Below are 68978 nucleotides of genomic sequence, written 5' to 3' on the forward strand. Positions count from 1 at the left end.
CTACTGGTCTTCTGCTTAGGGCACACGTATGATCGCTCTATCATGGTGGACGGAGAAGAGGCCTCCCTCCTCGTCTATGACATTTGGGAGCAGGTAGGATGCAGGCTGAGACCCAGGGCAGAGGCAGGAGAGGTGGGTTGGGGGTAGGGGCCTGCTGGGAGTGACAGGCTTGGGTCTGGGGCCTAGGGACTGCTGGACAGGACTGTATTTGTGTTCCCCAGGACGGGGACCGCTGGCTGCCTGGCCACTGCATGGCCATGGGGGATGCATATGTCATCGTGTACTCTGTGACAGACAAGGGCAGCTTCGAGAAGGCCTCAGAGCTGCGGGTTCAGCTGCGGCGGGTGAGGCAGACAGACGACGTACCCATCATCCTCGTGGGGAACAAGAGCGACCTGGTGCGCTCTCGTGAGGTGTCCGTGGATGGTGAGCAGGGAGGGGAGTGCCTGTTGGAGAGGGAGGGAGATCCTGGCTGGAATGTGGTCCAGTCAGTCTTGGCTCAGCTTGAGTCCCTGGGGACCATTAGTGGCTAAAAATGTCCAGGAAGAAAGCTCGGGGGAGGAGGGGCACCTGCTGCCCACCGGCAAGTCTCCCAAAGGCTAGACTGGGGAAGGCCGAGTGTGACAGGGAAGGTGGACACTGTTGGGTGCTGCGCTGGGGCACCTCAGGGCTCTCCTCTGTTATCCTCTTTGGCCCTGGCCTGACAGGTGAGGGGTGAGGAGAGTGCAGGGAACCAGACCAGGAGGTCAGAGCCTGGGGTTCCAGGCTAGGCCAGTCTTGGGGTGTGCTTCACCATGGCGAGAACCCTCCCCTCTCGGGCTCAGAATCCTCCTCTGTGGGCTCCAGGACTGAGCACCTCAGAAATCTAGCAGTGACTTATTGATATTGCCTCCCTTCCCTGTCCCCCATTCAACTGGATCATTCATCACAGTGTAAGACCAAAGCATAAAACAGGCACCAGGCGGTCCAAAACAATTCTCCTTTTCCTGTGTTGACTACTGTGGCACTTCTGTTTAAATAGCTGTTGTTGTGTGCCTTTGAGTTGATTCCTACTTCTAGCAACCCTGTATAACAGAGTAGAACTGCCCCATAGTGTTTCCTAGGCTGTAATCTTTATGGGAGCAGATCACTAGAGTCTTTTCTCCTGTAGAGCAACTGGAGGGTTCTAACCGCCAACCTTTCAGTTAGCAGCCAGGTGCTTAACGATTTCACCACCAGATCTCCTGTTTAAATAGCAGACACCAAGTTATTTCAATAAACGAGTCTCCTTTTTCAGTCACCACTTTGTGGACTCCCTGAACGTAGGCATGTTCTGCCTGATGAATGGCCCAGCAGTGCCCGGAACCCTCAGTATAGGACCTGGGGTCTCTGTGTTTCTGGGGAGGACCCTAGCCATGAAGTGAGTTCTCACCCACCCACCTTTTTGTTCACTGCCCTTGCCTATGCCCACCCACACCAGAGGGCCGGGCCTGTGCCGTGGTCTTCGACTGCAAGTTTATTGAAACATCGGCCGCGCTGCACCACAACGTCCAGGCACTGTTTGAGGGTGTCGTGCGCCAGATACGCCTTCGCAGGGACAGCAAAGAGGCAAATGCACGGCGGCAGGCGGGTACCCGGCGACGAGAGAGCCTTGGCAAGAAGGCGAAGCGCTTCCTGGGCCGCATAGTAGCGCGCAACAGCCGCAAGATGGCCTTTCGCGCCAAGTCCAAGTCCTGCCATGACCTCTCGGTTCTCTAGGCCCCACAGCACTCACTGCAGTGGGCAGACAGATGGGCGGGTTGGTGGGCCGGTCCAGCCAAGCCGCCCTAGATGCCTCAGGGCTGTCTCAGTCTCTGAACCCCTCAGAACTGCCAGTCGGGCATCCCCCACCTCCCAGTCATGGACAGACGGTGATGCCCGGGGATGTGGCCCCCAGAGGCCAGTGAGGGCTGGGCCCACAGAGAAGTGTGTGCAGGCCCATGTATGCCCCAAGGCAGAGGCCTGAGCCCAGCTGGTAGGGCAGCCTGCCTCTCTGGCCAGGGTGAAAACAGGCCCGTGTGTGGGAGCTGACTGTGACTTCTGCCCTTGTCCACACCTGTGGTGTGCACGTCCAGGAAGGAGGCTGTTCAGTGCGGTGGCTATTTGTTTACATGCAGATTTTTGTAATAAAGACTATTTCCTGATAGATCAGGGCTGTCGACTCTGTGTTTCCTCCCATCTGGGGGCTGCAGGAACAGGAAAGTTTTCCAAAGTTGAGGGATGAGGGCTTGCTGCCCCACCCTGGTGTGTGGCTTTGTCCTAATATTTGGGCCTGGGCCTAGGCAGCTGGGGCAGAGGGCACAGCATGGGGCCAGACCTGGTTGAGGGTGGAAACAGCAGGAGGAGACACAAACCCCTCCTGGCCCCTGCTATCCAGGTCCTTTTCCTTCTGCACTGGGGCCTGGCACTGCCCAGGGAATAGAGGGTTCCAGTCATCCCCCTGCACATAAGGAAAACTGAGGCAGTGTGAGGGGCCCATGGTCCTGCCTCTCATCTCACAGCCAGACAAGCTCCTGGACTGGTGACTCTGCCCTGCTCCCTCCTGAGGGCCTGGGAATCAGCCGAGGTCGGGTGGCTGTGGAAGACTTCAGAGACTTCCCAGCTGGGGAAGGAGGTGGCTGGTTGGCCTAAGGGTGGGAATGAGGGAGGCATGCCCTGGCGAACTTGACTCAGGATGGCACTTTTCTTTCCACGATGAGTGGCCCACCAAACCAGAACATCCCATGCTCAGCATTAGCCAATTGGGTCCTGGCAGGAACAGCTCAGTTGAGCCCACCCTGTCTTGAATGAGAGGCCTTGCGTTTGTGTAGGAAGGTGGGCACACATGTAGCTGGAGGCGTGCATGTCTCCCCACCCACCCTCACTCCAAGAGGGGTCTCCGTGGCCCCTAGCCCTTCTTAGCACAGGGGGCTTGCCAGGAGTTTATTTACAAGGTTTCAGGAATGAGTATCCCTATTTGATGATGGCAGATGGAAAATGGGAGCACTTGCCCGATATCCTATGGGTAGGAAGTGGCTGAATGGGGTCTGGTATCCAGATCTTCCCATCTCTAAAACCTGGAGCAGTCTGGGGCAAGGTGGGAGAGAGCTTCTGAGAAGGTTCCAGGACAGGGTCCACACACTCCTTTATTAGTTCAATTAATTCATTCCACAGTCCCTGGCAGCCCTCACAACCTGATTAGATCCCTGATTACAGCTCCTTCTCAGTGCGTGTGTGGGGGGGGTACCTCTGAGACTAACCCACATGCCCCCCACGGCAGTGTTAACTGCTCAAACTGCTGCTTCTCTCCACCACAGCCCCTTTAACATACCTTGAGGCGGGTGGAGGACGTGGTTTTCTTGGAGCAGGTGAAGGTCCCAAGGCCTGAACAGGAACCCAGGCCTTCCTGGTTCTGCCACTTATTGGCTGTGTGACCTTGAGCAAGCCACTCAGCTTCTCTGAGCCCCAGTGTGTGACAGGAGAACAATACTCCCATCAGAGTGGAGTGGGTGGAATAATGAAAGAATGTGTTCAGGGTACCGCCTGGACATAATAGAAGCTCAACACCTGTGAGACCCCCCTCAACATTCCCACACCATAGCACTGCAAGCTCGGATGCCTGAGTAACCCTGGGGCAGGCAATCAGCTTATGACAGACAAGGCTGGGGCAGCTGAGGAGTCCCACCCAGCTTCCAGCCTGAGAGAGAGTAACCAGATGTGCTGTTGGAAGGGAAGCTCCGAGGACAGGGAGAGGCTGGAGGCCAGCATCCCTGACCTTTCCTCCCTTCCTCCCTCCCCTTCAATTTCCAGGCCTTAGAAGCTTCTCCTGGCTCTGCTTGGCTGCCTTCACTGGGGGAAGGGCCCCTGGTCAGTACTGCAATTCCTTCAAGGTCACCTGGGCTGGCTCAAACTTCCCTTTCCTTCTTAGAGGCACAAGACAGTCATTGTCCCAACCCTGTCATTGTCCAGGGCCTAGCTTAAGGATTTGTGGAGGCCCAGGAGAGATCATAGGCTGCTGTCCCACTGGTCCCACCAGTGGGTGGCCTGGAGCCCCGAATGCTTAGTTCAGGTTGAGCACTGACTATTTATCCATCCTTCATGTGCAACTTCCAGCTCCTTGTCCCAGGAGCTGCCAGGGCATTGCAAGAACCAGGCCATTGCTGAGTCCTTGAGTCCTGCCTCGGAGGGTCTCCCAGTCTGATGGAGGAGAGAGACCATGACAATATGGTGTCTTCCGTGCACTGATAGAGGTAGCACATGGGAGGAGGGATGCTCCCAGAGGTGGCTGCTGAACCAGCCTGGAAGCACAGGGAAGGTTTCCTGGAGAAGGGAATATTTGAACAGAATACCGAAGCATGAGCAGGTGCTCAGCAGACAGATGAAGGAGTGGGAAGGGAATTCCAGGCTAAATGAACAGAGGGTGCAAAGGTATGGCTACAGACACTGGTGCATTGGGGAGAAGTGGGGCCAAGTCCGGAGCCACAGAAAAAGAAATCTGTCCAAGCTCAGGGACCCACGGAGAACCCACTGGGCTATGTCAGGTGGAAGGAGTGCCCACCCAGCCTGATGATCTCCCCAGCTCCTGGGGCTGGCAGTCACGGATGCTGAGCAGCCCTTGCTCACTTTCCAAAGTCAATGAGTAACTTGGGGGACTGGGCAGGGCCAGGCCTGCTGCTGTGGGGCCAGTGGTGTTTTCCACTCCTGAGCAAGAGTGGTCGGACCGCCTCCCTGCTCAAGTGTCCGCCCTGCCCTACCCTACCTGGCCTGGCCTGGCCAGAGCTCCCTAGAGAAGGAGCCCTTTCGCCTGGCAGCCAAGGGAGCCAGCCATAGGCACTGGTGGGTGAGGGGCTGGGGATAGAGGGGCGGGCAAGGCTCAGGCTGGGGATGGTGGTGAGGGAAGGATGATGGCGAGTAGGGACAGCAGCTTCGAGAAATACTGCCCCATTGTCCTGTTGTTCCGGGGAAGAATTCCCAGGGATCCGTCTTGGAGTGGTTGTTGATGCTGTCTGCCTAGCCCTGTGCTGAGTGCTGGAAAATGCCGATGAGGCTGGACTCCTGCCCTAGGGGTGCTGTGTCTGGAGGCAGCAGACCCTGGAGACACTGAGCCAAGAGTCCTCTGTTCTAGGAGGAATCCTTCTGTGATCAAGTCCTTTGTGACCTTGGCCGGGCCCTGCCCCTCCTCAGGTCTTGCCAGCAACTTGAGGGAACGGTACGAAGTGACCCTCAGAGTTGTCAGGGTCTTTCCTGTTTTGAACTTTTGTGACTCTTCAGGTCTGCTGAAATTACTTTGGGGTGATTTCAAGGGGAGAGAGAGGAGGCCAGTCTGAAGTGAGATTCGTTTGGCTGTGTATACGGGAGGGACTGAGGCAGAAGACAAGGGACAAGGGTGGGGGTGGGTGGAGGACAGTGTCCAACTGGGTGGGTGGGAAGGGGCAGATCTGAGAGCTGCTAGGTTGGAACAGAAGGACAGGGACAGGAAGAGGCCTGGCTGTCTACCCCATAGTGACTAGGGAGGAGGAGAGGTCAGCTAGGAAAGTTGTACCCCCATCGCTTGGGGAAGCTGTGGCCTGGTGCTGAGTGGGGATGGGGGCAGAGATACCTTGTAGGAGGGCGGTAATGGGAGAGCCCCCTCCCCAGTGGTCTATCCATACCACCTTGTCCTTCAGGTCTGTCCTGGCCATGGTCCCTGCCTGGCTGTGGCTGCTCTGCCTCTCTGTACCCCAGGTGAGCTGGGTCCTGCCCCCCTCCTTCAGGTCTTGGCCTTGGGGTTGACACCTATGCCCCTACTCCACCCAGACCAGTTGCACTGACCATAGGAGTACTTGGGGGGTGGGGTGTGTCAAAGCTGACTATGGGCCTGTTGAGGGATTGCAGGGCCAAAGGCCAGAGGGTGGATAGGCTGAGATGTGGCCAGGTCCAGTAAAGGGGTAAAAATTCCCCTGCCCTGTCAGGTCCCCAGCCCATAGACAGGGAGACAGCCCCTGGGGTTAAGGAGGGAATTCTCCCACAGGTTCTTCTCAAGGCTCAACCTACAGAGCTGTATGTGGAAGTCCCAGAAAACTATGGTGGAAATTTCCCTTTGTACCTGACCAAGGTGAGTCTGAGAGCTGGATGGGCTGCCCCCTCTTCCCCAACCTCCTGCTTCCCCAACCTCCAGCACCCCTTCCTCCTCACTTGCTCCGGCTCTCTTTTAAACCTTGTTCTTCAGAGAGTATGTGTAACAGTGTTAATAACTAAGAAGATTTTAATCCCAGAGGAAAGTAGAGCTTTAAGTTAAAGAACAAAATATTTCTTAGAAAGAAGGGCAGGGAGTATTGGGGAACATCAGTTACAGGGGAAAAGCTCTGGCTTTGGACCTCGGCCCTATTGCTTACTGGCTATGTGACCTCAGGCAAGTGCCAGCCCTCTCTGAGCCTCAGTTTCCCTACATGTAAAATGGGGCCATTGGGTGGAGCTAGCATCTCCTAGACGTAGCCCCAACTGCTCCACCAGCTGCCGCTGCACCATGAGGAGACCGAGGGCCAGATTGTGCTGTCGGGGGACTCGGGCATGGTGGCTGAAGGCCCCTTTGCTGTGGATCCAGAGTCTGGCTTCCTCCTGGTGACCAGAGCCCTGGACCGAGAGGAGCAGGCAGAGTACCGGCTGCAGGTATGGCTGGGCCAGGTGGAGGGGACAACAGTGAAGGCAGGGCTGGGCACTGACTACCCTTCCCTGCAAGGTGACCCTGGAGACTGAGGATGGACGTGTCCTGGGGGGTCCGCAGCCTGTGCTCGTGCGTGTGAAGGATGAGAACGACCAGGTGCCCCATTTCTCCCAGGCCATCTACAGAGCTCAGCTGAGCCAGGGCACCAGGCCTGGTAAGTGACTAGGGCAGCCAGATCACAGCTGGGTCAGGTGGTCCCTGAGGAGTGCAGAGAGCAAAGAGATGGCCAGAGAGTCATCATGGGAACAGGGCAGCCAGGGTCCAAGATGCTCCCTCCCACTTCCATTCCGTTCTTCCTGCCCCCTACCCTGCTGAGGTTCCTCAAATGGGTCCCATCCACTCTTGGCCTCAGTTTGCTCATCTGTGAAGTAGGGTGAAAAGCCCTGTCTCACCTTCAGAGTCTCAACATGATGCTGGATAGGAAGAAAGGGCCAGGGAGAGAGAGGAGGGCACAAGGGACTCGCCCCACTCCCTCCATCTCTTATGGTTCACCCTCCCCCAAAACACCAGGCACTCCCTTCTTCTTCCTTGAGGCTTCGGATGGGGACGAGCCAGGCACAGCCAACTCAGATCTACGATTCCACATCCTGAGCCAGGTCCCGGCCCAGCCTTCCCCAGACATGTTCCAGCTGGAGCCCCAGCTGGGGGCTCTGGCCCTCAGCCCCAAGGGTGAGCCTGAGTGTGATGGAGAGGGAAGGTCACGGAAAGCTGCAGAAGGTGGCATGTGAGCTGTAATAGGATGGGCTGGAGTTTGAGAGATAAAGGAGGAGGGAAGGGCATTCTAGGTGGAGAGAGAAGCAAGGCAAAAGGCTTGGAGGCAGGACCATGCATGCAGTGACCATGCGTGATGTGAATGGAGTGCCTCAGCCCTATACTCTGGAGACCTGGCCCTAAGGGACCAGGATAGAAGAGGTCTGAGGGGAGCCAAGGACACTGCTGAGAGACCTTAGGACTGTTGGCAAGAGGGACCTGGACCTGCGAACTCAGACCAAAGTCATGGATTGGGGATGGAAAGAAAAACCTATCTGGCCACCCATTTATCTATTCATCACCCAACCACCCATGCAGTCCATCTATCCATCTATAGAAACACTTACCCATTCACCCACCCAAACCCCCATCCCTATACCTAGCTAACCATCCATTCATCCAACCTGTCATCCACCCATCCACACCTCAACTCCATCCTGGTCATCCATCCACCATCCATCCATTCACAACCATTCATTGTGTGGATAGATATGGAAGTGGCTTTGCACACTGCCAAGTCCTGGTTTGATCTTCTCATCCCTTGGCCAAGAGAATATCCTAAACACTTGTCATCTGTCTAGCTTTGTGTTTGGTACCTTGCTGAGAAGGATGCCCTGGTCCCTGCTCCCTAGCTCCCTGCTCAGCTGACCACCCTACTCCTCCTAGGGAGCACCAGCCTAGACCACACCCTGGAGGGGCACTACCAGCTGTTGGTACAGGTCAAGGACCTGGGCGACCAGGCCTCAGGCCACCAGGCAACAGCCACCATAGATGTCTCCATAGTAGAGAACACCTGGGTGCCCCTAGAGCCCATCCACCTGGCAGAGGATCTCGAAGTCCCATACCCGCACCTCATTGCCCAGGTGAGTAAGTGGCTGTCAGCAGCTGAAGCATCCCCAGCTAGGCTGGAGTCTCATGGAGACCTGGAGTCTGGGGCCCAGTTTGACCCTTGGTCCTCCCCATCTATGCTCCTCCCTCCACTATTCCCATCAGTTCCCACCATGGAGTGGGGCATTCAAGGCCCTTGGACAGATCCACAGTCCTTCACCTGTTACCCTCTGGCAGACGTGGCTCTGTGCTCTGACCTCCTGGGCTTGCGCAAGACTTCCTTAGATAGAACAGCTGTTACCTCTTGCTGTCACAGGGATTGCCACCCAGGCGAGGAATGTCTCAGGCCTTCTCTAGAAACCCCTGCGGTCAGGCCCAGTCTGAGAGAGCAGAAAATAAGTAACCTGGTCATTCAGGCATTTTGGGCATGGTCCAGGCTTGGACAAGGGCAGGGCCACCATGGAGTTTCCACAATAACAAGTGCCTCCAAACAGAAGGACCCCACCCAGGCCCAGGGAGGGTAGCAACTTTCCTGGGGTCACACTGGCTCCCTGCCCAGGAAGCAGTTGGGGCACAGGGCTGACATGGGCTGTTCCTATCTCTTGGTCTGGGGTGCCCTCATTCTGTGTGCCCCTCTAGGTACACTGGAGTGGAGGGGATGTATGTTACCATCTGGAGAGCCAGCCCCCTGGACCCTTTGATGCAGACACAGAAGGGAAACTCTATGTGACCAGGGGGCTGGACCGAGAATCCCAGGCTGAGGTGAGGTGAGGGGGAAGCTGGGGGTGCTTGGTCACTGTTGGGCTGGCTTCTGGGATGTCACATCCCCACAGACACTGAGGCAGTGGAAGCAAACCAGGAAGAGCTGAAGCTAGCCACTAGAAGGGAACCCAGACCCTGGTGAGGCTGGATCACTCTTGGTTCTCATCTGAAGCTCCCCCACTGTCTACTACAGTACCTGCTCCAGGTGTGGGCTCAGAATACCCGCGGCGAGGACTACGCAGAACCTCTGGAGCTGCAGGTGGTGGTGACAGATGAGAATGACAATGCACCTGTCTGCCCTCCACGTGGCCCCCCAATCAGCATCCCTGAGCTTAGCCCCCCAGGTGGGCTATGGGCCTTGTCAGGAATGAGAGGAGAGGAGAAGTCCCTGTGAACCATCCTATTGCTTTTCTCTGTAATGGGGGCCCAGCTTCAGTCACCCATATCAATGTCTCACCCCCAAAACACACACATACATACATGCACATGAGCTCAGGTTCAGTCTAGCATAAAGGAGAAATGGGCCTCCAGGCTGGGCTGTATTCCCACACAGGTGGGTGCTGTCTTGCAGGCACAGAGATAACTAGACTGTCAGCAGAGGATGCGGATGCCCCTGGCTCCCCTAATGCCCACCTTGTGTATAGACTGCTGATTCCTGAGCCTGAGGGGAGAGCCTTTGAGTTGGATCCCACCTCGGGCAGCATAACACTGGGGGCTGCCCCGCTCCAAGCTGGCCAGAATTTCCTGCTCCAGGTGCTGGCTGTTGACCTGGCAGGAGCAGAGGGCGGTAAGTGCCCTGATAGTGACCCGACTCCCTGCCCCTCCATTCCTACCCTGGCCTCCCCAACATGTCCTCCCCTGCCTCAGGCCTCAGCAGCACGTGTGAGGTCGCTGTCTTGATCACAGACATCAATGACCACGCCCCTGAGTTCACCACCTCCCAGGTAAGCAAGAGCAGGGGAGAAGACCTTGGGGAGGGTGCTGATGGGGGGCTCATGGCCTCTCCCCATCTCTCCAGATTGGGCCCATAAGCCTCCCTGAGGACACGGAGCCCGGGACTCTGGTGGCCACACTCATGGCCACTGATGCTGACCTTGAGCCTGCTTTCCGTGTCATGGACTTTGCCATCGAGGCAGGGGATGTGGAGAGGACCTTTGGTCTTGATTGGGAGCCAGACACTGGTCATGCCCAACTCTGGCTCCGCAAGGTAAGAGGCTGATGGGTGATGGGATAGGGGGCCAACACACACATGCACGCTCCGTGACCCAGGCCCCACTGATCCCAGAACCTCAGCTATGAGGCAGCTCCAAGCTACAAGTTGGTGGTGGTGGTGCGAAGTGTGGTGGATCTGGTGGGGCCAGACCCAGGCCCAGGATCCACGGCCACAGTGACTGTGCTAGTGGAGAGGGTGGTGCCACCCCCGAAGCTGGACCAGGACAGCTATGAGGCCAGTGTCCCGGTCAGCACCCCAGCCGGCTCCCTCCTGTTGACCATCCAGCCCTCAGACCCCATGAGCAGCCTTCTCAGGTGAGCCAACAGCCCAACCCCTTACCTAGGCTGGACCTCCCCTGCTCCTCAGGGATGGCCCCAGGGCCTCAGTCACATTATTTAGGGCCTGGAATATTCCTCAAACCATGGCTAATGCCAAAATAGTAACTCCTGATGGGATCAGGGCTGGGTTGGCTGAGCGGGGCATGGAGGAGGGTGTTTGAACCCCATGGGAACTCAGATTATATCTCCTCATACTCTCTTGGACCAGACCCTCCCCCAGGTCCTCATCCAGATTGCAGCAGAGGCGAGGCTGCCTCCAGGCTCTGCCCCTACCCAGCCCCCTTTGTAGGGTGTCCTGGGACCAGTGAAGTGGAGTTAGGTCCCCAGGCTCTGACAGTTCCTCTCCCACCTACCGTATCCATGGTCCAAATCCCCCGACCAAATCAAGCTCTTCCTCTCCTGGTTTGGGGTTTTTTGTCAGCCTCACAGATACCCCAGTTCCCTCTGTCCCCCAGGCTTCCCTCGGTCGCTATTCACAGTCACCCTTCCAATCTATGCTGCTGGGGAGAGGGACTGGGAACCTGGCCACTGCTGCCACCCTTGAGTCATAGAGAAGATGTGGAACTTGGGCAGTTTACATATCCCTGGAGGGTCTCTACATAAGACCCTAAAATATGGTCCCATGGCCCCTCTTCCCCTTTCACTTTCTCTGGGCCCCAGGTTCTCCCTGGTCAATGACTCAGAGGGCTGGCTCTGCATTGAAGAGGGCTCCGGGGAGGTGCACACAGCCCGGCCCCTGCAGGGCGCCCAGCCCGGGGACACGTACACAGTGCTTGTGGAGGCCCAGGACGCAGGTATGGCCAGGTAGTGGTGGAGGCTTCCGGGTGGGAGAGCAAGCCTTAGACAGGCAGGGCCCACCCAACCTGTCCCTCCCTGCAGGCATCCACTCAGCCCCAGGCAGGAGAGAGGGGCAAGGAGAGGGTCAGGGTAGACCCTGAGAATGGGTCTACATCAAGGTGGGCAGGCCTGGCCTCTGCTTCCCCTCCCAGACCAGCCTCTCACACCAGACTCCTAACTTGGCACTCAAAATCCCCCTCAACCCTGCCTCTTAGCTCCTGCATGGCCTCTCAGGGTGTCTGACTTCAGAGGATATGGGGCTGGGGACAGAGAGGACAGGGCTAGGGAGGTGGGAGTCAGGCTGCGTTGTGTGCCAGGAGGTGAGTCTGGATGGGACACTGAGGCCAGGTGTGAGCATTGCTCGCGACAGGATGCCAAGCTGGCGAGCTGGCCCCGGGTTGGCACGTCAGGGGGCAGTGCCAGCTCTGCGCTGGGCTGTCCTGTGGTGCCAGGCATTCCTACGTGGTCGGACCTGGGACCTGGCATCAGTGGCGGGGCGGTGGGCAGTGGTGAGGGCAGGTTTGGCAACCAGAAGGGTACAGTGGGCCTGGCAGCTATTTAGACAGTAAAGGGGAAGCACCTTGTGAGGAAGTGGGGGTGATGATGGGGATGGAGAGAGGGAGTAGTGTGGAGGGGGATGTAGTGGGTGGGGGATCAGCAGGGAGAGACTCATGGGTTGTGGGGTTGGGGGAGGACTCGCTCAGGAATTCCGGAGTTCACCCTCACCCCCACCCCAGCCTGGGCCAGCGTGCTGTTGCCTCCTCTGCAGATGAGCCAGGACTGAGTGCCTCTCTGACCCTAAAGCTCCACTTCCTGAAGGCTCAGCCAGTCCCAACCCTGCTTCCCGCCCTTGTGCCTGCCCAACACCTCTGCACACCCCGCCAGAGCCGTGGCGTGGTCATCAGTGGAGCCAGTGGAAACTCCGACCTGGCCAGTGGGCAGGGTCCCTATAGCTTTGCCCTTGGTCCCAACCCCACGGTGCAGCGAGATTGGCGCCTCCAGGCCCTCAATGGTGTGTTGGGGGAGGGAAAGAGGCTGCAGCCAAGCAGGGAGGGGGTGGCACTTGGTAGTAAGACACCCTTCCACTATGGGCCCATCCAGGGTAGCGGCCCTGCTCACCCACTTGCCCTCTTGACAGATTCCCATGCCTACCTTACGCTGGCCCTGCATTGGGTGGAACCACAGGAACACGTAGTCCCTGTAGTTGTCAGCCACAATGACCAGATGTGGCAGCTCCTGGTCCGAGGTGAGGCCGGGGCCCAGGTGCAGCTGCAGTTGGCATCCTGCGGTTCCTGAGAGCGGTTAAGCCATACCATGCAGGGGGAGGGCCTGGGTTCACACTGACAGATATGTCTATGCAAACCTGCGCATTTGTGGCTGGGCACACACACTGGGGAGCATGCACCTCCACACACACATGAATACATACATGTGCACACAGACTAGCCAGCTGGGCCTGGCTGTGGAATCTGAGCAGCTAGAGGGCCCCCCCACCTTCTGGTACCTTCCTCCCCTGCCCTCAGTGGTCGTGTGTCGGTGCAACGTGGAGGGGCAATGCCTGCGCAAGGTGGGCCGCTTGAAGGGCATGCCCACGAAGCTGTCGGCAGTGGGGATCCTTGTGGGTACCCTCGCAGCGATAGGTAATTGAGGCTAAGCTCCTGTGCGGGGAGGGCAATGGGTGGTCAGAACCACAGCATCCAGATAGTCAGTGCCCCCCAACTCTCCTAGTCCCCAGGCTGTAGGCCCTTGTTATCATAGTCATCATCATCATTTATAACAACATTGATAACTGTTACATGATGACCCATTTACTGTGTGTCAGGTCCTATGCCAAGCATTTCACATGGATTATCTCACTGACTCCTCTCCATAACCCTGTGAGGTAGACCCTGGCATCTCCCCACTTTCCAGATTATCTCACTGAGGCTCAGAGAGGTTAAGTTACTTGTCCAAGGTTGCACAGTCAGGGTGTGGCAGAGCCTAGGTCCTTCTAGCCTAATTTCTCAGTCTAAGCCCACTCCCCATTCCCTGTATTTCTTTAGTTCCCCTTAAATGGGTGGGATGGAAACCCTGTTGGCGTAGTGGTTAAGAGCTACGGCTGCTAACCAAAATGTCGGTGGTTTGAATACACCAGGCGCTCCTTGGAAACTCTGTGGGGCAGTTCTGCTGTATAGGGTTGCTGTGAGTCAGAATTGAGTTGACCACAACGGGTTGGTTGGTTGGTTTTTAAACGGGTAGGTGGTTTTCCCTGCTGGTTCTAGCACAATGCTACAATGTGGCTTTCTTTCAGAAGTCCAGGGGACAGCTCGCTGGCCTCCAGAGTATCCCCACCCAATCTGTCTCTCAGAGAAGGGGAGGCTGGGTGTTCTGGGGCAGCCTCTAAGGCCTAGTGAGGGCTGGGCAGGCCAAGCAGACAGGCTTCTCCAAGCATGGGGACCACAGAGTCACCCAGCCCAGCCTTGAGGACTCTGTCTAGGCAACTTCGCCACGTTATGAAACAAATACCAGTATCAGGAAGTCCCTGCTGACGGACAAATCCCACAGCATTTTCTGAGGACTAATCCATCTCTCTTGGGCCCCTCAGGCTTCTTCCTCATCCTCATCTTCACCCACTTGGCCCTGTCGAGGAAGAAGGACCTGGATCAGCCAGCGGACAGTGTGCCCCTGAGGGCGGCAGTCTGAACGGTCCAGGCAGCCAAACTGAGAGCTTGGTCTCTGGCTCCATCCGAATCCATTGGGAGGGGGCCCGGCACCCCAGATGCAGCTGGAGCCAGGACAAAGTAGATGCCCTTCCAACTGCCCTGAAGTGGAGGCATCGATGCTCACCAGGCATGTCTGCAGGGCCTGGATGTGAGCTTTATGGGCTGCCCATGGGAGTGCTCCAAGTGGCGGCATGTGTGCCAGATAATAAAGCCTCAGGGAACTGGGCAAGAGCCCTACGGGACTGCTATGCCCACGTCTGAGTGTCCATGTGTGTGTGTGCATGTGTGTGTGTGTCCACACACCTGCCCATTCATCCCTTCCCCTTCTCCTGCTGCATAAAAAGGGCTGGGGGCTTGAGGAACAAGCCTGGGGTCCCCTGTAGGGAAGGACATGGGGGCATCATATGGGCTCCTGGTGAGACCTTGGGGTTGGAACAAGGGAGTCATTTCCATTGGCATCTGGAGCCCACTGGCCACCCTTTCCAGGTGACGGTTGGGGAGGGGTATTCTTGCAAAGGGTCATTTCTGTGTTTCCTGGACTTCATCTTCTATGGGAAGGAACAACCTTGTGTGTCCCTGTGCCTCAGTCATCTGCACACAAAGATGGGCTGAGGTCCCTGAGTCTCAGCAGGGGTCTAGGCAGGAACCCTGAGGGGCCCATGGGGCTGGAACAAGAAAGGTGAGGCTGAGGATGGGTCCCCCGCCCGAGCAGGCCCCAAGGCACCTTTGGGTTTCACACACAGACTGTTAAATGCATAACGAGGGGCTTCAGAAAGTCAGAGGGGAGTCATTCAAATGGACATCATCAGAGTGGGACAGAAGCTCCCATGGCTTATCCTGGAACTTCCCCTGCATCAGGCCTAAGATTGAGCCATGGCCCTGGCGCCTTGCTGAACCCTGACCGCAGGTCCAGATAGACCTACAATCCCTGACCCTTGACTGATCCCGATCGCGTACTGACCCCTCCACCCCCATCCCAACGGTCTCTGGGGAGACAGGGTGGGATTTGCTGTCCCAGGCACCCTGAGCTGATGATGGTAAATCACGGGGAAGGGAGAAAAACAACTTCTATGGGGCCCAGGCCCTATTTTTAGGAGATAATCTCTCCACTCCTGGCAGATTCTGTGGGACGGGGGCCAAGCCGAACCAAGAGAGACTGGGCGGGCATGAGGACTGGCCTGGAGGAGCCTGGGGGCCTCAACCAGGGTCCCCAGCCCAGGTACAAGCTCTGAGGCCTGCCCCAGCCATCCGGGGCCCAGGCATCCGCACTGGAGGCTCTATCCCACCTCTGCCCCTCCCAGGATCCTCTGCTTGGCATGCACCTACTCAGAACTCTTCAGGGTACAAAGCTCTTTGAAGGCAGCAGTCCATCTCATCCTCTATCAACCTGTGAGGGCAGGATTATTGGCCCTGTTTCCCAGTAGGGAATACTGAAGGTCAGGGAGGTTAAGGGCTGCAGCTGGGAGTCTTGGAAGCAGGGTGCAAGAGAAGACTGTCTAACTGAGGTCCATGTTGCCTCTCCAGAACTGTCCACAGCCTCCAGCTGGCCCCTGCTGCCACAGAAGGGCCTTGGAGACCACCCAGGGCAGCTCCTTCTTGGAAAGCTGAGAAAATCAGTCTCAAAGAGGAGGAGGGATCTTCCCAAGTTCATACAGCCAGGGAGATGCAACACCTGAGCTGGGATCCTGGAATCACCCTGGTTTTTGAGTCCCTTTTCCGGGATGGATGGATAGGTGGATGGGTGGGCAGATGTGTAGGTGGGTGGATGGATAGGTGGATGGGTGGATGGGTGGATAGATAGGTGAGTGGGTAGGTGGGTGGGTGGACAGATAGGTGAGTGGGTGGGTGGGTGGATAGATAGGTGAGTGGGTGCGTGGATGGATGGATGGATGGGTGGGTTGGTGAGCAGGGGAACCAACAAAGGAAAGAGTGGATGACAGGATACCAGGGAAAATCAAGGCTTCTGCCCCAGTTTGAGGGCTTCTTACTTGGGACTTCAGGCCCCAGGCCACTCCCTGATCGTGACTGTGTCACTGCTGGGGCTGACACTGGTCCACAAGCCCCTTCCCTGGGGACAAGGGCTCAGTTTCCCTGAGTATCTTTGACATAAAAACTCTCCTTCCATCCTCAGCCCCGTTCTATAGAGGAAGGTAAGTGTCAGAGATGGGGTGTGGCTTGTCCTTCGTTACAGAGGGAGTGAAATCTGAGGTTGGCACTGGCTTCTGGGCTTGGCAGTAGGTCAGTGCATGCTTGTGGGGATTCATGCTAGTGAGGTAGACCTCACTGTGCAGGCAGGGCCATGCCCTGCTAGGGCAAGGTGGGGGATAACTAGGGGTAACTGGTTGGTTCAGTGCATGCAGAAGAGTGTGGGATCCATGCTTTGCCTCGTTCTTGATGTGTGCTCCCAGGCAAGTCGCTTTACCTCTCTGAGCCTTAGTTTACTTGTTGATAACATGGATTTCACCTCATGGGGCTCTTGGGAGGACTACATGAGATAATCCCTGCAATATGCGTTTAGCACAGCAGGAGCGCAATAAACATGGCTGTCCTGGTGCATGGACTACAAGGGGAGATGCAGCACAGATGCCCACAGCTGCACACTCACACACACTCCCCAGAGGCCCCATGAGGCCCAGGGGGTGTAAGAGGGGCCCTGGCCCAGCCCCAGCCCTTCTGGGTGACCCTGGGCAAGACACACCCCTCCAAGTTTGGTTCCTTTCTGGCTCCAAGCTCTCTCGTTCCATGATTCCCAGGGTCTCACAGGTTAGGAGCTAGAGGGGGTCGAGGGGTGGGTCTGCTTGGGGGCTCCTGCTCCCCCTCTCCCAGGCCCTGTCCAGAGGCACAGGGCCAGATCAAAGGGACCCAGCACTAAGGCTCAGGAGGCGGGCTTGGAAAGAATGTAAACATGAAGATATTTTTAAACTTTTTCCAGCCCCAGTGATTAGGGTTCCTGAAGCGAGAGGCCCAGGGGTCAGTCCAGCTCTTACCCCCCAAGAAAGAAACAGCTTTGGGACCTCAGAGACCCCTACCTCACCCACACCCACCTACACCCATCGCTGGACTCTAGCTTGGGCCTCGGTGAAAGTTCTTGTTATGATCTCACCTCCAAGCGTCCTGCTGCTGCAGGGTACCATGTTTCTAACGAGAGGGCCTCAGAGATGTGGGAGAACCCAAAGGGTTGAAGAGATTGTGGGGGGCCTACCTGGCAAGGCCAGTGTTCCTGAGCTTGGGAGACCCCTTGGCAACCCTGTTACTCCATCAGGCATGTGTGTGTGTACACATATGTATGTGTGTGCATGTACATGTGTATATGGATGTGTGTGTATGTGTTAAAGTCTGGTCTGTGTGATGGACATGTTGAATGTGTGTGAGTGTTTGAGGAGCTCACCAAGTCTCCCCACAGCCGACCCCTTTCTCCCCTCCCTGGCATCCTGGACTTCCTTCCCCTAGTGTCCTTTGGGTCAGTGAGAGTCATGGGGGACAGGAGGCAGGTGCTGAACATCTCTGCCTGCCCTTCTGATGCAGTTCTGAGGGTCAAGGGGAAGAGTTGCCTGAGAATGGGGGAAGATGAGTAAAGTAAGGGGGCTAGGAGCAGAGGGGTGAGAATCTGGGGCAGGGCCCGTGTCTGAGCCAGGCAGTGAGTCACGCTGTGCGAGCTTCAGGGGCCACTGATGTGGGACTGGGGACTCAGCTGCCTTGATTACCGCCCAGGTGGCACAGTGACTTGGGAACATGGAGACAAGGCTCCTTAGAGCCCATCCCCCCTTCCGGTGTCACAGTGATGCTTACTGTGGGTTCCATGACAACAAGCTTCTTCCTTCAGAATGATGCAGCTGCCCTTACACTCTTGAACACAATGATGCATACCCATAGGAGCGTCACAGGGAGATTCGTGCAGGGAACTCAGCCACAACATGTGCCCCCAACCCTGTGATCACATACAGGGACTCCCACACATGGGAACTTTCAGTCCATCCACCTCCTCACTGACCAGAAAATCAGGGTCAGAGTTCAGGAGCCAGGCCAGGCTGCAACTACCAGGACCACAAGGGGCCCTAGCCCTGGCTCCTTGGCTGGCTGTCTCCCACCCTTCAAGGAGCCTCTGTTCTACCTTGTCCTGCTTATGCATCCAAAGAGGGAGAGTGTCCAGCTCTACCCTCCTCCTAGGGGGCAGGGCTCAGGCCTCAGGCCAGAATCAACAGGACATTGTGGACCCCTCTAGGTCCCCTCCACTGAGGCAGTGGGGGCAGGGGACAAGCTCAGCTGTACCACAAGGTGTTATATAACTTTGGACCCAGGAAGATGGGGGTGGGGTGTGGGGGCTGGGACTGATGGGAAAGGAGGGCCTGGAGACTTGTCCTCAATCTGGAGGCCTGGGCTGCCTGGTGTAGACATTGCTGTGTTGTCCCAAGTTGTAGTGCCCCTGTGCGTGAACCCACTCACCCGTGCTGTTGCTATTCTTACTGCTTCATGGTGGCAGTAGGGTCAGAGATAGTGGCTGGGTGGGAGGGAGTCATGAGCACTGGCCCCTTATCTGACACGTTCCCTGGAAACTTGGCAGGGGCTGTCAGCCTCTGGGGGCCCAGGCAGGGTGGGGGGTGAGGTGGTCACAGGGACGGGTGAGAGGTTGTGACTTCTGCAGCCAGGTAAGGCCTCATCAGAACTTGCCTGGGGGTTTCCAGTAGGATTTATCCTCCTGTGGTCATCAAGACCCTTGAGTCATTCTCAGCTTACTGTCCAGTCCAACCTAGAATGTTCTATCTCTGAGCTCCTGACATGCCAGAGAACAAGGTGTTGGCTTCCCCAGTGAGGTCATAGGCAGGGACTGCCTCTATGGGGAGAGCCCTGGACTGTGAACCATGGGGGCCCAGTCAGGCCACTGCCCTGCTCTAGCTATGTGACCTTGGGCAAGTCACTTTCCCTCTCTGAGCTTCAGTTTTCTCATCCCTTTCCCAGGCTGTTGTAGGGGTGACAAGGTCCAATGGTGAGGAAGGTGGGCCAAGGCCATGTGTGTGTGTGTGCATGTGTGTGTGTGCTCTTGGGCGGGGGTCTAGATGAGAGAGAGGCACATGGGCCCCCCACCTTGGAGGCTCCTGCCCCATAGATTTTCCATTGGCACGTCGGCACCCTCTCCCCCAAAATAGGCCCTACGAGCCGTGTGCGACAGAGCCCAGACTGAGGGGCCTTTTTTTAGCTGTCCTTTGATTGTCAACTTTCAAGCTGCTGCTATTTTGAGCCCCAGCGCCTGGAGGAGTAGGGCCAAGTGGGGGCCGGGGTCAGATCATTGAGCCTGGATGGCTCCCCAAAGGCATCCCTAAGGGGGGCCAGCCATGCCCTCTCATGCCAAGCACGCTGGCAGAGAGCACAGCATCCCCTGTGGAATAAGCCTGAGAGCTATCCACCTGCAGGGAAGCCGCAGACCTGGCAAGAGCCAAACAGATTTACAGAGCCCACCCCATGGGCCACTGGCCACACCACCCCAGAGAAAAGTCCATTGTGGGAATTTACTGGGATAATACAAATACAGGGCTGGCACCTAACAGTTCCTCAAAAAATGGAAAGAGCTACTGTATTATTATTGTCATTACAACTACAGTCATTTTTGTTACCACAGTAACATTTTTACCAGATTTCCTTCCAGTCTCTTTTCTATGCATGTATCTTATGCTGCTGAATTCAGGTCATGATACTCTCACCCCCTCACCCCGCACACACACCTGGTTTCCTCAAAGAGGAACTCCTCAAATCTATGCATCTATGGGTCCCAGTCCCAGGGATCAACCCCTCTATAAATGACCTTTGGGATCATGACTCCTGAGATTGTGCTTGACCTCTCTGGGTGTGTATGGTTGTGCCCACAGCTTCTGTCACCTTCTCAAATAGGTCCATGACCCCCAAAACACCACCAGCCACTGCCCTGTAGGATTCCAGGGCCCCAGATTCTGAAAGTCAAGTTCTAGATGCTGGATTTCCAGCTGCTCCCTAACCTGGATCCTAGAACCCTCTAGCTGGACTGGACCCTGAGGAAATAGGCTTGCTCCAGAGCTAGACATGAGAATTTTCTGGTTGTTTAGGTGCATAAGACTTGACAATGGATCATAAGGACAAATGAAAATGTTTTTGGTTTCCTGGTTGTATGCATGCGTGCATGTGTGCGTGTGTGTGAGTGGGGAGGGTTGGACTGCCAAGAGGGAACAGGAGGTAGGAAGCCAGATTCTGGGAAGCGGCTGGGACAGGGTGAATGAGGGAGTGTAGATGAGCCAGGCCTCTCCCTTCCTTGCCGGGGTCATTTCCCAGCAGGGCAACAAGGTCAGCTGGGATTGAGGGTCACATGATTCAGTCCCGTCCAAGTAGTTCCTGCACAAGGTGAGACTTCCTTTTCACCAAAAGGGACAAAAATAGGTCCCAGGTGATAGCCTGAGATCCATGCCCAGAACCGCCAGGGTTATTCCGGGACTGGCAGCACTGGGCCAGGCCAGGCTTTGGTCAGGTGGGACTGAGCTGGAAGTGGCATCCTTGGCCTGTGGCCTCACTCTGCCCTTTTGGGGATCCTGATGGCAGGTGGGGTGGGACTGCAGCCATGTACAGGCTGATCCTTGACAGGTGGAGGTTTGAATCCTAGCTCGCCTACATGACCTTGCACCAGCTACATGGCATCTCTGAACGTCAGCCTCCTTCTCAAATGATGAGGACCCTGATCTCCGCCTCTCAGGATGGCGGAGAGAGCTCGGTGAAGCTGGAAGATGGTGCTCAATAGCTGTGTGAATCCCCACTTCAGCCATCCTGGAGTCTAGGCCCAGGAGTCCAGAGAGGGCAAGGATCTTGCCTAAGTCGTCCAGCAGCAGAAAGGCCCCTTTCCCTCCAGCTCTGAAGGTGCCAGAGTCAGGCACATAAGCACGTTTCTGGAAGTGCTTGTGGGGATTTTCCAGGAGCAACTCCAGCCAGCTGGAGAATTCCATTCCCAGCCCTGCTTTACAGGGCCCAGGCTAAGGAGGTATGCTCCAGTTCATTCCAGTTCTGCCCAGCTTCTGCTCCTTGCTTACAAGGCCTAGGCCCAGAGCGCCCCGGCCATATTCTCTTGCTATTTTCTGTGTGGTCTGAAGGGCCTGAGGCTCCTGGGTCCCCCTCAAGGCCCCGGCACAGGAGTGCTGGGCACACAGATGGTCCTTCTCTCAACCCCTCCCCCCATTCCTTCCAGGGGTCTTCTCTTTCCTTCACCCAACATGCCCTAGAATTTCCCCTGAACCTATCCCCTGCCCTCAGGGTCACCCCAAATGAACATGGACAAGCCAGCATGATGGACCTTGACCTGGGGATAGATGACACCTGACCCAGCTCAGACAGAGGGTGTGGTCAACAAACAGCTGGAGAGGGAAAGGATGGCCAGGCTGGGACGATTGTCTGGGCAAAGGGTCAGAAGTATGGTAGAGCTTAGGTGGTTAGGACTCATTGCAAAGTTTCCACATGGCTAGAGCAAGGATTTGACGGGGCCTCGTGGGCATTGAAGGAGCCCTGATGGCGCAATGGTTAACTCCTCGGCTGCTAACCGAAAGGTGGTTTGAACCCATCCAGCAGCTCCACGGGAGAAAAGACCTGGTGATCTGCTTCTGTAAAGATTACAGCCTTGGAAACTCTTTGAGGCCATTCTACCCGGTCATATAGGGTTGCTATGAGTTGGAATCAACTCGACGGTACACAACAACATGGGCATTGAGGCCAGGGGTGGGAGTTGAACTGAACTCAGTTATCTGCTGAACTGGAGTGGACCCCAGTTGCCTTCCCAGCCCAAGCCTCTACCCCCGCCAAGGTTTTCCTGGGTTTGGCTGGAAACAGGCAGAGTCCTCTCTGGGGAGGGCCAGGAATCCCAAGACACACCATTCCAGAGCATCAAAGGCACTGCCCAGGGGCCTAGCTCAGCTCCCCACAAGGTGGCTGCCCTCTGGATATTCTTGTGCCCACAAAATCCACTTCTGCTCACACAGGTTCCCGGGGAGCAGCAGGATACCCAACTCTACTGGGAGCAAAGTTGTCGTAGGATCCTGGCTGGCCCTTGGGGAACCCCAGGCCCACTCTGCCCCTCAATTTCAGCTTCAGCCTTGCACCTGAGCCCTATCCAGCTTCAGCCACCATCTCCCCCCCTGGGGGGGAGGGGACATACCCCCCCTCCATCATGCAGGCTGGCGCCAAGGTTTATGAGCCAGTGCAGAAGCCTCTGAGAGTGCATGGGTGGAAAAAGTTACACAGTTCTAAATCAGCCGGCCTTTTGGTGATCTCATCCCCTTCCCAATATAGCCACAGTCCCCTCCCCTACCCGGCCACTGGCCAATGGGGTAAATCACAAGGGAGCTAAGGGGGAGTATGAGGGCTGGGGGAAGGATTCCAACTTGGGGTCACACTGTACATGCTGTTTTGTAATCTGTCCCCTCCCTCATTTACCGTATCGTGAACAGTTTTCTGTCAAATAACAAAGATCCCTCACTATCATTTTTAAAGGCTGCGAGGATGGGTGCTCTGGAACCTCTCTGTCCAGCACCCCAGAGAAGGACAGGCTGGTGGTGTCCAGCTTCTCTCTCTTACAGACATCAGTACCATGACCATTTTTGTGCAAACCCCCTTGTGTAGTTGCATGATTCTCTCTCTCTTTCTCTCTGAGATAAACTCTAACAGGTGCTGGGCGGGAGGGCAGGCCTCACTGTGTGACTGAGGAGTTCAGGGCCCTTCCCCAAGCCAGGAGTGCCAGGCCCAAGTCAGGGAGGATCAGAGACCAGTTCAGGACCACAGGGTCGGGAGAGTAGGGCAGGCTTTGGTTTGTTGTCCCCCTCCCCACCCTTCAATGGGGCACACCCCTGCTCCAGCTTCCATCTGTTCTTGCCTTCCCAGCCCCATGGGTCAGACTGACTGGGGACCTGCGGGAGGGCTATACACAGGGTTTTCTCTCATCTGGGCTGGAGGTTGTCCTCACGGCCCCCTGCACCAGGCACAGGCAGAGAGACCAGCCTCAGGTTGAGAACACTCACAGTCCTTCCAGTTCACAACTTGCCAAGTGCTTCCCCAGCGTCCGCTAGAATGCTTCCATGGACCAATAGCTCACTCCTTTCTAAGTTGCTGCCTGGTCAGGAGGCATGTGAGGCACGTGTTTTGGAAGAAATGACTCTAGCTTGTGGGGTGGAAAGATGAAGATCTCTTTCTTTTTCCTCACTCCTTCCTCCCTAACATTTCAAATGCATGTGCTGAGTGCCTACAGTGTGCCTTGGGGACCCAGAGGAGAATCAGTCAGTGCTGCCAAGAGTGCAGACAGACAGACAGACCGGAGCTATCTGAGGAGATGTGATGGAGGTCCCAGTGCTATGGAAACCAGAGGAGGTAGCCGACCCTCCCAGAGAGTCAGGGAAGCCTTCCCAGGGACGTGATATGTTAGTAGAGTCATATTGAGTAAGCAGGAGTAAGCCAGGTGGAGGACGGTTGGTAGGTGTTCCAGCCGGAGAGCATAGCAAAGCCAAAGGCCTGGTACATTCGGAGAACATGGAGCTCCATGTGACTATAGTGCCCACGTACCTGGGGAGGAGGCTAGGAGGCAGCCTGGGAAGGAAGAGTCTTGGCTTTCTCCCAAGGGTGATTGGGAGCCATGGAAGGTTCTGAGCAGAGGAGTGACAAGGTCAGACTTGAGATTGACCAAGATCATTCTGCTATGTGGTGGGTAGAGTTGGCTGGAGGAGCCAGCTGCTTTTGAGGTGGGAGGGAGAAAGGTTGTCTGGATCATTCTTGGGGCTGGCGGGTGGGCAGGAGGGAATGGACCCTAGGGCTGCTGGACTGGGAGGGTGGCTGTATGGACTGGCTGCAGGGAGCAGGGAGTGGAGGGGGACCGGTCAGAGATGTGGGGCAGTCCACAGACAGTAACACCCACAGTGGAGGAAGCTGAGAGAGGCTGGAAAAGGTCGCAGCCACTGTCTCACTACCTACAGCCCCTTGCTTGCCTCTGGCTCAGCCAGGGACCCCAGCTGCCCTTTCCCCCCCAGGCAGGGATGCATGGCCACAAGACAGGATCCTTCCTCCACCCCAGCCTCATCCCCAGCCCCGAGGACATTCAAGGTCCAGTGAGACTTCCTGAAGGGCCTTCCAGGCTGCAGCTCCAGGGACACCCTCCATAGGCCCTGATGAGGGCTGCATCTTCCTTGGAACAGACTTTCCTCCCCACTCCAGCTGCAGTTGACACCAGCCATGGCAAGATGGTGACATCTAGAGGCAGCCTCTGGCCTCACACTACCACCATTCAAGTTTAAGGGGGCCCTTTTCCTCAAGACCGCACCATACACATAGAACCCCAAAGCAAGGGGCCTGGGAGCTCCCTACTTGTGTCCCGTCATGCCACCTCCAGGATTTAGTGATCAAGTCACCAGGGAGAACTTGGAAGAGACGCAGCTCCTCCATCCCTCTGAGCCAAAGTCCAGTGTGGGATTAGCTGGGCCCCTGGGGACCCAAGTGAACCCATGGAATACTCTCTCCTCCCATAAGCCAAGGAGCGGGCTCTGATGACCTTCACCCACTTTGTTTTACAGAAAGGGCCATCCCAGCAGCCCAGCCAACCCCTCCTCTTGTAGAGCTGTGTCCTTACCTCCACCCCCCGATCCAAGCCCAGTCTGTGTCCCGACCACAAGTGAGAACACAGAAAGGCCCTCACCTTTCCTGTAATTATCCTTTTTTAGCTAGTTGTCCATTTCCTTCCATCCATACCCACAGTGTTTTCTGGCACCAGGCACTCCCCACCCCCTCTCCTCGCTTCTCTCTTCTTCCACACCACCACTCACTGTTTTCCTCTGACTTGTCTTTTGCTGGTTCCTCTTCATCTGCTCCTCCCTAAAATCATCCACCCACCCATCCATCTGTCCTCCTATCCTTCCTCATTCAATCCACAATCAACCTGTGCACCTATGGGCCAGAGCAGGACTATAGGGATGGGTGAGGCAGGCCCTGCCTTCCAGAAGATCACTGTCTAGTGGAAAGAGAAAAACAAGGGCAAAAGCCCAACAGGGCCTGGGAGCAATACTTCAGGGAGAGTGGAGGGATTGAGGCAGGGCTTCCTGCACCGCACCTCACCCCCACCCTACCCCATCTCCTGCTGATAAAGAGCAACCCATGCCCACAGCCCTTTCAGAGGTCACTGCTCACTCAGGCCTCACTCACTTCCTGTAGTTGACACAGAAATCCATGCCCTGGGGGCTTCTTCTTGGCCTCAGACACACTGGGTCAGCTCTCTCTAAGCCTTCACTGCAACTTGCATCCTGCCCTCCATAACCCCCAAGGGGTGCTGTCACCAGGCCACTGGGCTGAAACACACTCCTGTGCTTCACTCCGCTTGCTTTTTTCCCTGGAGCGGCCCCTCTCTGTCCACATTGTGCTCAGTGTCATGGGCCTCTTGGCCTCCAGCTGGATGTCTCCCCCAACCGCCTCCCAACGCACAGCTCCGCATGCCTGGTCCTGGGGCGTGCAAGGCTTGTGCAGGATGGATTGGACACAATAGCAGATTGTGATGGACATTCCCGTTTATTTGCTACAGAGAGAACGCGGCTGGGCAAGTGGGGGCTTTCCAGAATCTCAGGAAAGGCAGGAAGAGTTAACATCTAAGATAGACTGGGCTTTGGAGAATCCTTCCACAGACTTTTCTTGGGGGTAAGGGTAAGTTATGTGCCCCAGCCTACTTACTCCCTAGCCAGCAATTCTCAGAACTGGAACCCTGGCCCTGTCACTCCTGCCTCCTCTCTTGCTCTTCCCAGCCAGGCGATTTCCCAGACCAAGACATGCTTGCTGGTAAACAGGTAAGGCCACAGGCCAATGGAGCAAAGACACTCTGACCCATAAAAGTCCAGTAAAGGTTCATCCATCCCTGAGGGAATCACTTAGGGAGCTGGCTGCTCATGAGTCCGAGGGTCACCAGACTAAGAACCATTTAAGGGCATTTAGTAGCATTGAGTAAAACTCTAGAGGTGAAAGAAACAATGTAAATTTAATTTTCCCCCTCTGGTTAAAGAACCCAAATAGCTCAATCTTTTTTGGATTTAGTTCCCCCTGTCCCCCCCACCTCCATTTTTACCATGTTCCAACATGATGGGACGTTGGAATGCATAACTTAAGTATATGTAGCTTGACTCATAGCAGCCAAAGCGGTACCAAGAATTAACAGAAGTCTTTATCTTACTCTCAGTAACGACCAAAAAACACAGCTCTCTAGCTTCCTTTCAGCACTGCCTCCCTCTCCGCCCCACCCCGCAACCCCAGGGCAAAACTGTGTAATAAAAGATTTTTTGAGCATTATCTCCTTCTGAAAGCTCAGTATTGGGACAAGTGCATGGGCTCTGGACTGGGTTTAAAATATGGCCCTACCATGGTGTCCTGCCCAAGTTCCTCAAACTCTGAGCCTCAGTTTTATCTTGTTAAAAAGAAGGCACTAGCTCCTTCTGTCATCCTTGTCAGACTCAAAACACTCCTTTCGCCACCTTTCCCTCCCAAAAATCTGCTCAAGGCCCAGTTTAACCCCCAGCCCAGTGAAAGCTGATCTAACACCTCCAGTTTACACTGAAATATTAATGATTTATTTACATTTTAAGCAGTACCCATTGGAGCAGTCCTCAGAACTGAGCTAAATCACTCCCGATGGAGTGGGACACAGCAACAGCTAATGGGGGGGAGGGGCGAAGTGAAGTGGGGGGCTTCCTCCCCTACTCTTCAACTCCACCTAGGTAGCTGTTTAGTCCTTTCCTCAAAGCTGGCTCTGCATTTAATATTAACACAGAAGCTGGTGTTTACAGTTGGTTTTAAAAGCTCAGTTAAATAACATCATCAAAATCCAGCAGGCCTTGGCACAAAGTGTGTGGAGACCCTCACAACAAAATCCTTCATCTCCTTTTCTTCTTTTCAGGTCCACACACGGTGAACACTAAATGAGGACTTCCTGTGTGGTCAGCAGCCACCAAAGATTTGTACAGCACAAAACTTCTCTTTTGGGTAGACTCTTCAACAGCCTAAAATCTTCCAGGGCCAGATAAAGGTGGTGAAACAAAGGTTGGCCTAATGTAGTACGCTAAGGCCTAAAAAAATTAGTATTCAGACCAAAAGAAACCAAACTTCATTTTGCTTCTTTTATTTACAAGTTTCATTTAAATATCTCTGATGGTTAGAAAATCAGTGTCAAATACAGACATTGGTATACAGCTTAAAATACAATGTCAGTAATTATTAAAGAACATGGTTAATAACTTTTCCAAGTAGATGCTTGGTAAGAAATATTTTCCAGGAGGCAAGTTAAATAGTAAGTGCCTGAGGTGTAAAGGACTGAGCCTCAGCCCCTTCAATACGTGTTTTTCACTCAAGTGATACACATGGCAGCTCGCATCATGAGTGGTACCACCAGCCTTTACACCCCAGATCCAAGGCTACATCAGAACTTTTTCTGCCATGGGAAAGAGTCACATTTAGAGACAAATGAACCACTTCCAGATGAAAGTAGGACAGCTCAGTCCAGGCCACTCTGGTTTAACCTGGGAAGTTCAGGCTTCCCAAAAGCTGTCAGAGAAAGACAAGTCATCAGGGAATGACAGACAGAAGAGTCAAGCCAGATGCATTCTGAACACATTTTTCTGTTCCATACAATTAATTATCCTGATCTTTAACTCACTTGAGCTACTGATACTTTATGAATAAAAGGTACCAACTCAATTGTGCCTAAACAGAACTTTACCCAATGTGTCCAACAGAAGATCTTTTAGGCCAATTGTACTTCTGGGAAAAACATGTTCATATATTAAAATACCTCAAAGTTTACATTTTCATTATAATAAATTAGCTTTAATGTTACAAACAACGTCTCAGAAAGATGACTCAAAGTAACTTGATCTAGCATATTAATTTGAATTTAGAATTACATCGTCTCTATCCATCATGACCAATCCCCAGAATCAGTAGTTATTATTTATATATAAAACATCTAAATTATCCCAATATTACCAAAGTTTCTTGCTTAAAATGATAAAAATGATAAATCTGAACCACCAAAGCATATTTTCTTCAAAAGTTGTATCTAAAATATAAAAAACTTTCAATCTTATTTTAGTTTACTTTAAAAGTCTAAATATTAATATCTCTACATAAAAGGAATGACAAATGCTTTGGAGGATCTGACAAATGCTACTATCCCCCTCTCAAACCCGTGTCCTCAAGCAGTAGCCCACGTGCCTCAGGAAGAGCAGGGACAGCAGAACCATGGTTTAACCAGGAGGCACTCCCCGGAGCGTTCCTGGGAAGAGCTGACAGAGTTCACAGTGGGAAAAGGCAGACAATAAACTAGCCTTTTTTCTTTCTCAATTTATCCACTAGAATACAGGGAAATCTATCAGGCAGAGAAAAAACAGACACACTTGGAGAAACAGGTGGACTGTCTGGATTCTCTCAGCTGTCCCACAAGCTACTGAATTAGATATATTTATGACCTATGTTAGGCTCCTAAATAGGATTCAGACACTGTAATCCCAGTAAAGGCTCCAAGATACTCCAGGGTTTAGCTGGCATAAAGAACAAAGAATGTAAGACAAGTGGAGTCCTCAGTTCTAGCAATAAACCTTCATGCTAGCAGAATGGTAATGATTCACATTTTATTTCTGAGTTAAGATCAAGGAGATCAGAAGGAATACTAATGACTTCTGAATAAAAGAACCAAGGCTTAAGCACTCAAAAAGAGAATTCTTAGATGAAGCCACATCATTGAACAGTTGCACTGGAAAACACACAGGGAAACGTCCCCAAGCTAGAAGTATCCCAACACTTAGGAGAATGTCAGCTGGGACAGAGACAAAAATGAGGAAGCCAAACCTAATTATCTGCTTTTCTTTTCAGTAGATGGCACGAAGGAGTGAACTGAGGACCGACTAATACAGTTCAACTACATTGGAGAATTCTGCCCAATTTTGTGCAGGAAAATAAAACTATCAGTTTTGTAGGATTATGTTTGTGCTTCCATTTAGGGATATATTTTCTGTTGTTTAAACGCCACAGGATCTCCTGAGAAGATGAAATTCATTCCCCGCCAGAAAGTACCCAAATGGCTTAATTTTCAAGTAAATACAATGACTGTACAGCCTACAGAAACCACTACAGGTTGTGTTTTATTTTTGGCCCCAATTACTATACTAAATCTGGTCTAGTTCCAGAGACTAGCAATGGCGATTTATCCCACAGCCTAGGGGGATGCGTTCCCTCTGGGAAATCTCCCTCCTCCCTCCTTCCCGGATGCAGACAGAGAGCCTCAGTTAGTGACTGTTCTCCTCATCTTTCAAGTTTTCACCTCTACAAATTCATGCTGAAGCTTAAGTCCATAATCTACTGGATAAGCCTGTCCTGCCTACATGTCTGTCATAACTACCACTGAGATCACATTTTCTCATTCCCAGTAACCATTTGAAAAGGGAACCTGTGAAAGTTTCTTTCAAGACAGTCTTGTGCCGTCAGCAGCAGCAGGGTGAGGGGATCAGTGTTAACTAGAGGTAGAAGGACTGTGTTAGGTGGAATTAACAGAACAACTTTTGAGAGGCATAATCAGAAAGGTTAAGTGCTAAGAATAACCCCTCAGAGGCTAAGCCCAAGAGGAAATTTTATTAATGCAGGAAACGCCAGGAATTAAGGCTTAGACGTGTTACCTCCTCATAGGGATCAAAGGCTCAGGGAGTGTGACAGCCAAGGAGACAAAAGCTGCACAAGTAAATTCAGCTGGTCCAGAGCCCCAGACCCTTTCACCCTCAGCTAAGAGCCAAGACAAGTCGTTCCAAGCATGCTTACAGCAGGCAACAGGCCAGTCTGCAAGTTTTAGGATTTAATTTTAAAATAAACTAAAACAGAACTAGAATGCAATATTACAGAACGTTTTTACAAGTGTAATCACAAAAAAAACCCAGAATATTGCATAGAAAAGTGTCCTGTAGCATGATTTGTGAACCTAGGCCTTAGTAATTAAAAAACAAACAATAAAACCTCCCTTTAAAGTCCAGAAGTCCATGCTCGTGAGTTCAGAACTATCGAGTTGGCAGGTTTTACAGCAAGACCTCAGAAGATCCTGATGCTCTCTATTCTCAGAATCATGATTAAATTTACTCAGGTGAACACTAACAAAGTGTCATTATAAAAGGACTTGGGTTTCATGACCCCAGGCCAATCCTATGGTCTCTATGTTCTGCCCTGGTTGCACAGAGTTGACCAAAACAGCAGGGACATGAAATCTCTGCTACTGTTTTTAAATCTAGGTTCAGGTGTTTTCCTCATGTTAGCCTATTATTTTGCAAGCTACATCTGCCTGCCCTTTTAACAAAAGGTGTGAATAGCCAGTTTAAGAAAAGTGAAAATGTTTTAGAAAAGCATTTAAGTTAACCTTGGCAGTAGGATGGGAGACTCTTAACCCCCCTTGTAATATGCATCAATTGAGTCTGAGTTAAAATACACCACAGTGACAGTGATATCATCCCTGTACATTCTTGCCAAGTCCTCCGGCAATGTCAGCATCGCTGTCAGCCGCTCCTGCTCCATTTCCCCATATTCGTTGCTCCCAATGGCATGTCTGATCAGATGTGTGGCTGCATTTTGGTCAGCAGCGTGGAGCCCCTTGGCTTTCCTCTGTAGCAGCAGGCTCTGCATGAGGCCCAGGTTGGCGGGTCTCTGGGCCAAGTCGGGCTTGTGCCGACCTGCCTCAGCCAGGTACTCCACCACCAGTCTCACCACAGCTTCATTGTCGAGCACATCCCACAGGCCATCAGAGGCCAGCACGAGGAACTTATCCTGGGGCCTCAGCCTGTGGTATGTGACCTCGGGCTCAGCAGTCAGGTAGGGTGGAGTGTAGTAGTGTGGGGGAGTGAACTGGTAAATGTTGAGGGCCTCAGTATTGAAGCCCCGCTCCAGGACGCCACGCTGCAGCTCTTTACTCCACTTGAGCTGGACATCCCCAAAGGCCCTGCAAGGCATAAGGACACCCAGCAGCCTGTCATCCATGATGATCGTCCTGTCCTCCGACTTGGGGTGCTCCCTCTTTAGCCGTGACAGCTCAGCCGGGTTCCAGGCGTTGTGGTCACGGGTGAGGGGCAGACAAGACCACATGCCACTGTCTTCCTGAACACCAAGGATGGCCCGGCAGTCACCAGCATTCGCCACGTGCAAGTGAACTCCATCGACATGGGCCATGCAAGCTGTTGCCCCGGAGAAAGCAACCTGGAGTGAAAGGTTCCTCGTCATCTCATCTTCCAGGGGGGCCTGGATTTCCAGGGAGATGTCAGAATCCAGTCTCTGGAAGGAGTACGCTAATGCTTCCTCGATGCTCAGTCCCATTTCCATGTGCAGGTCAAGCAGTTCCTGCCAGTAGACGCGGAGGTGGTTGAGATGCACTGACGTGACATCCTTGTAGATACTATCCCCTGGATGCTTGTGCCACTGCAGGATGGGCAACAGGGGCTTCATGCTTTCCATCGCTCCCTCCATCCGCTCCAGCGTCTGGTGGGACATCAGTGACACTGCCACATAGTAGAAGAGCCTCTCGCTCACTGCCTGGGCACATGCATGGCCACCATGTCCATCGAAGATGCCAAACATTAACCCACTAGTCTGCAGGCAGGAGGCTACACCGCGACGGTCCTCCACTGGGGAGTTAGCGGCCAGCTGGTTGCTCTCAAACCGCAACACTGAATTTGGGACTCTGCTGTCAAGGTCAAGAATCTTGTAGACTGACTCACCGGCTCGCAGCACTTCGTTCACCTGTGCAGGACTTAGCTGCAAGTGTAAATCGTCTTCTTCTGTAGACACGTGTCTGTAAGCTTTCTGCAGAGCAAAGCTACCACAAGCGGAACTGTTTTTCAGGGTGGCCGGCACCCGGGAAAAGAGCCTCCATTTTGATTTATTCCTATTTGAGACACATCTTGAGTATAAACGTCTTCCACCTTGTAATGTGACGATGCTGTTCCTTGCAGAATTTAAGACCCAGTAGGACACAGTACTTGACATTCTGAAACTATACCAGCAGATAAGCTCCTTTAGCAAAAGGGATTTTTTAAAAACCTAAAAATTAAAGAGTTTAAGAAAATTTTAAATTTAATTTCTTAAAAAAATACTGATTTGTTATTGTATAAGACCACTATTATAAGAACTCAAGAAAAAGTTTAAACACAGAAGACAACATTCGTTGATGGTTACGAGGGTGGGGAGGGAGAGGGGAATTCACTAACTATAAAGTAGACAGGAATTATCTTAGGTGAAGGGAAGGACAGCAACTGGACTAAACCAAAGATAAGCAGTACCCTGAATACAACCACACACTTTGAGGGACAGAGTAGCAGGGGCTGGGGTCTGGGGACCACGGTTTCAGGGGACATCTAGGTCAACTAGCATAACAAATTTTTTGTTGTTGTTGTTGTAGTTAAAAGAAGTTTACATTTCAAGTTAGTCTCCCCTACAAAATTTTTATACACACATTGTTATGAGACCCTAATTGCTCACCCCATTCAGCGACAGCATACTCCTCCTTTCTGCCCGATTCCCCATGACCATTCAACCAGCTCCTAACCCTCTCTGCCTTCCCATCTCACCTCCGGACAGAAGCTGCCCCTTTGGTCTCTTGTATCTACTTGACTAAGAGGCACACTCTTCACGAGTACCGCTTTATGTCCCACAGTCCAGTCCAATCCCTGTCAGAAGAGTTGGCCTTGGAAATTGTTTTAGTTCTGGGATGATACAGAGTCTTGGGGCCATGCTTTCTGGGGTACCTCCAGTCTCAGTCAGACCATTAAGTCTGGTCTTCTTATTGGAATTTGAGTTCTGCACCCCATCCTTCTGCTGCTCCATCAGGGACTCTCTGTTGTGTTCCCTGTCAGGACGTTCATTGGTAGTAACCAGGCACCATCTAGTTCTTCTGGTCTCAGGCTGATGAAGTCTCTGGTTTATGTGGCCCATTCTGTCTCTTGGGCTAATACTCTCCTTGTGTCTTTGGTGTTCTTCGTTCTCCTTTACTCCAAGTGGCTGGCACCAATTGATGCATCTCAGATGGCCGCTTGCAAGCTTTTAAGATCCCAGACACCACTCACCAAAGTAGGATGCAGAACATTTTCTTAATAAGCTTTGTTTCAATCGGCATTACAAAGTTTTTTAAGAAAATGTTCTGTACCTCACTTTGGTGAGTGGCATCTGGGGTCTTAAAAGCTAGTGAGTGGCCATCTAAGATGCATCAATTGGTCCCAACCCACCTGGAGCAAAGGAGAATAAAGAACATCATGGACACAAGGAAACTATTAGCCCAAGAGACAGAAAGGGCCGCATAAACCGGAGACTTCATCAGCCTGAGACCAGAAGAACTAGATGGTGCCCGGCTACCAATGACTGCCCTGACAGGGAACACAACAGAGAGTCCCTGATGGAGCAGGAGAAAAGTGGGATGCAGAACTCAAATTCTAGTAAAAACACCAGACTTAATGGTTTGATTGAGACTGTAGGGACCCCAGAAGACATGGCCCCCGGACTCTCTGTTAGCCCAAAACTAAAACCATTCCCGAGGCCAACTCTTTGGACAAAGATTAGACTGGACTATAGGACATAAAATGATACTCGCAAAGAGTGTCCTTCTTACCTCAAGTAGATACATGAGACTAAACGGGCAGCTCCTGTTCAGAGGCGAGATAAGAAGGCAGAGAGGGTCAGGAGCAGGTTGAATGAACATGGGAAATCTGAGGTGGAAAGGAAGAGTGTGCTGTCACAGTACAGGGAGAGCAAGTAGGGTCACAAAACAATGTATGTATAAATTTTTGTACGAGAGACTAACTTGAACTGTGAACTTTCACTTAAAGCACAATTTAAAGAAACCTGATTTGTGAAAACATTTAATTTACTAATATCTTGAATGAAAGTAATTTAAGGTAAACTATTTTAAAGAGTTGACTAAATTCAAAGTAAGTAAGTCTCTCTACCCCACCCCCCAATTATAACACATAAATATATTCCAGAAAATTTAGAAAACAAGAGTTTTTTTTTTAATATAGTCTCTGCTTTTACAGAGCAACTGAGGCTTCCCCACAAAGCTCACTCCTTCCTCTCAGCTGGCCCAGTGGCTTCTTTTTCTCTCCTTCCCAAACCCTTCCCTGGCTGGAGCCTAATGTCTAGCTCCCATGCTTGCACTCTCCCCAGGAGACTGTAAGTGTTTATATAAGTACCTGTTTCCCCACTAGTCTATACGCTTCCAGGAATCAGAAACTGTGGCTGCTTACCAGCAGCTCTCCGGTGCCCAGCCCTGTGCCTCGCACACAGTAGGCCCTAAAATTCTGGCTAAATGTGGCATTTTCAGAGGTCCAACAGCACACAAGGTGCAACACTAGCTGCCTAGCATGAGACACCCTGCTTCACTTGTCCAAGCTCCAGCTGTCCATCAGCAGGATGGGAATCACACTAGTCTCCTAAGATTTTATAAGGATTTAATAAAATATGACCCTCCCACTCAAAAAAAAAAAAAAAGGTAGTTATTATTCTTATCATTAGATGTATACCCCTCTACTCATTCTGTACAAACTTTTGTATAATTGTAACCACAGCTTTGGGTCTACATTTCCATATTACATTTAATGGATGCGTACTATCCCATTTCAGCAGAAACATCACAATTTGCTTAACTATTCTCAATGGTGGGGGATTGGGAGGGCGTTTGCGATGGCTAGTTATTTATAAAATACCAAACTGCATTGCCTTATGCAGCAACCTTTTCCCTACTCAGGTTTATCTTACTTACTTCCCAAACGACGAATCAATAGGTCAAAGGGTGTAGGCTCATACCGCCAAACTGATTTCCAAAAGGTTCACGCCGCCTTCACAGGGCAGGATGGAATCAGTTTCTAAGCACCTTCACCAGCCTCGAGTGGTATTTTTCCTTAGACCAAAGAAGAAGCTGCCCTATTATAGTTAGCTTTTCTCGGGTGACCAGGGAGGAGGCGCGTCTCCCACATGTTTTCGGATTTCGTTAACGAATTCTGCCCTCCTCAAGTCTATCTGCTGGAGCTCCCAGCATTGACGAAGTGCTCCCTCCCTAGCTCACCCGGCGGAACCTGGACAGGAGCGGTCGGGCAGGGGGCGGAGAGGGCGCCTGGACGTCCCAGACCCTGCAGAGAAGGCGGGCAGCAGTGCCCGATCCAAGGCCGTCCGCCGCAGCCTGGATCCAAACAATTTCGCGCCTTTAAAAAAATAACTTGGTCCCAAGTTCAAGTCTCTGACCATAGCCTAACAGTAAAGAGCGCGGCCTCCGGAGTCCACCACGCTAGGTCTCCCTCCAACCCGGCGCGGCCGCGTTCAAACTGGATGCCCTGTGGCGACCAGGTCGGTGTCCCTGAGCCTCAGCTTTCCAGCCTGTAAGATGGAGAAACCCAGTCGAGACGCCGAATTTACAGAGGTTCTCGAAGGGCTAAATCAGCTAGTGCAGGTGCGGGGTACGCAGACAAGGGTCTTCGGCAAATCCGCCAGCCCACGTGCTGCGTGCGCGCCAGTGGGGCGACCTTGGCCCCAGCCCACGCCTCCCGGCCGTGGGCCCGCCCCCTCACCTCACCGCACCCCCGCTCGCCGCCCCATCACCTGAGCCGGTGCCGCGGGCAAGGGAGGGCCAGGTGCGGGCAAGGCGGAGCGTGGGAGGAGGCGTGCGGACCCCGTGTCGTGCCCTTACCTACCTCGGACCCCAGCCCTCTTTTCACCAGCTTGCGCCGCCACCACCCGGTCCGTCCCGTCAGCTCTGCGCCTGCGCACTCATCGCCGTCGTTGCCGCCGCTCTGGCCTCGACTTTCCGAAGCAGCCCCTCTGCTAGGCTCGGCTCGAGACGGAAGCGTCCTCCCACCAGCTCTGATTGGTTTATCTTCGGAGGCGGGGCCTTGACGGAAAGCAGGACTGTCCAATCCCTGAGGAGAATGAGAGAGCAAGCAGAAGGGCTGGGCTGGGAGGGGTCAAGTCCCGCCCTCCGATTCTGACGGAGAGTAGGGTGAGCGCCAGGCTACCGGAGCGAGCAGTCAGTCACGTGGTGGAGCGCCCCCACGTGACCGCCGCCAATGCAAACCCGAACTGAGCGGCTTTTCCAATTCTTTGCTGTTATTAGTACGCCTATCAGTCCTTTTTTCCACGCCTTCCTCTCCACTTTTGTGCTAACCACTGAAGCCTCCTTTTCCTAAGACCCCTCTCCACACCATTATTTTCAACCACCTAGATTCTCTGCAACCTTGGTGGCGAAGTAGTTAAGAGCTCGGCTGCTAACCAAAAGATCAGCGGTTAGAATCCACCAGCTCCTCCTTGGAAACCCTATGGAGCAGTTCTACTCTGTCTTATAAGGTCGCTATGAGTCGGAAGCCACTCGAAGCAACGGGTAATAGTAATAGACTCTGTGGTAGGCCCCCATGGGTGCCTCACCAGTGGTATCACTAGGGTTGGTGTTACCCAGTGCAGTAACTTATGGTATCACCCCTCCGTGGTCGGGCTGGCTCTGTCCTCCGTGGCCCCCCGCAGCTCCTCTGCTCTCCCATCGGCCAAGGCAGAGAGCCTCGTTTTCACGTGTCTGCCCACCAGAACCCTGACTGGCGCATGAGGGTGGGGTGGGGTGGGGTGGTGGTGGTGACAAGTTATCACACTGGGTGATGGGTGACACCAAGCGTAGTGACGCCACTGCCTTGGTGGCCCCTCCCACTTCGGCACTGGCCTGCCTGTCGCCGCCAGGGACTCTGGGGTCATTTTGGTGTCACCCCTTCTGACAGTTTCAGGGGATGTGTTCCACACCCCTCCCTCGCTCCCCCTTAGTGATGCCACAGCCTCAAACCCAGCTTACCCCTCAACTTCCTGCCAAACCTGCTCTTTCTCGCCGTCCTACCCCAGTGATTGTCCCATTATCCCTCACATACCCAAGCCAGAATCCTGGAGGTCATCTTGACACTGCCCTCTCCCTCACGCCACCTCCTGTCAGTCATCTAATCCTGTCAATCCTACGGTTTCTAAATATCTCTGCAACCCATTCATTTTCCTCCAGCTCCTCCGCCACTCTATCCCAGGCCCCTAACCTTATCTCCCTACCTCCAACTTTGTCTTGGTCCCAGCCTCCTTCCTCTTACAGAGCAGCCAGAATGCTGCTCTAAAACCTTGCATGTTCTAAAGTCTTCATTGGCTCCCCATGGACCATTTGACCTTGAACTGACAATTACATTGTCCTAGTCACGGACAGTTATGTTAGAATGGTTAGCAGTTGGTAGGTTAAGAAAGGCAGAGAATCAGAACACCAGATATTCCCTCAGTTCCCACTGGTCCTAACATTTGTGGGATTCCAGTTGTCTCTTGCTTCCTTATATTTTAATAGAACTCTTCTAAGTGGTAAGTCAAGTGGACTTCTTCCCTGGGGGCAAAAAAAGATAGGAGATAACAAAAAAGACCACTTAGAGCCCAGAGAATGAGGTCCTCTGGAAGGCAGATACACTGGCTTACTTAGGGAGCCTGGACAGCCCACCTGGACCCAAGGACATGCCTGCCATAAAACTGCTCCTGTTGGACCTGCCCCTGGTATGATATTTATACTGCTGCTTACCCTTGGCCCTTTCCGGAAGTTCTACCAGTGAGTCAGGATTTATAATATCTGTCTTCCAGAACACTGATGGGGCTATTTCAGACTTAAACTAAAAACAACTCCAAGGGATTCTAAATAAATATGTGCAAGAGAACTAGGAAGCATAAATTTCTAGCACAGATAGTTCATTTGGAGTCACAGGAGGGTTATCAGGTCAAAGACCAAAAAAAAAAAAAAAAAAACCCAACCCATTGCCATTGAGTCAACTCTGACTCATAGAGACCCTGTAGGACGGAATAGAATTGCCCAGGAGTGGCTGGTGGATTTGAACCGCCAACCTCTTGGTTAGCAGCCTGAGCGCTTAACCACTGCACCACCAGGGCTTCAGGGCAAAGATAGCAGGATTTAATTACTCAATCTATAGGCCTATATGGGGGCCTACAATGTGTCAGGCCCTGGGCTCTGGAGATACACAGATGGCTGTCCTAACCATATTGCTAAGAAAAACTACATCACTTGGCTAAGTCTGAAACTACAGGGTTTTTCTAAGTTACCACACACACCCCTCTCCCAAAGTGAAAATACACCCTTAAGGATTTTATGTGCCCTGAAACTTTTGTTCAAGGACTCAGTCACCACATATATGATGACCAGATCAAGTCCTCTCTCCAATCCCCTGGGGATTCGTTATCCCTAGAACTTATAAGGAAGAAAAAAAACAGGAAAAGAGGTTCTTTCTCTTGAGAAAGTGAAAGCAGCAGCTCAGCTGGGATTTTCTGAGAATACACGTACAAATATTCAGCCTCACTAAAAACCAAGAAAATGCAAATTAAAATGAGATATTTTTTAGTCAATAATCCTGACAAATATTAAAACATGGTTAATATCTAATGTTGGTGAGTGGGCACTGCCATCTTGGCAGGTGGGAGCATAAGTTGAGGTTGCCCAATGGGCATACCTTTGATCCACTAATTTCACTTCTCTCAGTTTATCCTAAAGAGACAGTTAAAGGTGGACATTTCATGTTTTTTACAATAAACATACATTACTCCATTTTGGCATAACTCTTATAATCAGAAGAAAAGCAGCAGAAGAAAAAAGGCCAGAGCAATGACCAGGGTCCCCCTTTCCTAAGGGGCAGGGAGATGGATCTCATGGATGATTTCAGCAAGTACCCCTGATTCCTTAGTTCTATTGGTAAGACCTTCTATGGAATGTTAGGAAAGTTGGATTTGAGGATGCTCTTGGGTCAGGAGGACATGGGGTGCCAGCAGCTGGTTTCTATCTGTCAAAACCATAACATCTGGCCTGATAACCTGGAAGAGTTTGTAAAAAACCTCAGATGTCTTTGTTCTTTGTCAATGAGCGGAAGAGTTTGCCCTTGTACTGGTTCTGAGGTCTTCCCTCCGCTGTTGTTGCTGTTAATTAGTTGCCCTCAAGTCCTTTCAGACTCATGGCGAGTCCAAGTGTGCAGAGTAGAACCGCTCCATAGGGTTTTCAAGGCTGTGATCTTTCAAAAGCAGATCACCAAGGTCTGTCTCTCAAGGTGCCTCTGGGTGATTCAACCCACCAAACTTTAGATGAGTAGTCAAGCACTTAACCGCTTATGCCACCCAGGGACGCTTCACTCCCCTAGGATGTTGAAATAAACCCAGAAGAGCCTTCTTGCTAATCTGAGCACATCTATGCCCTGAGACAATTGTCCCAGGAACCTGCACCATTCCAAACCAGGTGACTTAAATTCACCACCTTCTAGCCAAGCAGGTTACTATTCCAGGCCTCTGCTACTCTAAAAAACTGGTAGCTCTCCTGGAAACTGCGGATGCCAGGTGGCCCCTCCGGGCTACTCCAGGAGAGGACTGGGCCCAAGCACCTGGGTGCTTGGACAATGCTTCAAGGAGCGAGGGGGCAGAGGGTGCCATGGGCTTCTGGAGTTGGGGGTGTCAGTGCCCCATACCCAGGGCCACGATGACTTCCCTGAACTTGAGCAGGGGCCCCCAGTGCCTAACCGAATGCCTAGTGCGGAACTGGAAAGTCCTGGACAGAGCTATTGGTCAGGACAGACCATCAAGTGGAAAAGCTAGACTACCACAAAGAAGAGAGAGTATTTTGATAGTAATAATAATAATGATGATGATTTATTTATGAATTTCTTCTCTTCCTCTGTCTCCCCTCTTCTCTTCCTCCCCCTTGTGCAAGCTAGTTTGCATGCAGGGAAATTTTAGTAGGACACACTGCCAGCAGTTAACAATGCTTATCACTGGCTCATGAAACTTTATAGGGACTTTCACATTCTTTGCCTTTCCATTTATGTATTTATTTTTTTTAACGTGCTGCAAAAGACCTCTTTAAAGTGTTAAAAAGCAAAGATGTCACCTTGAAGACTAAGGTGCTTCTGACCCAAGCTATGGTGTTTTCAATCACCTCATATGCATGCGAAAGCTGGACAATGCATAAGGAAGACCAAAGAAGAACTGATGCCTTTGAATTGTGGTGTTGGTGAAGAATATTGAATATACCACGGACTGCCAAAAGAATGAACAAATCTTTCTTGTAAGACATAAAACCAGAATGCTCCTTAGAAGCAAGGATGGTGAGACTACATCTCACTTGCTTTGGACATGTTATTGGGAGGGATCAGTCCCTGGAGAAGAATATCACACTTGGTAAAGTAGAGGGTCAGCGAAGAAGAGGAAGACCCTCAACGAGATGGATTGATACAGTGGCTGCAACAATAGGTTCAAGCATAACAATGATTGTGAGGATGGCACAGGACCCGGCAGTGTTTCGTTCTGTTGTACATAGGATCGCTATGAGTAGAAACTGACTCAATGGCACCTAACAACAACAAATATATTTAATAATCAGGGGGAAAAATAATAATAATGACATCCTACATACATACTTTCTTTCACTGACCCTCTCTAGTTTACCAAGCATGATGTCCTTCTCCAGGGATTGATCCTCTCCTTATAACATGTACAAAGTAAGTGAGATGAAATCTTGCTATCCTCAGTTTTTTTCTTTTTTTTATTGTTGTGCTTTAAGTGAAAGTTTACAATTCAAGTTAGTCTCTCATACAAAAATTTGTACATACGTTATTATGTGACCCTAGTTGCTCTCCCAATACTGTGACAACACACTCCTCCTTTCCTCCCCAGATTTCCCGTGTCCATTTGACCAGCTCCTGACCCTCTCTGCCTTCTCATCTCGCCTCTGGACAGGAGCTGCCAATTTAGTCTCATGGATCTACTTGAGTTAAGAAGCACACTCTTCACAAGTATCATTTTATGTCCCATAGTTCAGCCTAATCCTTGTCTGAAGAGTTGGCCTCGGGTATGGTTTTAGTTTTGGGCTAACAGAGAGCCCAGGGGCCGTGTCTTCTGGGGTCCCTCCAGTCTCAATCAAATCATTAAGTTTGGTCTTTTTTACTAGAATTTGAGTTCTGTACCCCACTTTTCTCCTGCTCCGTCAGGGACTCTCTGTTGTGTTCCCTGTCAGGGAGGTCATTGGTGGTAGCCAGGCACCATCTAGTTCTTCTGGTCTCAGGCTGATGAAGTCTCTGGTTTATGTGGCCTTTTCTGTCTCTTGGGCTACTATCCTTGTGTCTTTGGTGTTCTTCATTCTCCTTTGCTCTATGTGTGTTGGGACCAGTTGATGCATCTTAGATGACCACTCACTAGCTTTTAAGACCCTAGATGCCACCCACCAAAGTGGGCCATCCTCACTTTTAAGGAGCTTTCTGGCTGTACTTCTTCCAAGATAGATTTGTCCTTTCTTCTGGCAGTCCATGGTATATTCAATATTCTTCACCAACACCATAATTCGAATGCGTTAATTCTTCCTTGATCTTCCTTATTCATTTACCATCATGCTGGGTAAAGTAGAGGGTCAGTGAAAGAGAGGAAGACCCTCAACAAGATGGATTGACACAGTGACTGCAACAATGGGCTAAAGCACAGCAATGATTGTGAGCATGGCGCTGGACTGGGCAGTGTTTTGTTTTGTTATACATAGGGTCGCTATGAGTCGGAAGTGACTCTATGGCACTTAACAACAACACACAGATACACAAAGAGCCCTGGTGGTGCAATGGTTACGCGCTTAGCTGCTAACCGAAAGATGGGCAGTTTGAACCCACCCAGCCACTCCATGGGAGAAAGACTTGGCGATCTGCTCCTGTAAAGATTACAGCCTAAAAAACCATATGGGGCAGTTCTACTCTCACATGGGTTGCTGTGAGTTGGAATCAACTCCACAGCACCCAACAACAACACACACATACACTTAAGAGTGGGAGGGAAGAAAGCACAACACAGCCCACTGTTCTGGGACAACAGAGGTAGCTGGGAAGAGAGCAGGGCCCACTCCCAGCCACTACGGGTGGGAACTGGAGAGGGAGTGCTATTTTGGATCTGAAATCGGGGAAGGCTCCTCTAATAAGATATAAAATAGCCTTTGGAGAGAGTTCTGAAGGAAGTGAGGGAGTGAGCCCAGGGAGTATTTGGGAGAGAGCATTCCAGGGAGAGAAAACTGCAGGGGCAAAGGTCCTGGCCTTGTGGGTTAGGGGAGGGCTTGAATTTTATGACCAGGGCTGCCTGCCCCATCTCCAACCCTTAGGCCAGGGCTAGAAAGGACTTGAGAGGGCATCTCACCCAAGCTTTCTGAAGTGTGCTCTGTGGGACCTGAGTCCACAAAATGTTCTGAGAAACAGAGGCCACATTCTGATTACCGCCCTCTGGAAGAGATTTACAAATGGCCAAGACTCTCAAAAATCTTGCAGTTAAAGGAATTCATTCAGCTTTAATGCAGCAATTCCAAACATTTCACCATGAGCCTCCTTTCTGCTGTAAAATCTAGTCACAACTGGCAGAGCCGTTCTTTGCAGAGGAGAATAAAGTCTGGAGACCTGAACTGACTTCCTTCAGCTTCTCCAGGGTCATACTTCAAGCTTGTGGCTGAGATGGGCCCTGACCCTGTTCTCTGGACCCTCAACCAGACCCCTCTTCTGGAAGCTTATTACATTAATAGTGTAAGGGGCCAGTTTGGGTATCTCCAAGACCAGAGGGACAGCTCATGTGCTCTCCTCCAGGGAAAACAGTTACCTCTCCCTTCCCCTGCACGTTGTGGTTTTGCTTAGTTATCTTTAGGTAAAGGCTGTAATTTAACGAGGGCCTTCAGCCTCCCTTGGTGCTAACAGTGTATGCTTGTTTCCTGAGGCTGGACCCTCAGTGAAAAATCAGAGCTAGTGTGTTTCAGAAACACTCATGGAAAACCAAACATACTTTAACTATCCTATAGCAATTATCAAGGCCTAGAAGCTGCCACCTGAACAATCCGCTTCTTGTAGAAGGCTGAACAGAAACAGAATTTGTGGAGTGGGTGTTTTTTTCTTTCTTGCTGAGGACCAGGAAAGGAGCCCTGGTGGTGCCGTGGCTAGAGCACCGGCTGCTAAGTGAAAGATCGGTGGTTAGAACCCACCAGCTGCTCCTCGGGAGAAAGACGTGGCAGTCTGCTTCCGTTAAGACCACAGTCTTGGAAACTTTATGGGGCAGTTCTACTCTGTCCTATAGGGTCACTGTGAGATGGAATGGGTTTTGGAGGACCAGGAAGGCACTGTGGCCTTGGGACTCATTTATGAAGTGCCAGGCCTTTGAGCATAGTTTACATCTGCTTTTCTAAATGACAAGAGCCTCCCCTGGCATTGGGCCCCCCTGTAATGTGGTTTAGGAGGCTGGACCATAGATCAGGCACACCTGAGAACCCCAGCATGGCCATTGACTGGATATGTGACTTGGGCAAGGGACCTCAGCTGAATTTAGAGCCTCTGTTTCTCCATCTGTTAATTGGGGGCAGTCATTCCCATGTATGTGATGGGGCAGACTGCTTCCAGCTGTGTGATGACTGCAGAATGGGAACAGGGGAAGTAAATGGGTGGTGTTGAGGCAGAACTGTCCTCCTTTCCTCAACTCCAGAGCTATTTCTGTCTGAAGAACTAGGACCTGTCACTGTAATCAGGGCACCCCCATCCCCAGGCTATGCTGGAGACTGGGTCAAATTTAATTCAGCTTTTTCTCACACCAGGTTTCAGTTCCATGAAACTACCTCCAGGCCTTTGCCCTTCCTGTTCCCCTGCCTGGAACGCCCTCCTCTATCTTCCCTACCTCTGGGAAGCAGTGGGCCACTGCCTCAGCCCTCCATATACACCCTTTCCTCAGTACCTTAGTGGAGCTCAGTGGCACTGACCAGATGCCCACTCTGCCCAGTGCAGGAGCACCTGACCACCAGAGGATGCAAGAGCTTAGGATGCCAGCGAAGCAGGAGCACAAACAACAGTAAAAATATTTAAAAGATTTTGACATTTGGTATTTCACAAAAAGCAATGAAATAGTAACCTGCTGGGCAAGACTCAGGGTCCTCCCCAGCCCAGCCAGGAGCTGAAGCTCTAGTGGCCACTATTTAGGATGGACCAGAGACCAAGCCACAGTTTTACACATGGCCACTAGGGTGCACAAGCAGACTTCGTGAAGGACCTGAGCTGCACTCTCCAGAGGGGCCTACAGTGTGGTGACTCAGACTTAGCTCTGAGGCAGGCCAATCACGGCCCCAGTAACTCCGGCCTGTGTGACCAAGAGCAAGTGTCTTAACCAATCTGATCCTCAACATCTTCATCTACAAAATAAGGATACAAGTAGTCCCCCACTTACAGTGTATTCGAGTTACCACAAACCCCACTTATAACCATCTTTTTTTTCTTTTGTATACCTTATCATTAGTAATATGTACTACATACAATGTTGTAGTGCAGAATTTGCCGATGTTATCATTCTCAGATGTTCACTCGTAGATATTCAAAGTGATTTATAAAGATACTGACAATAAAAGGCAATAATAATGAAAACAAAACACAAAATAAAGAGGTTTTTGACTTAGGTCAGAACCGACTACAATGGAGTCGTCGGAATGAAACCCCGTCGTAAGTCAGGGGCTACCTGTAGTGCCCACCTAAGGAGGTTTTGGGTCTAATTAAATAAGTCAATTATGGATAACGTTCATTGATGGGTCACCCTATTGGCACAGGGAGCATTTCTCAGGGGCACTAAAGGAAGGTGCTTTAAAATACTTTATTTAATATTTTAACATTTTATTTAAAAAAAATAAAAAGCAGCATGAGAGAAATCAGAATTATGTTTACCTTCCTTGTAGTTGCCTGTAGGCTTAGTTAAACCTGCGAAAGCCAGAACCCGTGTAAGGTGGAAACCTGTCAGAGAAGGAAAACTCAAATATTTCCCACCGATGGAGAGCAATAGAAAAGTGTAAGATTGCATCCTGTCAAAGGCAGAAAACTTGTGAGACCTGGAAAAAACAAAGCAGTCCTGCTGAGTTCTGGCTCTCACAGGCTTCACTGCATAATTTTGTGTTATTTTTATGTTTAATTACACATGTGAGGGCCCCTGAATCCTTTCGATGTGTGGCTTAGGTGGGTTTTTCAGCCCATGGAGGTGCCCACAGGTGGCTGACAGGTTCCCACTGTTGGTTGAGCGGTGTATAGTTCCCGAGTGATAGGTGGCAAGGTCCATGTAGGGTCTTCCAATGCCTCACCCCTGGGGACCAGCCTGTTGCCTCAGGAGCTGGCCACCAGGAGGTCCTACCTTGAGTCCGCCAGCAGTGATTGCCCCATCTTCCTAGAGAACATTTGGGAAATCTAGGGGGTGGTTGATCATCACATGATTGGAGAGACCCCTGGCATTCGGGGTGGTCAGTTAGTGCGAGGAGGGCCGGAAGATGATGCAACCCCACATGGCTGGGTCTAGGGGTCGTAGGTTTAGCTCTTGCCTGCTGCCAGTCGCTTTACTTCTTTTCTCCTCTACCCAGACCTTCTCTGGTTTAGTTTTGCTCACTGGAGCTGTCCTGCAGCATGATCTCTGACCTCAAGGGGCACAGGACCAAAACAGGCGCCCCAAAGACGGTGGAGCTGGACACTCCTGCCCTGATCCAAGCCCTCAGGAGCTGCTAGAGTCGCCACTGGTGCTGGCTGAAGCAGCCATATTAGGCTTACCTCCTCACCCCCTGCCTGGGGCCAAAGGGCACTCAGCAGGCCAGAACTGTGCAGGGGCCAGGAGCTCCCTCCAGGTCCCCTCCCCTGCCCCCAGAAACTACAGGCTTCTAGATTTAGTGCTGGTGGCAGGGCTCCAAAGGACTGGCTGTCCCCAGGTATCTTTTCAGCTCACTTTCCCCTGCCTGAAATTACACTATTAGAGCTTTGCTCTCCTGGGAGAGAAGTCATTTCCAAGCACTAACTTCTCCTAAAGTATAGGTCTCATTGTTGCATGGGTCATAGTTCATGGACTTAGACATGTGGAAAAACATGGAATGTCTGTAAAGCAATTAAATCTACCTCTGACCTCCCATTACATCGGGCCCATAGGAAATTCAACCCAGGTATTCACTTGTCACATTGATGGGCAAAGGTCTGGGGGTCATGGGAGGCTCCTCCAGTCATTGGTCCCCGCGTGTTTTTGCCCAGCACCATGGCCCTTTTGAGTTTAGGGGACACAGGAGAGTGACACATGTCAAGATCCAGAGCTTTATGCCCTCCAGTTCGGCCACAAGCCTGCTTGTGCCTCTGGGAAACCTGCTTTCTCTCCTCCCTCAAGTCCCATCTCAGGCCCCTCGGGCCTCCCATTGACATGTTTTACAGATGGGGAAACAGAGGTCTAGAGAAGAGGTCACATAGCCAATTAAAAGGAAGTGATAAAACCATTCCTCTGAGGGGCACTTGCATTTCAGCAGAGGACCGTGGGACCATGTCTTAACTGTGAGCAATGAATCTCAAGTGGCAGGAACTCAGGCACCCTAACAGGCAAGCAGGTAGCTATTTGGGATAGGGGTCTGTTATGCTGTTATAAATTCAGTTGTGTCCCCAAAAAGATATGTTGAAGTGCTAACTTCCATATCTGTGAATATGAACTTGTTTGGAAATAGGGTCCTTGAAGATGTTATCAGTTAGGTTAACAGGAGGTCACACCAGAATAGGATGGGTCCTAATCCCAACTGAGTCCTGTCTTTATAAAAGAGGAGAACAGAGGCAGAGAGACACACAGAGAGGAAAAATGGCCACGTGAAGTTGCATTTAGCAGCTAGGGAAGCCTAGTGTTGCTGGGAGCCATCAGAACCTAGGAGAAAGGCAGGGAACAGTTTCTCTCTCAGAGCCCTCAGAAAGAATCAACATGGCTGATATCCTGAAGCAGACTCTGTCACGGATTGCATTATGTCCCCTCAAAAATGTGTGTATCAATTGGGCCAGGCCATGCTGATCCAATGTAAAGGGAGTTTCCCTGGGGTGTGGCCTGTACCACCTTTTATCTTACAAGAGGTAAAAGGAAAGGGAAGCAAGCAGACAGTTGGGGACCTCTTACTACCAAGAAAGCAGTGCTGGAAGTAGTGTCTCCTTTGGACCTGAGGTTCCTGTGCTGAGATGCTCCCAGACCAAGGGAAGACTGAGGCATCATAAGGGCCTTCCTCCAGAGCCGACAGAAAGAGAAAGCCTTTTCCTGGAGCTGGTGCCCTGAATTTGGACTTCTAGCCTACTGGGCTGTGAGGGAATAAACTTATCTTTGTTAAAGCCGTCTACTTGTGGTAGATGACTAAGACAGACTCCTAGACTCCGTAACTGTAATCTAATACTTTTCTGTTCTTATAAGCCACCCAGTTTGCAGTACTTTGTTATAGCAGCACTAGGAAGGTAACACAGGGTCTTTCTGATACATAAGTCTCTTCTGATGGAGTGAGGAACACTGGACCAGGAGTCATAAATCCTTGCTCTCCCACCAAGTTGCTTGGGCAGACCCTGTTCCGTCTTTGGGCCTCAGTTGTTCTACCTGTATAGTGGGGTCAGACCAGGAACTCTTCTAGCTTGGATGTCCTGGGAGTCCTTGGGTGGCTCATTGGCCCTCACACAGCATCCTCTGGCTGAAGGGGTCGTATTCCCCAAACTGTACCACTGGACATTCAGCAGCAGAAGCAAGGTCCCTATTCCCCAGTTCCCTGGGAGGCAGGAGTAACTGGAGAAACAGGGCCGTGTGCCCTCTGAAGATGCTGGTGCCCAGACCAAAGCAGGGACTTGTCCCTCAAAGCAGATGCTGGGAGAGGAGGAGGAGAAAGCACCCCGACATCTCCTTGCCCTTCCCGCAGTGCCTGTCTCAGGAGAGCACTCAGTGAGAATAAAGGAGCCACCTGCTCACCCTCCCATGCCCCTAAAGACAAAAACACCTGGGTTGCAGCTGGAGAACTTAGACTGGACTCACAGACAGGCAAGCCATGGAATGCCGGGGCCCAATAACGAGTCTATCCCCCTGAGCCAAGGAGGGGCAGTAGGAGCAGCTGGGGAATTGCATCCACCAGAATTTGCACTTGATTTCCTGCCCTAGAAGATGGCAGGGCCAAGTGATGCCCAGTGCTCTGAGCCTCAGGGAGAGTCCTCTTCCTCTAACCCTTGGAGCCCTTGAGCTACACCTCCAGAGGCTCTCATAGGCCCTGGGTGTAATGGTGTCCTAGTTATCTAGTGCTGCTATAACAGAAATACCACAGCTGGATGGCTTTAACAAACAGAAGTTTATTTTCTCACAGTTTAGGAGGCTAGAAGTCCGAATTCAGGACGCCAGCTTTAGGGGAAGGCTTTCTCTCTCTGTTGGTTCTTGGGAAAGATCCTTGTCATCAATCTTCCCCTGGTCTAGGAGCTTCTCAGTGCAGGGATCTGGGTCCAAAGGACATCCTCTACTCCTGGCACTACTTACTTGGTGGTAGGAGGTCCCTCTCCTCTCTGCTGTATTCTCTCTCTTATATCTCAAAAGAGATTGACTCAAGCACAACCTAACTGTGTAGATTGAGTCCTGCCTTATTAACATAACTGTCTCTAATCCTGCCTCATTAACATCATAGAGGTTAGGATTTACAACACATAGGATAATCACATCAGATCACAAAAGGTTGGACAACCACACAATACTGGGAACCATGGCCTAGCCAAGTTGATATGAATTTTGGATGGACACAATTCAATCCATAACATTCCACCATTTGGTCCCCTCAAATTCGTGTCCTTGCCACATGTAAAACACATTCACCCCATCATGTCATCCAAAAAATCTTAAATCAACTCCAAGCCAAAATCTCATCTTCTGCAAAATTCCTCTTCATGTTTGAAATCTAAAATACAAGTTATCTGCTTCCAAAGTACAATGGTGGAACAGGAACAAGCTAGACATTTCCATTATAAGTGGGAGAAATTAGAGGGAAAGAAGGGATAACAAGTACCAAGCAAGTCAGCAGAACACATTACATTAGCTCTCAAGGGCTGAAAATAATCGTCTGTTCTCTAAGATCATTTATGCAATGGCCTTGCCATCCAGACTCTGGGCGTTGGCCACACTGTCCGGATTCTGGGTGGATGCTCCTCAGCCTTGGGCTTCGGCTCCACCTTCCAGGCCCACCTGAAAAGCAACTCTGCTCTCTTGCATTTGGGCGGCCCCATTCTCCTAGTTCAGCTGAGTGGAGACCCTAGCCCTTTGACTCTGGTAGGCCCTGTTCTTCTATCCCTTTAGCATGGCAGACCCACCCGCCGCCCAGCTTTGGGGAACAGATCTGGCCCCTTCCTGCTGGCACTGGTGAAAGGCAGCCCCACACTCTGGAACCGAGTCGGTGAAGAACTGACTCTTTGAAACCTAGGAGGCTGTGGTCCCACCGTTTGAGACCCAGCAGGCCGTGGTTCCACCTTTTGAGACCCCAGAGGTAGTGGTCCTACCCTTTGAGACTGAGGCAGCTCTGCTTCCCATGCTCTTTGTTTCTTCAGCTTCTGCTTCCTGGTTCCTTGGCCTCTTGGCCCCTTGGGCCCTTGGGCCGGCCCAGGGCCTGCCCTGCTCAGGCAAGTGTTTCAAAGCTCTTTAGCTCTACTGATAAGTACCTGGAGGCACCCTACTCTGCCAGTAAACCCTGGCTGGAAGCACTCAGCTCTCTTGCTCCCTGGGTCGGCAAGCCTAGCTCCACTGATAAGCGCCTGGAGGCACCCCACTCCTCCAGGAAGCGTCCTGTGCGAAGGCACTCAGCTGTCTTGCTCTGCTCCCTGGTTGGGCTCCCATGCCATCTCACGCTGGTCTCCTAGTTCTGCTGCTGCCGTTTCTCTGCTGCTACTTCTCGCCATCTGTGCCATCTCCAGTGCTATAGTTCTCCTCACTTTCTTCTGAATCCTCCCCAGAATTGTCTTTGATGTTCATAATTCCACCAACAGTCTCTTCGAGACAATCTAGGCTTTTATTATTAGGCGCTTTAAAACTCTTCCAGCTTCTACACATTACTCAATTCCAAAACCACTTCCACACTGTAGGTATCTGTTAGAGCAGCAACTCCTGGTACCAAATTCTATCTTTGTTATCCAGTGCTGCTATAACAGAAATACCACAGCTGGATGGCTTTAACAAACAGAAGTTTATTTTCTCACAGTTGAAGAGGCTAGAAGTCCGAAGTCAGGGCACCAGCTTCAGGGGAAGGCTTTCTCTCTCTGTAAGTTCTGGGGACGATCCTTGTCATCAATCTTCCCCCTGGTCTAGGAGCTTCTCAGGGCAGGGATCCTGGGTCCAAAGGACGTCCTCTACTCCTGGCACTACTTTCTTGGTGGTAGGAGGTCCCTCTCCTCTCTGCTGTATTCTCTCTCTTATATCTCAAAAGAGATTGACTCAAGCACAATCTAATTGTGTAGATTGAGTCCTGCCTCATTAACATAACTGCCTCTAATCCTGCCTCATTAACATCATAGAGGTTAGGATTTACAATACATAGGATAATCACATCAGATCACAAAAGGCTGGACAACCACACAATACTGGGAACCACGGCCTAGCCAAGTTGATATGAACTTTGGGGGGACACAATTCAATCCATAACAAATGGTGAACCTCTGCCTGGCATTGGAGCCCCACTCACACCTCCCGTTTTTGTCCATACATGCTGAGCAAGAGCATTTCTCCTCCCTGTCTGGCAAATGTTCACTGCTGCTGAGGCTTCTGTGCCTCCGCTTGGATGCCAGCTACCTTTGCTCTTGGCCCCTCCTCCAGGAAGCCCTCCCAGATCAATCAAGTCTCTTGAACCAAGCCAGTTTCTGAGGTCAGTCCCTTGCTGAGGGTTTTGGCCTTTCTCCCCACGGAACAGCAAAGGTCTACCGGGGTGGACTGCGGGAGGGCCAGTGGACTATGAGGTGGGGGTTAGAGAAGCTTCCTGGAGGAGGAAGGCCCTCACAGAGAGAACCAGCTTGACATCAAATGTCCTGAGTCTGCTCTTGTGGAGGCCATAGGTTCAGACCAGCTCTGACTCATTCCTGCCTTGCCTGGCCTGGCTACAGGCTGGCCAGAGGGCCTGCTCAGACACCTTGCCAACAGATGGCCCTGCAAAGAATGACATCTGTTTAGGGCTGTGCTGTCCTATACAGTAGCCACTGGCCACATTTGGCTTTTGAGTGCTTGAAATGTGGCTCGTCCGAATTGAGATGTACTGTGTGTGTAAAATACACACTGGGTTTAGAAACCTTGGTATGAAAAAAGGATGTAAAATATCTCATTAATAATTTTTTATATTGATGACATGTTGAAATTATAATCTTTTGGATATGATTGGATAAAAAAACTTTAAAAAAGAAAATAATTTAAATTAATTTTACCAGTTTGTTTTTACTTTTTTAATGTGCTTGTTCAAAAATCTGAAATGACATATGTGGCTCACGTGATGTCATTTCCATTTTAAAGAGGAAGAAATAAGCTTCAGGGGCTTCAGTGACCTGTGGTGCAAAGCCCAGGCCTCTCTCCCTAGGCTAATGGGGGAACCATAGGGTGTGTCATAGAGGTGGGCCAGGGCCAGAAGTGCAAATGGGGAAGACCCCTGTGGAGTGTGAATGGGTGGGCCGGTGTAGCAGCAAGGAAGAGGTGGTCACCAGTGGCCAGGAGAGCAGGGACAGAACTTGGAGTCAGGTGATGGAGGTGAGGAGCAGGGGATTGGATGAGGGAGATTTAGGAGGTAGAGTCCCAAAGACAATGTGTGGCTGTCCATGAGGGAGAGTGGCATCTGGACATGGCCCTGGGCAGAGAGTGGGGCCTCCATGTGGATTGGGAACCCTGGGGGCAGGCGGAGACACAGCAGCTTTGTGGGCCAGAAGCGGAGTGTTAAGAAGCAGGGAGATCTTGGGGTCGGAGCCCAGAAGAGAGGTGGAGAGTCTGTTTTGGGGCATCTTGACTTAAATTATGGGTTGAGACCGAGTGGCTGGAGGGGAGTGGGGTGCAGAGTGAGAGAGGAGGGCCCACTCTTCCCTCCCTTGGGCCCACGCCAGAGCAATTGAGCCCAAGGGAAGGACGAATGGCATGATGGGGGCCACTTGTAGTTGGTACAATGGCCATACAGTGCTCCCAACCCTGCCAGAGACCTTGGCTAACCCCTGCCGGGGATGGTGGCACAGGGGGTCTGGGACTGCAGGGGACTTGGGAAACGGGAGCTGGTTTTAGAATAATTGTCTCGAGGCAGCCAAGAATCCTTACTCCCTAAGTCCTTCTCCTTAATTTATTTTTTAATTTTAAACTCTTTTAAAACTGAAAGTAGCCTCCTTATGTTATAATCACAGCCTAAGATCTGACCCCAAATGGGATGTCCCAGCTGGATCCGAAACACCTCCAGCAAACTCAGCCTCATGGGACCCAGGACTAGGTCTAAATCCTTGTCCAGGGCAAGACTGCCTCCTGGAGGTGATGCAGGACACATTTGGGGCACCCCAGACAAGGCCAACTCTACTTGCTCCCACAGACCCCAGAGAGCACTCCCCAACAGACAGTCAAGGATGGCCCTCAAAGAGACCCAGGCAGGGCAGAGGGCCCAGGCCAGTGGCCATGGTATGCTGAGTCTATGCCCAGGTGGGCAGCACAGTTTCCCTTCAAAGCACCTCCTGGAAGAGATAGGTCCTGGGCTCCAGAATGTCTCCCTTCTCTGGGGTGGGACTCAAGAGGTGGGGTGGCTGTGAGGCCACAGCCCCTCTAGAGGTCCTTCTGCAGAGGACTTGGCCCCAATTCCATGGTTACCATCACAGCTGCTGCTGCGGAGGGCTGGGGGCTGGCCACAGACACCCACAAAGAACTCAAAAGTAGAACTGCTCCATAGGGTTTTTTTGGCTGTAATCTCTACGGAAGCAGATGCCCAGGGCTTTCTCCTACGGAACCACTGGGTTAGGTTCAAACCACCAATGGCACCCAGGGACCCAGCTGCTCTGGAAAATTGAAATTTAATTTCTTCTTCAAACAAGGTAAACAAAACAAAACAAAAACCCAAACCAGCTGCCATCTAGTTGATTCCGACTCATGGCGACCCCAAATAAGGTAGGCTTCCCCTTTCTTCTGCTTCAACAGCCCCTTTTATAACCCCCACCTTCACTGTAATGAACTGCTTAGTGCCTATGTCCCTCCCAGCATTCTGTCTTGACACTCCACTGTTGGCTCCCTAATGCCAAGAACAGTGGGAATATACATGCACAACTAGTATTTGTTGCATGAAGGAATGAATTTATTAATTAACATATGGGATGGATTTATGTGTGAGTGACTTTGGTGGCTGGGTGGGGGACGAGGGGAGATACTACATAAGCTGTAGCCAGGCCTGCCCGCCACAGCATGTGGCTGGAGGGAGAAGGCCATGTCCCCTCCAGCAGGCTGAGTGCTGATTTTAATGGCCTGGCAGTGAGGTGTGTGCACGGCGGGGGGCCTGAAGAAGAGGTAACACTGAGAGGGCAGCTCTGCCCACCTCTAATTATTGCTTGAGTCTTTCTGGCAGTGCCAGCTGCCTGCCCCAGGGAGCACAGGCTTGTCCATCACAGTGTGTGCTTAGGCAGGCTGCTGCTACTGCCACTGGGGAAGACAAGAGGATGCTGTCAGGGTCCTTTGGGTCTAGGAGAGTGGAGGCAGCCCTGGGGTTTGGACCCCTCAGCTCCTGTCCTTCTTGTCCCTCGGGCAGCTGAAGGGAGCCCCTGACTTGAAGGTCCCATCAAGAAGTCTCCAGGATGGCCAAGGAGCAAGGTGGCTTGAGGGGGTCCAGTGTACCCCCCTCCCCAGGCAGGGAGCCTCAGATGGTTTGGTGTCTGCTGACATGGAAGCCCTTGGGAAGATGGTGCCCTAATGGCCGATTGGACAGGTGGGTAGCTCAGGCCCGGAAGGAGGCCTTGACCACACGGCCCTTTAGTGGCTGTGGTGGCCGGAAGTTGTTCACCATGTGGATCCTCTCATCGTCCTCTGAGGTGAAAAGCAGGCTCCGGAACTTCTCCATCTTGAGGAGGCAGAGAGGGATGCTCAGGGTGGAATGGGGCATGCTGTGGTCCTCTCTGACCTCAGATGCATCATCTAGTATACCCTGCTCAGCCGGCTTTGCCCCTCCCTCCTCCTTCTCTTAAGGTTTGTCCTCACTCCTTCCCAGCCATGCTCCTCTTTGGGCCCCAAACCTCAGTTACCTACTCACTAAGAGGCCTCTGAATTGGGAGTCTGTTCCACCCAGTTTCAGTTCCAATTCGTTCTAAGACTTATCAGATCCTGGGTGGTCCCAGGATCCAGGGATCTCCCCTCCTGGCCTGTACCTAGATTCTAATGACGAAAAATCAAGTTGCCCCCCCAACAACCAAAGAATCTGAACATTCATTAGCAGTAGGTGGGGGCCTTGATGGTGGGACCTTAGGCTGTGGTTGGTGGTGGGAGAGTCACACCACCCCAGGGTGGGCCAAGTGCAGCTCCTTTCTGCCTGGCACTCTGGGAGCACCCACCTGCCTCTCAGAGACATAGATGGGCTCCCGGAGCACAATCCAGGTGACGCTCTCACTCAGCGGGGGTGTTGTCAGGGAGCCGGGGTAGGTCCAGTATTGCCGGTTGGTGGGCAGGAGGCACTTGGGGTTGAAGCAGCTGAACTGGGCCTTGGTGCCCTGTGGCAGGGTTGGGGGACCCGGGAATCAGCACAGACCTCCCACCAGGACCAGACCAGCAGCTTCCCCACCCATTTCTGTTGGCCAGATTTCAACCTCTCCTTGGTCCACTGATGCAAATCATGGGCAAATATTTGTGATCCCAGATGCCATCCTCCATCCTGAGCCGAACCCCCTCCACTTATTCGTTGTATGTAAAGGCTGCGACTCTTAGAGCTCGCTGGCCTCCATGTCCTCTCCCTTGTCCTCAGATGCCTGCTCCCTAAGCTCTGGGCACTGCCTGCCAGCCCCCCATTAATGGGACAAGCTACAATTAATCCTACACCCAGCCAGGCTACAGGCTGGGCACCTAAGGAGCCACTGACCTGGATGAAGAGGAGTCAGCCGTAGGGCACTGCAGGTGCTGACCTGCACCCTTCCTCTCAGCAAGGGTTTGCTGCCAGAATGCAGGAGTGGATGGGCCTGTTCTGTGATCTCTTCCTCCCTCCCCTGTTCTCACCTCCCTTGGTCTCACCTTAAACCGGACCATGTAGAGAGCGTCTGTCAGGCGGTTCATACTGGGGTGCTCATCCCCTGTCTGTGAAGAAGAGGGCAGTGTGAGCTCAACACCAACTGTGTTCCGGAACTGGGGGCAGTGCCAGGCCTCCTATGCCTCTGTTGGTTCCAGGTAGTGACCACTCACCTCCAAGAAGACACCAATCACGGCCAGGCCATCGGGTGCTGAGGCTGCCTCCCCAAAGGTGCTATACTTCTTGGCATTCCAATGAACCAGGTGCAGCTACAGGAGCAACAACAGGCCAAACCAGTGCTCAGCACCTCCAAGGGCAGTGGGGGCTCGGAGCCAGGCTTCTCTCACTCCCACCAGACGTCTGGCACCTTTGCACCTGAGGTCCTGGGGAGCCCAGGGGAGCCCAGGAGAGCCACACTAGGATCCACCCTGCTCTGGGCCCAACCCTTTCCTGAGCCTCAGGGGATTCAGAGGAATCTGGCTCAGACCCTGCCCTCCAATAAACTAGCTGTGAAATAGGTAATGGCCATGCAGGGTGACACCTCCCTGGGAGGTGGCGCCTGCAGGTGAGTCCAAAGAATAAGTAGGTGGTTATCAGATGGAGCCCTTGGGGAAAGGCATTCCAGAGAGAAAAGCAGAGGCAAAAGCTTTTTTTTTAGAGGTATAAAGGAGCCAGCTGTGGGCAGGGGATTCATCACATGTAGGTCTCTGCGGGGAGAGGTCAAGGGGAAGACGAGGCTGGGCAAGGCCATTTCATGCAGGGCCTTGAATGTCTGGCTCAGAAATGATTAATGGCAGAGAGTCCTTGAAGGATTGTCAGCAAGGGCGCTGTGGGACTGATTTCCCTTCAGAAATCTCCTTCAGGCACAAAGACCAGGAGAGCAGTAGGTAGAGTGGGATGAAGGGTCCTCTCTCCCAGGTCCCTGGGTGCTCTCCTCACCCGCTCCAGAGCCCCACACCAGGTACCCTTCATGCCCCTGACAGCCCAGTGCCCCACTCCTTTCCCAAGTAGCAGAGGATTCAGGAGGATGAGGGCCCTTACCTCACTGGGGAACGACTTGCCGTCCACCGTGTGCTCAGAGCCCACGTCGTGCTTCTTGCCCCAGTGGAAGTGGAACTGCTTGAGCCGGTAGGGCCCATCCAGGGGGCCCCCAGTCACCACTGAGGGCAGAAGTGGGGCAGGGTAGCATTGGTGTGAGAGCACCCACACGCCCAGCTGGCAGCAGCGCCAGGACGGGGGTAGCAACTCAGAAGGAATAAATTTTTCATTTGGTAAATGTGTTGGGCTGACTGGACTTGGGTCGGTCCCCACCCAGCCCCCTACGTTCTCAGGTGGCCCACGGAAGAGATTCTGGCAGCCTACAAGGGCACAAGTCTGGGACCCACAGAGAACACCTCTCCATCTGGCTGTCCTCCCCACTCCCGCCCAATTTCCCATGGAGGCTGGGCCTTCACCTCCCAGGTGCCCATTACCACTAACAGGCCTTCCATGTTGGGAGCCCTGACCCAGGGTTGGGTGCAAAGGATTATCTTGTTTAGTCTTCATAGTAGCCCAAGAGGACAGAAACACTTCAACCTCTGGTGGTGCAGTAGTTAAGAGCTTGTCTGCTAACCAAAAGGTCAGCTGTTTGAATCCACCTGCTGCTCCTTGGAAACCTTATGGGGCAGTTGTACTGTGTCCTACAGGGTCACTATGAGTCGGAATCAACTCGACAGCAACAGGTTTTTTTGTTGTTGTTCATAAAGGAGGAAACTGAGGCACAGAGAGGGCAAGGCATTTGCCCAAGTTCACACAGCAAGGCTCTGAGCTAGGATATGAGCCTGTGTCTCCTAAGTCCAAAGCCCATATCCCTAATCATTAGGCTGCACTGCCTCTACCAGAAAGTTGGAACAAATGGAATGGTGAGGAATAAATAGGCCTCCCAGGACCCAGTGTTACCCCAGAGGAGGAGGCTGCAGTGTTCCCACTCTCTTGGCCAGGTCCACGTCCCTCCAGTGCCCTCTCCTCCACCAATGACCTCTTTGGGAGGCCCCCACTTATGCTGGTTTTGTGACTTTCCCATCCCAATGCCCAGTGAGCTGAGGCCACATACAGGGCTGCCTTGGACTGATTGAATTTCCAGCTGAAAGGGATCTGGCCTGAGAGGGCACTCCAGTTTGGCCTGAACGTGAGCCCCTGGATCAGGTGACAGCCCTAGGCTCAGAGTTCCACTGGGGCCCTCTACCATGGGTGACCAGAGCAGGGCCTCATCCCCTGTGAGCCCCATGAGGAGGAGGACAAGGCAGCCCAGAGGCCCTCTTTGCTGCCCTGCCTTATCTGAGAAGCAAGGCCTGTCCAGGTGACAAAGGGAGTCTGGGGGTAGTGGCCCTGGGCAGGGCCCCAATCAAGCTGCTCCATCCTGGGGAGGCAGGAGCAGCTGGGCCTGGAGGGCAAACTCCTTCATTTAGCCTGTGGAGGCCTACCCCTCTGAGCACACCCCTCTGGGACCCTATAGTGAGGGCTCCCTGAGAGGGAACTCCCTCCTGGAACCCTTGAGCCCAGCTCCCTCAGCTTCCACCCTCTGTCCTCACCACAGGACAGGACTGTGCTGTCAATCAGTGTGCTCTCACAGTGTGTTCAGCACCCTGCCTGTATCAACCCATTTAACCCCCACAGCGACCCTGAGGGGGGCCACACCATTACTCCCACTGGACAGATGTGGGACTAGGGCCCGGGTAGGAGGGTATCCTGTCTGAGGCCACACAGCCAGTGAGAGGCGGAGCCCTAATTATCTCACCCCTGAGCCTCTTTCCACTGGCTCCCTGCCCCCTCAGGCCTGGGCATTCTGAATTGTTCTAGGCTGAATAATTAGTGGTGCAGATGCATGCCTCTTGGCCCTGCCCCCAACACAGTTGCCTTCACTGAGCTACTAATACCTGAGTTGAGTCCTCAGTGGCCACTCAGTGTTAGAAGGGACAGCCATCTGAAAACTGTTCCTTCATAAACCATCATGTAGAGTCATCTAGGACCCCATGTTTTCTCCCCAAAGCTCTGGATGAGAGGTCTTTCTTAGAATTCAGTACCAGGAAATGTTTTGTCTCTCTCCTGAGGATCTGTTGGACTTCCTCCCTCTTGCAGCAAGAACTAGAATTGATTCTCTTTCCTTTTTTTCCTAGCCTACTAGGGAACTCAGGTCTAAGTGATTTAGATCACCTTTATAATGAAAGTTCTGGCTTCCCCTCTTCTCCGCCTTTGGATTTTCTGTTTGAAACTTAGTGCTTTCAGTGTGTGTTTGATGGGGGATGGTGAGGAGCACAGTGACTTCCTTATACAAGAAGCTCTAGCAGGTTCCCTCCTTTCCCCACTCCATCCCCTCAAAGATTCAGTCACAAGGACAAAATCCCTTCATGTGGAGCACTCCTGAGGCCTCTGCCTAAGAATTTATCATGAAAGAACCTGGACTCTAATCCCAGGGCAAAGAGGCCTCAGAAGAAGCTGTTGTGAGTTCCCCCTGGCCTCTCTCTGGAACAACTTGGTTGGGACCTGGAGGTCATGGGCTTGTTGGGGAGACAGTTCTTTGGAGCTGGACCAGGCTGGTTTTGACAATCAATCCCCAGCTCCCTGAGCCTCCACTAGCCCATCTGAGAAGTGGGTTCTTGAGAGGAAAAAATGAACTGCCTGAGACCTTAGCCAGGGGTCTGGCACACAGACCATTCCCTTTGCTCTCTGCTGGGCCTGGCCACATTGCACAGAGAGGAAGGTTTGGCCTTTGACCACACAGGTCAGTGATGGGGCAGGGAGTGAAAACAAACCCAACCCTAAAGCACTAAAAGGAGGGGAAGGAAGGCAATTAGCAGTTCTTGAGCAATTGCTATATGCTGGCACCACAAACATCATTTCATTTTTCTTCTCCATGACCCTAGAGACTAGGTTATATTGCTCCCATTTTATGGATAAGGAGACTGAGCCTCAGCCCAAGACTTCACAGCTGGTAAGAGAGGAAGCTCCACCACTTCCCCACCATAGCATGCTGTACCCCCTGAGCTGTCCAACCAAGGTTATGATGGAGGGAATGTGGTGTGCCAGGTCCTGGCAGGGGTCACTCACCGGTGCGGTCATCGCTGTCATTAAAGTCCACTTGGACAGAGTGGCCATTGTTGGTGATGCTGAGGGAAGTGCAGGCCTCGTAGGAAAGCTCCAGTGGCTGCAGGCTGGGTGAGTACACAGCCTGGCTTGACACGATGTTGATGGGTGACTGGCGGTCGCCCTGGGCAATGGGATACAGCCTGTGCCACTGCGAGGGGCCTGCAGGTGGGGGGGTGGTGGAGGGCTCAGGCCAGCTCAGATCTCCAGGCTGCAGGCTGAGGGCACCCATGAGGGGTGGTCTCCCTGGCATCCTTTCAGAGGTAAACCCTGCTTTGGGGCTGTGCAGCCTGGAGCTTCAGTCCCAGCGCTGTCACCTCCCCTCTCAGCCTCCGTTTTTTTATTGTTTTATTGTGCTTTAGGTGAAAGTTTACAGCTCAAGTTAATTTCTCATTCAAAAATTTATATACGTATTGCTTTGTGACATTGGTTGTAGTCTCCACAATATGACAGCTCCCCCTTTCCACCCCAGGTTCCCTGTGCCCTTTCATCCAGTTCCTGTCCCTTCTTGCCTTCTTGCTTTTGGGCAGGAGCTGCTCAGCCTCATTTTCTTGTCTGTGAAATGGCCTCACTAAAACTCACCTCCCAGGGCTGTTAGTAGGACCAGAGAGGCAATGCATGGAAGGGAGCATAACACAGCTACAGGTTCAGGGGTGGTGCTGGGTAGTGAGTCCCCCCAGCACCCAACATACACTCAGGGAGGCCCCCAGTCCTCTGAAGTACCTGGCCTCTTCCTGCACCTGGAGAGCGTTAGTGTTGTGTTGGTGTTTGGGACAATAATAACACAATGGATTTGGGTTGTTTTTTTTTTTTTGTTATCATCATACACATACATACACACGCACGTATGCATACGTTTGCTCACACATGCGTGCCTCAAAGATTCCACAGGATCAGTCTGATTAGTCTTGGAGATGACTGTTTTGTCCTCAAAAATGCATGCAAGTATGTAAACTATCACTCTTCTTGCCAAGTAGGAATAATTCCATGTTAGGGCTCTCAAAAAAAGGTGGCCAAGAGCATTAAAAAAAAAAAACAAACTAATAACAAAAACTCATGTCAGCCTAGCTTTCACTCTGTCACATGCATTTGCTCACTGGCTCCTCACAACCACCCTGTGAAGCAGAAACTACCATGATCCTCATTTCACAGATGAGGGAACTGAGGGCCATGTATGTACATGTGTGGGTGTGCACGCGCATACACTTACGCATTGGTGTAAACACAGAGTGTGTGCATGTACTGCCCCCAGCTGCCCTCCCCAGGCACATGCCTACAGGTCCATAGAGATCTTCACATGGGCACACACGGGTGCACAGTGACCTGTGCTCACCAGGCCCAGCAACACGCATGTGTAGAAACACACACATGGCCCTACTGACCACATTTGTCACATGCATATGCACCCTCACACACAAACACCCCTTGTTGCAAACCCAGGTCTGCATGAAGGGCCCATAGCAAAAAACATGCCCGTACACACCCACACCTGCACACCCACGCCCACGGGCGCCCACCACCTGCCTCCCAGAGGCTCCATCTGCAGCCTAGAGGCTCAGCATCTCCCTGGGGGAACATCCTGAGATGCAGCCTATTTTTAGAGTCACTGCCGGCTGGTGCTTCTCCCCCTTTTTGGCTTCTTAAGTTTTCCTGGGAAAACAGTAGCAGGTGCCGACAGAGCAGTATCCCCAATGGATGACTCAGAACCGCGGCCCGGCCCCACTAGGTTATTTTTGAAGCCCTGTGAGCACTGCCACATGCTGGCACCTCTGTCCTCTGTCCTGCCTTTCCTCATTGCCCCTAGACTGGGCCACTCAGGTCGGCTGCAGCAGGGCCATGCAGGACACTGGATGTTGAGAGCTAGTGGGCAGGACTAACAAGGATGGCGAGAGTCAGGGTCTCCAGGGGCAGCACCTGGAGGCTGGCTCAGAGCTGTGCATCCAAGTGCAGGGGAAGGCAGGGTTGATCTTCTATGGGTTCTGTCAACCTGCTTCTTCTTTGCCTCTCTCCGTCTCTGCTGCAATTCTCTGAATGTCTTTTTCCTCTTTCCAGCTCCTGCATGCCCCGAAGATCTGGAGTTCCCTCCCTCAAATATGCTCCTGTGTCCTTGGGGTCCCAGAAGGGGCTAGAGTCTCCATAGCACCTCACTGACTCCCTCTGGCCCACTGCAAACTACTAACCCCCAGACTTCAGCCCAACCCCTCCTCACTGTCAGAGTAACTGCCTTTTTCCCAGAGAAAGAGGGGATGGGGGATGCTTCTCCCACTAACACTTTCCCTTCTTCCCACCCCCACCTGTACTGCCTAGGTTTCCAGGATTCTCCTATAAGCCTGGATCTTGGGTCCTTCGGGGAAAGAGGGAAAATGCCCCAGAACTGGGCCCTCCCCCACCTCACCGCCCTGCTTGGTGAGAGATAGCCCAAAATGGAGTTGAGCTGCCCGAGACTCACACTCAAGCCATCTGGCTCTCACCTTCTGCCTCTTCTCTCTTCCACTGCACCCTAAGGAAACTGAGGTAGGATCAGACGAGGAGGCCAATCTGGCCCACGGGTTCCCATGGCTCCCATGCGGACTTACTCAGATACTCTGCTCTGCGTGATCACTCACACACATGCATGCCCCTCAAGTGCCCCCTTCCCTCATCAGACAACACGGTGCTCAGACACTTCCGCGGGGGCAACTCTCTCCCGGGGACACTGCGCCCTTGTCCACGCAGAGTCCAGCTCCCCCGAGGTCCCCGCCACATGCCATGCGCGCTCCCCACACAGGCACCCGCGCACAGCGCTCGGCTCCGACCGCCCCCGGCGACCTGGGGCCACCTCCACCCAGCTGCGCACGCCCCGGGTGAGTGAGCGCGAGGGTCTGAACGAGCACGGCAGTCACGGGCTGCGCGGAGGAGGCGGCAGGACGCGCTCAGCCGCCTCGTCGCTCGCTCGCGGTGGTGCTACCCCGGCTCCGCGCGGACTTTGCGCCGAGCGCAGGGGAGCCAGGGCTTGGGCCGGGTAGGTGGGCCGGGCTCACGAGGCTGGACCGGAGTTGGGGGGGGGGTCCTGCTCAGGCCTGGAGGTGGGGGACTTGCAGGTCCAGTATCCCCAGCTGGGCGTGAGGATCCGGGGCGAGATCGAGAGGGTTAGTGTGGGCTGGGGTCTGCGCCTACCGTCTTCCTGGCCGTAGCCCCAGCCGTGGTGGCCGGTCATGCCGTTGCCGTCCCCGCAGCAGTGCACCTATCAGCTCAGCTCGGTTCCGCTCTCTCGGACTGCGGCTCCGGCCCCGCGTGCAGCGCCGAGCAGCTTCTTAAAGCGGCGGCGGGCGGGAGGAGCAGTTCCCAGGGGACCCGCCCCCCACCCCGCTCTGTGGGGCGAGAGAAGCCGGCCCTGCCCCGCCCCGCCAGGGTCAGGGCCGTTGAGCCGGGAGTCAAGATGGGCGGTCAGGGGTAGATAAGCCTCCCCCCACCACCTGGCCTGACGACTCTCCCTCCTTTCCCCAGCACGCGGATGGGCGCTGAGACGTGAACCACCGCCTCAGCGGCGTGCTGTGGGTGCTGTGGGCTGGCCCCTTTCCCCCATGCCCCCACCCCTTCCCAGGCTTGTCCCAGAGCCTTGGATCCCATCACCGGGAACCTGGGCTCTGGGCCCTAATGGCACCGACCACCAACGACCAGAGCTGGAGCTTTCCTTGTGTGCCAGGCACTCTGGCAGGTACCGGGCCTTCCTCTCCTTTAACAGCTCTCAGTTACCCTAAGACATTAGGTAGTTCAGAACTTCCTGGGGCCCAGAGAGGTGAAATTCCTTGTCCAAGGTCATCCAGTAAGGGAGTGAAGAATTCACACCCAGTCTGTCTCATCCAAATACTGTGCTCTTTACCATTTCCCCTTGAGTCTCAGTGTAAGGGGATCCAGTAAGTGTGGGGGTCTGGGAGCCCTGGGGTAGACGCATCTGGGCAGGACTAGTGGGGGAGAGTGGGGGCAATCCAAACCTCTTGCCCAGGTGGAACCCAGGCACCCAAAGCGGGAGTGGGGATGGGTGACATCAACCAGTGGGTATGGGAGCAGACAGACACCAGCTGACTTCCCCACAGAACCAGGTCTGAGGCCTGCTGCCCACTCTCCTCTCATTCTCTCCAACGTTTCTACTTTCTGTCAGGGACTCTGCCTATTCCTTTACAGCCTGATGTTTGTCCTTCTTCTCCTTGACCCCCCATGACCTTCAGCACGCCAGCAGGCGGCTCAAGCCCTCCATATTGCACTCCATCTCAGTGCCTGCCTTGGCCCAGCGTTTTCCCACCAGCGAGCCCTAGTCCTTCCCGCGTCCTCCACTTGGGACTTCTCTGCCTCCCACCCACTGGCTCCAACCAGCTCAATCTGATTCATCTTAGGATGTGGCCCTGTGCCAAGGACAGGGCTTGTCTTTGGCTAGGCCTCAGCAAGAAGTTTTTGGAAGACAGATGGGTGGATGGGTGGACGGGCAAAGGATGGCAGCTGGGACCTCGTATTCAGTAAGAGTAGAAGAGCCGGTCAGACTTTGACCAGGCTATTTCAGGGCCCTGCATGTGTTTGACCTTGTCAAGGAGTCTGGCTTTCTATCTGCCTTGCTGCCCCACATCTCTATGCCTGTCTTGGTCTCCCTCTTCCAGGCCCTGAACTTCAGGTCCCCAGACAGAGTTGTGGAGATTGACGACTGGTTGACTGGGCTGATGTCAGTGACTTCCCAGCCCTGCTGAGATGCCTCTCTCTGCTGGCTCAGAAGTGGGAAGGGACGCTTAATATAAATCTGACCCTGGGTTGGGGGCTAGGGACTCATGACAGAGATGCAGGGGGTGGCCCCCAAGACCAGCATGTGATAGACTACAACATGGTCAAGGCCCCAGGCCTCTAAGCCAGGAATGCCACCTTCAGACCACTAGCTACTCTTCTTCCGGAGGCGTCCCAACACTCTTAGGAGCTCACGAGCAGGCTCAAATGTGTCTACTCCATTGACTCATTTCTCCTCACAACGACCCAGGCCTTTTTGATATTTATTTATTGTATTTAAAAGAAGTAAAATTGGGATTATTCCTATAGTTTTGTGACCAGCTTCATCGACATAGCAACTCTGGGAGGGATTTTCACCCTATTTTACAGATGAGGACATTGAGGCTCAGAGAGGCCCTTGTTCAACATTGTTGTCTAAAATCATGGGGAGTGGAGGAAGTGGATTTTAATTTGATTCTCATTTGCATATATATGCAAGGACTCTCTCTGGAAAGAAGAACACAAGAGAAGCTAGTTAGACTTTTTGCCTCCAGGGAGGAGACCTGACCCAGACGGGTGGGGCAGGCAGGATGCAGAATAGGCGTGGGTGGGACACTCTTTACTGCCTGCTCCTTTGTACCCTTTGAAAGAATTAAAGTGTGTGTTACCTCTTTAGCAACCAAATAAAAGTTGATCCAGTTCTTTCCTTCCTGCAGCCTTTCTTCAGTTCTCCTGCTCCTGCTGCTCAGAACTCAGGCCGGTGAAAGGGGCACATGGAGTCTGCCCGATTGTCCTGGCAGCCCACTCCAGTCAACCTGGAAGAGTAGATGCCCCCATTCAGGCGCCCCCAGCCTCAATTACATGCTGTTTTAAACCTGAATTGATTAATCTGCTCTGATCTCTCTGGCATAAATGGTTCCTGTTTTTTGCTATTTATGGGGGAGAGTGTGGGGAGTGTGGGAGGAACGGTGAAGGGCCCAGGGAGGAGGCATGAGCAGTGTGCACAGCCACACCTCACTTGTCAAACGACCTTGGCCAGATCTCACTTCCCCTCTCTGAGGTACAGTGTCTGCTCTACAATGAGGTGACCATTCCTGCCCTGCCTACCTTATGGGAATCCCTGTGCACATTAGTTGAGACAAAAGATATGTAACTGCTGCACCAACAGGCAGAATCATGCCTCCCCCTCAGTGTGTATTAGGCACAAGGCCAGTGGGCCAGGCTAGAAGCCCTGTAGCCTGGAGACTCTAACATCAAAAATACAGTTCCCAGTATTTTTTAAACATTTCCATTCCAAGTATGTGCATATGTTCACGCAGAGGGATGGAATGGGCCTGGGCTGTGGACTCAGATAGAGCTGGGCTTGGCACTCAGCATCATGGGCTGTGTGACATGAAGCTAGCTGCTTAACCTCTCTGAGTTTTCACATCTTTAAGATGATGTCTTACTTGTCTAGTGCTGCTATAACAGAAATACCACAAGTGGGTGGCTTTAACAAACAAATTTATTTTCTCACAGTTTAGGAGGCTAGACGTCCAAATTCAGGGTGCCAGTTCTAGAGGAGGGCTTTCTCTCTCTGTTGGCTCTGGAGGATGGTCCTTGTCTCTTCTGAGCTTCTGCTCTTGGGCAATCTTTATGTGGCTTGGCACATCTTTCCTCATCTCTCATTTTCCTGCTTGCTTGTTTAATCTCTCATATCTCAAAAGAGATTGACTCAAGATATACCCTACACTAATTCTGTCTCATTAACATAACAAAGGCAAGCCATTCCCAAATGGAATCATAACCACAGGCATACAAAAAAAACCAAACCCATTGCCAACAAGTCGATTCCCACCCTACAGGACAGAGTAGAACTGCCCTGTAGGGTTTCCAAGGAGCTGCCTGTGGATTCAAACTGCTGATCTCTTGGTTAACAGCCATAGCTTTTAACCGCTGTGTCACCAGGGCTCCAACCACAGGCATAGAGGCCAGAATTTACAACACATCTTTTGGGGGGACACAAGTCAATCCATAACAGATGGGAGTAGAGAGTCTAGGGTGCTATTAGGAGAGTCCGGTGAGGTGATGTCCGTGAGGATCCTGATACCAACGACACATTCCTTAGACCCTAGAACTTTTGCTCTTTTTTTTTTTCCTTTCTCTTTTTGGTCACATTTAAAATCAAAAACATTCCTTTTCCAATTATTGTAGTGACTCCTATTCATTGTCAAACATTCGGAAGAATCAGAAAAGTGCAAAGAAGAAAATTAAAATCACTGGTCATGTCACTACACAAGGATCACCACTGTTGGCATTTTCAAGAATATCCTGCCACACTTTTTTGACATGTATTAGTAGTACTTAAACAAACAAATGAAACAAAAACAAGATCATACGTATAGCTCTGTGACCAATTTTTTTCACCCAATACCCTATGATAAGCATTTCCCCAGGCCATTAATCAGCCTCGGAGAACTTGACCCTGAATAATTGCACACCGTTCTGATATATGGGTTATTTCCAGTTTTTCACTACTGCAAATAGCAGCAGTAAACATCCTTATTTACACATCTTTGTATGTGTTTCTAATGATTTCCTTGGAATAAATTGATAGAAGTGGAATTACCAAATCAGTTGATATATATACATGGCCAGTAATACATTTCAAAATGTAGAAAGTACAACAAAAAGACAACCAGCCTGTAAAAATGGCGTGCTGGAAGCCTCTGACCTCCTCTAACTTCACAAGGGGGGAGGAGAATCAAGATCAACAGCCCAAGGCTAATTCCTAAGAGGCAGAGGTCAGACATGTCTCTACCCTCCAACCTTTTTACTGATTCTGATATCAACCATCCCTCCCACAGCACTCTACTTCTCTGCTGGGTTCAATAATTTGTTGCAATGGCCACACAGAACTCACAGACAATACTCACGATTATGGAGTTTATTAGGGAAGTAACAGGTTACAATTCAGGTACAGGAACACTCAGGATACAATTATTCAATCAGGACAGCCACTTCTCTGCCACGCCCACAAGCATGTCTCTTGCTGGACCCTCGGCCTCTGCCCTTCTTGGGCAAGTGTTACAAAACTCTTTTAGCCCTGTCAATAAGTGCATGGAGGCATCCAATTCCATCAGTAAGCCTTGGCCCGAAGGTGCTCAGCTCTCTCGCTCCATGGGTCGGGTGAGCTTAGCTCTGGCACCAAGTGCCCCAAGGCACCTCACTCCACTAAGAAACCTCCTGCCCAAAGGCACTCAGCTGTCTTGCTCCATAGGTCGGCATACCCACTGTAACCACCTTGCTCTATGGGCCAGGAAGCCCACCACTCCATCTCCTGCTAGTCTCTTGCCAGTCTCCTGGTTCTGCTGCCTCTGCTGCTGCTGTTTCTCGCCGTCTTGTGCTGTCTCAGCTGTTATAGCTCTCTCTCTCTCTCTCTCTCTCTCTCTGTCTCTCTGTCTCTCTGTCTCTCTCTCTCTCTCTGTCTTCTGGGTCTAGGAGGACCTCAGTGCAGGGACCCCGGGTCCTAAAGGATGTGTTCTGCTCCTGTCTCTTCTTCTTAGTGTTAGTCAGGCCCCCTCTCTGCTCTGGAATTGTCTCTCTTTTAAGCTTAGCAGGATGGCAAAACTGACCAATCCGCCTGTTAGAGTTCCATACACCTTATTTGCATGGTCCTACCCCCACAAGAGTGACTTGCACCTTATTTACATTATTAGCAAGCTATCTTATCTCCCACAGACTGTAAGATCTTCCAGGCCAGAGGTAGTCCCAAACTTCCTGGAAGCTAAAGATCCAGTCTTTCCTAGCTGAGACCAATCAGGATGAGTGAAATAACAGACCTGAGCTCAGGTCTGTGTAGATCTCTTGGGGTGTTTGTTTCTAATCCTCACACTTCAGTATAATAGTATGACTTAAGGACTTCTGCTCACCTCTCTAAGCTTCTGCTCACTCATCTATAAAATGGGATTAGCAAGGGTATCTATTGCATCATGTGGTTTAGAGCACAAAATGAGGTGCTGCATGTCAAGGACCTGCCCGGAATATAGCAAGTGCTCAGTAAATGGGGTAGTGTTGTGCTTATGAGGAATCCCTAGTAGTGCAAATAGTTAAGTGCTTAGCTACTAGCTGAAAGGTTGGTGGTTCAAACCCACCCTGAGGTACCTCGGAAGAAAGGCCTGGCAATCTCCTTCTAAAAGATCACAACCATGAAAAACCCTGTGGAGTGCAGTTCTACTCTGCAACACGTGGAGTTGCCATCAGTTAGAACTGACTCAATGGCAACTGGTATCGTGGTTCTGGGGCTCAGTTTTCCACCTGTTCAGTGGAAGGTTGGCCCAGGACAGTGGCTCTCAAACTTGAGCATGCATCAGAATCACCTGGAGGGCTTGTTAAAACAGTTTCCTGGCCACCAGCTCAGAGTTTCTGATTCAGCAGGTCTAAAGTGGGGCCTGAGAATTTGCATTTCTAACGAGCTGATTGATGCTGTTGGTCCAGAACCATATTTTGAAAGCCAGTGGCCCAAATGAATTGGGCCATGGCTTCTTGGTCTGATACCTGATTCTCGGCCCTCCACAACAGGAACAAAATCATCTGTGGGCCCTGAGTTACCAGATGGCAGGAGCTGTGTCTGATCAGCCTCCATGGTTCCAACACAGTCACCCTTACTCTCACAGGAGGGGAAATAGGCACAGGGAAGAGTGCCAGGGGAACTAAGCAGTAGCACTTTGTGTCTCAGGTTTGTGCTGCTTGGTATGGGGCTTGTGTCCCTTGCTGGAAGGCCCTGTTTCATGGTGATGCTGGCAACATGACTCCCTCCTGATTTGGGGTGTGTTTCCTTTCATTTAGTCCATGACTGCACTGAGTATGAGAGGTTGCGCGGTGAACTCTCAGTTGTTGCTTTTTGACCTTCCCGCATTCCCTGGGCATATTTTATTACCCCTTA

At 52.1% G+C, this 68978-nt stretch overlaps 4 protein-coding genes across 8 annotated transcripts in view; 2 read left to right on the forward strand and 2 right to left on the reverse strand.

Annotated features, from left to right (window-relative positions):
• Positions 1 to 1966, forward strand: part of RRAD (RRAD, Ras related glycolysis inhibitor and calcium channel regulator) — a 2977-nt gene extending 1011 nt beyond the window's left edge. The window contains exons 2-4 of the mRNA XM_004371513.1: positions 20 to 93; positions 222 to 426; positions 1460 to 1966. Coding sequence (XP_004371570.1) covers positions 20 to 93; positions 222 to 426; positions 1460 to 1737 — 557 coding nt within the window. The 3' untranslated portion in view covers positions 1738 to 1966. The remainder of the gene's footprint in view (positions 1 to 19; positions 94 to 221; positions 427 to 1459) is intronic.
• A 3710-nt stretch (positions 1967 to 5676) lies between these two features.
• On the forward strand, positions 5677 to 14110 carry CDH16 (cadherin 16). Of its 4 annotated transcripts, none has more exons than XM_023726757.1 (17): positions 5677 to 5721; positions 6008 to 6091; positions 6490 to 6645; positions 6716 to 6854; positions 7211 to 7369; positions 8117 to 8313; positions 8918 to 9040; positions 9234 to 9384; positions 9612 to 9827; positions 9908 to 9984; positions 10059 to 10247; positions 10326 to 10567; positions 11252 to 11395; positions 12316 to 12440; positions 12567 to 12674; positions 12952 to 13068; positions 14013 to 14110. In XM_023726757.1, exons 1-17 carry the CDS (start codon positions 5677 to 5679, stop codon positions 14108 to 14110), a joined length of 2370 nt encoding a protein of 789 aa, XP_023582525.1. The 4 variants fall into 4 exon arrangements, with proteins under 4 accessions (XP_023582525.1, XP_004371571.1, XP_023582524.1 ...); XM_004371514.1 differs by having other exon boundaries at positions 11252 to 11385; positions 12198 to 12440; XM_023726756.1 differs by having other exon boundaries at positions 11252 to 11385; positions 12258 to 12440.
• Positions 14111 to 27261: 13151 nt separating this feature from the next.
• On the reverse strand, positions 27262 to 35907 carry PDP2 (pyruvate dehydrogenase phosphatase catalytic subunit 2). 2 transcript variants are annotated; one of them, XM_023726844.1, is made up of 2 exons: positions 35844 to 35907; positions 27262 to 32208 (listed from the first exon to the last, which is right to left on the reverse strand). In XM_023726844.1, the coding sequence occupies exon 2, from the start codon at positions 32152 to 32154 to the stop codon at positions 30562 to 30564; it is 1593 nt and encodes a 530-aa protein (XP_023582612.1). In that variant the 5' UTR covers positions 32155 to 32208; positions 35844 to 35907; the 3' UTR covers positions 27262 to 30561. The 2 variants fall into 2 exon arrangements, with proteins under 2 accessions (XP_023582612.1, XP_023582613.1); XM_023726845.1 differs by having other exon boundaries at positions 27262 to 32161; positions 35844 to 35901.
• A 17367-nt stretch (positions 35908 to 53274) lies between these two features.
• On the reverse strand, positions 53275 to 62631 carry CA7 (carbonic anhydrase 7). Its single transcript, XM_004371516.1, has 7 exons — positions 62483 to 62631; positions 59291 to 59488; positions 56246 to 56364; positions 55378 to 55473; positions 55210 to 55272; positions 54540 to 54695; positions 53275 to 54052 (listed from the first exon to the last, which is right to left on the reverse strand). The coding sequence occupies exons 1-7, from the start codon at positions 62520 to 62522 to the stop codon at positions 53930 to 53932; spliced, it is 795 nt and encodes a 264-aa protein (XP_004371573.1). The 5' UTR covers positions 62523 to 62631; the 3' UTR covers positions 53275 to 53929.
• Positions 62632 to 68978: the final 6347 nt, after the last annotated feature.

The sequence above is a fragment of the Trichechus manatus genome, unplaced genomic scaffold (assembly GCF_000243295.1).
Source record: "Trichechus manatus latirostris isolate Lorelei unplaced genomic scaffold, TriManLat1.0 scaffold00014, whole genome shotgun sequence".
Taxonomy (NCBI): Eukaryota; Metazoa; Chordata; class Mammalia; order Sirenia; family Trichechidae; genus Trichechus; species Trichechus manatus.

Excerpts from the sequence above, each read along its gene's own strand:
- CA7 (XM_004371516.1), bottom strand. The coding sequence starts at position 62,522 with ATGACCGGCCACCACGGCTGGGGCTACGGCCAGGAAGACG. Across the intron at positions 56,365-59,290 it reads TGACAGCGATGACCGCACCG|TGGTGACTGGGGGCCCCCTG; the intron begins GTGAGTGACCCC and ends TTCTGCCCTCAG. Across the intron at positions 55,474-56,245 it reads GCAAGTCGTTCCCCAGTGAG|CTGCACCTGGTTCATTGGAA; the intron begins GTAAGGGCCCTC and ends TTGCTCCTGTAG.
- CDH16 (XM_004371514.1), top strand. The coding sequence starts at position 5,677 with ATGGTCCCTGCCTGGCTGTGGCTGCTCTGCCTCTCTGTACCCCAG. Across the intron at positions 11,386-12,197 it reads TGTGGAGGCCCAGGACGCAG|ATGAGCCAGGACTGAGTGCC; the intron begins GTATGGCCAGGT and ends CCTCCTCTGCAG. Across the intron at positions 12,675-12,951 it reads GTGGCAGCTCCTGGTCCGAG|TGGTCGTGTGTCGGTGCAAC; the intron begins GTGAGGCCGGGG and ends CCCTGCCCTCAG.
- PDP2 (XM_023726844.1), bottom strand. The coding sequence starts at position 32,154 with ATGTCAAGTACTGTGTCCTACTGGGTCTTAAATTCTGCAAGGAACAGC.